The following is a 71,443-nucleotide window of genomic DNA, read 5'->3' as shown; positions in this document are numbered from 1 at the left end:
TCATTTTCATTCCTAAGGCTAGCAAGAGAAATGTTCAATTCTTCTATCTTAGCAAGCAAATCAACATTATCATCTCTAAGATTTGGAATTGAAACATCACAAACATTTGAATCAACCTTAGTTAACAAATTAGCATTCTCATTTCTAAGGTTGTCAATAGTCTCATGGCAGGTGCTTAGCTCACTAGATAGTTTTTCACATTTTCTACTTCTAGAGCGTAAGCATTTTTGACCTTAACATGCTTCTTATTTTCTTTAATAAGGAAGTCCTCTTGGGTGTCCAAGAGATCATCCTTATCATGAATAGCACTAATCAATTCATTTAATTTTTCCTTTTGTTGCATGTTTAGGTTGGCAAAAAGAATGCGCAAGTTATCCTCCTCATGGCTAGCATTATCCTCATCACTAGAGGTTTCATATTTAGTGGAGGATCTTGATTTTACCTTCTTTCTTTTGCCGTCCTTTTCCATGAGGCACTTGTGGCCGACGTTGGGGAAGAGAAGTCCCTTGGTGACGGCGATGTTTGCGGCGTCCTCGTCGGAGGAGGAGTCGGTGGAGCTCTCGTCGGAGTCCCATTCCCGGCAAACATGGGCATCGCCGCCCTTCTTCTTGTAGTATCTCTTCTTCTCCCCTTCTTGTCGTCGCCCCTGTCACTGTCACTAGATAGTGGACATTTTGCAATAAAATGACCGGGCTTACCACATTTGTAGCACACTTTCTTGGAGCGGGGCTTGTAATCTTTCCCCCTCCTTTGTTTGAGGATTTGGCGGAAGCTCTTGATGACAAGTGCCGTTTCCTCGTTGTCGAGCTTGGAGGCGTCGATGGGTGTTCTACTCGGTGTAGACTCCTCCTTCTTCTCCTCCGTCGCCTTAAATGCGACCGGTTGTGCTTCGGATGTGGAGGGGCCATCAAGCTCGTTGATCTTCTTTGAGCCTTTGATCATCAATTCAAAGCTCACAAAATGCCCTATTACCTCCTCGGGGGATATTAGTGTATATCTAGGATTTCCTCGAATTAATTGAACTTGCGTAGGGTTAAGAAAAACGAGGGATCTTAGAATAACCTTGACCATTTCATGGTCATCCCATTTCTTGCTCCCGAGGTTGCGCACTTGGTTCACCAAGGTTTTGAACCGGTTGTACATGTCTTGTGGCTCCTCCCCTTGGCGAAGTCGGAAGCGACCGAGCTCCCCCTCGATCGTTTCCCGCTTGGTGATTTTGGTCACCTCGTCTCCTTCGTGCGCGGTCTTTAGCGTGTCCCAAATCTCCTTAGCATTTTTAAATCCTTGCACCTTATTATACTCCTCTCGACTTAGAGAGGCGAGGAGTATAGTTGAGGCTTGGGAGTTGAAGTGTTGGATTTGGGCCACTTCGTCCTCATCATAATCTTCATCCCCTACGGATGGTACCTCTGCACCAAACTCAACAACATCCCATATACTTTTGTGGAGTGAGGTTAGGTGAAATCGCATCAAATCACTCCACCTAGCATAATCTTCACCATCAAATGTTGGTGGTTTGCCTAATGGGACGGAAAGTAAAGGTGTATGTCTAGAAATGTGAGGGTAGCGTAGGGGGATCTTACTAAACTTCTTGCGCTCATGGCGCTTAGAAGTGACAGACGGCGCGTCGGAGCCGGAGGTGGATGGTGATGAGGTGTCGGTCTCGTAGTAGACCACCTTCCTCATTTTCTTCTTCTTGTCACCGCTCCGACGTGACTTGTGTGAAGGAGATTCCTTTTCCTTCCCCTTCCCTTTGTTGTAGGACTCTCCCGATGGAGCCTTCCCGTGGCTTGTAGCGGGCTTCTCGCCGATCACCATATCCTTCTTGGTGTGATCTCCCGACATCACTTCGAGCGGTTAGGCTCTAATGAAGCACCGGGCTCTGATACCAATTGAAAGTCGCCTAGAGGGGGGTGAATAGGGCGAATCTGAAATTTACAAATTTAATCACAACTACAAGTTGGGTTAGCGTTAGAAATATAATCGAGTCCAAGAGAGAGGGTGCAAAACAAATCGCAAGCGAATAAAGAGTGTGACACGTGGATTTGTTTTACCGAGGTTCGGTTCTTGCAAACCTACTCCCCGTTGAGGTGGTCACAAAGACCGGGTCTCTTTCAACCCTTTCCCTCTCTCAAACGGTCCCTCCGACCGAGTGAGCTTCTCTTCTCAAATCAATTGGGAACCAAACTTCCCGCAAGGACCACCACATAATTGGTGTCTCTTGCCTTGTTTACAATTGAGATGATCGCACGAAAGAATGAGAAAAAGAAGCAATCCAAGCGCAAGAGCTCAAAAGAACACAACAAATATCTCTCACTAATCACTAAAGCCTTGTGTGGAATTGGGAGAGGATTTGATCACTTTGGTGTGTCTAGTATTGAATGCTTAGCTCTTGTAAGTAGTTGGAAGGTGGAAAACTTGGATGACTTGAATGTGGGGGTGGTTGGGGTATTTATAGCCCCAACCACCAAACTTGACCGTTGGTGGAGGCTGCTGTTGACGGGCGCACCGGACAGTCCGGTGCGCCACCGGACACTGTCCGGTGCGCCAGCCACGTCACCAGGCCGTTGGGTTCTGACCGTTGGAGCTCTGACGTGTGGGCCCGACTGGCTGTCCAGTGGTGCACCGGACAGGCCCTGTAGGCTGTCCAGTGTGCCACCCGCGCGTGCACTGCTCCTCTGCGCGTGCAGACGCGCATTAAATGCGCTGCAGTCGACCGTTGCACGAAGTAGTCGTTGCTCCGCTGTCACACCGGACAGTCTGGTGTGCACCGAACACTGTCCGGTGAATTATAGCGGAGCGGATTCCCGAAGCTGGCGAGTTCAGAGTCGCTCTCCCCTGGGGCACCGGACAGTCCGGTGAATTATAGCGGAGCGCCTCTGGAAATTCCCAAAGGCGAGGAGTTCAGCTTGAAGTCCCCTGGTGCACCGGACACTGTCCGGTGCGCCAGACCAGGGCACACTTCAGTTATCCCTTGCTCTCTTTGTTGAACCCTTTACTTGGTCTTTTTATTGGCTTTTTGTGAACCTTTGGCACCTGTAGAACTTATAGACTAGAGCAAACTAGTTAGTCCAATCATTTGGGTTGGGCAATTCAACCACCAAAATCATTTAGGAAATAGGTGTAAGCCTAATTCCCTTTCACAACCGATATCAATAGATCACGCTCTTACCTGTAGGAAACAAGTCTCCCATGTAAGGCCCTACCCTTGAGCTATAAAAAGGGTACGCCCCCTTATTTCTTCACACGCGCACACAAACACACACCACCAGTTGTAGCACAGTCCTCAAGCAATACTGCGATAAGCACTACACTAGACTACGACACGAGCCTAGACAAGTATAACTCTTTGTCTCAGACCCCCTGCTCAAATCCCAATGATTCACCAATCAGAGTGAGTCTGTGCTAGCACGTCCACCGAACACAAATTCAATTGTCTTCTAAGTTCTAAAACCATGATAGTTGGTACGCCAGTTAGGGGACCATTAGCGAGCCAAGTGACAATCTCCACTCTAATGGCTCAATCTTCAGCATTCACCGTGAGACTTTCGATCCTGGAAGTCACATCACGTTTGGCTCCCTCGACTTTCTCGCCATCGTCACTAGCAAGCTCCGCCTCACCGAGCCCAACACGCCTATTGTCATAGGCACATGACCCATGTGCTCCGTCACCACCAAGAGCAAGGCGAAGAAGTGATGCCTCAAGAGGTGTGTTGTTGCCTTAAAGTGGTGCCTTAACAGGCTTGCTAATGCCATCAAGCAGAAGACAGAGGGAGCCTCACCTTCAACAATTATGGCCGTCATCGGCCACCAACCAACATCCATCCTCAACCTACTCGAGGCGACTCGAACCACGACTCAACTGGGCCCAACTCCGACGCCGATGAGGTGGTGGAAAGGGCCTATTTTGTGGTGACACCGCCACAGAACGACAATGGCGGGGGACGAGGAGTCCCCTAACTAGGAAGAAGAGTACCGGTGCCAGCACCAGACTCGCATCCTCGCCCGCGCAGCCACCCTCCGGTAGTAGGAGGAGGAGCTCGATGCACTCGTCTGTGAACTCGACCGGATTTACGGCAACATCAAGCGGAAGTTCCTTAAGGCCAAACAACTTTGGGAAAGGAAGGTCCATGACTAGCTCACCGAGAGCAGCGATGGGGCGCAATACTTCCTCAACCCGGGTGGAACATGGTCGTGGCAGCAATGATGCTTCGATCCATCCCTGAGTCAGATGAACCGGAGGTGAGGGCAATGTGTCGAAACTTCTGCAAGTTCATGGAGAAAGCCATAGTACAACAAGCCAAAATCGATTGGCAGATGCCCACCAACACGGACAACTATAGCCACACATGGCCTCATCCAGAAACAGGGGGCACAACCCTCACAATCCACAAGAACACGCATTCTCCTAAAGTACCGCCTCGAGGATATCCACGACGTCCGGCACATCCTCAACAACCGGCATCGAGAGCAAGAAGAAGTTGAGCAACCGTGCGAAAAGGAAACACGAGCGTAGCCCCAACCCACCTGAGCCAGGACCGTGTGCCTTTAGGCGTGCAATCAGAAAGGCGCAATTCCTTGCAAAGGTGAAGGCGCTAGTAAACATCACCAAGTACGAAGGATCCTCAAATCCTAGCGTCTGGTTGGAGGATTACCGCCTATCTTGCCTCATAGAGAGAATCAAAGATGACCATCTCATCATCTAGTTTCTCCCTCATCCACCTCACGGAGGGGACGAGGGCCTGGCTTGAGCACTTGCCATGTGGCACCATCAATGACTGGGTCGACCTCCAGAAGGCATTTGCCAGAAACTTCAAGGGCACCCACAAACGCCTTGGGAGCTCCTAGGACCTTAAGAGGTGTGCCCAGAAGAGCAGGGAGAGTCTTTGGGATTACATTTGAAGGTTCTCCCAGAAAAGAAACGAACTCCCCAACGCCACCGACGTCGCCGTGGTTAGTGCCTTCATTTATGGCACCACCAACGAGGCTCTTGTCCACAAGCTTGGTCAGGAGCGACTGAAGAGCACCGCTGATCTCCTCGACATAGCGACCACGTTCGTTGACGAGGAGGACACGGTGGGGGCCATCTTCTGCAAGGGACATAGCCCGCGCGACGCCCGCGAAGCAAGCGATGTAAAGAAGGACCGTCGAGAGCACCCTGACAAGTGTAGGAGGAACCATCATCCCCGACGCGACGAGGGAGAAGTTGCCATGGTGGACCCCCCAGGACATCGACGAAAAATGGGGGTGACCACTTCTAGAAGCTGGTGGACTCAACATGCCAAAACCACGACTTCCCCGTCTGCCATAAGTTCGCGAATGTGAGCCCCTAAAGCGCTTCATCTCCAAACCGCCCAGTAAGAAGGTGAAGCCAGAGGACCCACCAAGCTGGCAGAACAAGAGGTCCTCGTTGAGGATTTTCTCGAACCAACGGGATGCCTTATGATCTTCGATGGAGCAAAAGCCTACAGCGACAAGCACTATCTCAAGATGGTGCACCACGAGGTGCACACGGTGGAACTCGCCGTTGCACAGTACCTACAGTGGTTGGAGTTTCTGATCGTCTTCGATCGTCGCGACCACCCAGAGAGGATCTCGCATCCTGGGACCTACCCCCTTGTCGTCGAGCCAATTGTGGGCTCCAAGCACCTGTCTAAGTTGCTCATGGATGGGGGGAGTGACCTCAACATCATGTATGTTGAGACCTTCGACAACATGGGAATCGAACGCTCCGCACTACATCCCAGCTCGGCGCTGTTCCACGACATCATCTTAGGCCTACCCGCTTGGGTGGATCACGTTGCTCGTCATGTTCGGTGACCCCTCCAACTTCTGCACCGAGCGGCTGTAGTTCGAGGTGGTGGACTTCTCGGGTCCTACAACTCCATTCTCAGGAGGCCATGTTACGCCAAGTTCATGGTCGTCCCCAACTACCCATACTTCAAGCTGAAGATGCTCGGACCGCGTGGGATCATCACAGTGTCTGCCTCCTTCAAGGCCACCTACACTTGCGAGCAAGCCAACTGTGAGCTCGCCTCGACACTGGCCATGACAAGAGAGTTAGCCGAGCTTTAGAAGGCTGCCCCTAGGGTGCCCAAATGCTCTCAAGACTGGCTACAACACCTTCAAGTCTACCGAGGACACAAAGGAGGTCACGATCGATGTTGTCGACACATCTAAGCGCATTCGCATCGGGGCAGTGCTCTCCTACAAATAGGGAAGCATGCTCATCGACTTCTTCTAGGCTAACCACAATGTCTTCTCCTAGAAGCTTGTGGACATGTCAGGGATCCCAAGGGAAGTCACCAAGCACTCCCTGAATATCTAGTCGACGCCCAGTGGCTTCACTGCTTCGACGAGGAAAAGCACAAGGCCATCAGCAAGCAGGTCGCCAAGCTCTTAGTTGCATGGTTTATAAGAGAGATACACCACCCCATGTGGGTTGCAAATCATGTACTTGTTAAGAAGGAGAATGGGAGCTAGAGGATGTGTGTTGATTACACGGGCCTTAACAAGGCATGTCCAAAAGACCTTTTTCCTCTCCCACGCATCGACTAGGTCATTTATTCCACCGCAGGATGCGAGCTCCTTTCCTTTCTGGATGCCTACTCAGACTATCACTAGATCGCCATGAAAGAGACCGAACAACATGCCACCACCTTCATCACCCCTTCAAAATGTTCTGGTACGTCTCCATGCCCTTCAGTTTAAAGAATGTCAGGGCAGCATACTCGTGTTGCATGCTCTAGTGCTTCACTGACCAAGTCGGGCGCAACATTGAAGTCTATGTCGACGATATCGTCGTGAAAACCAAGAAGTCTTATGACCTCATCACCAACCTAGAGGAGACATTTGCCAATCTTTGAAGGTTCCAGATCAATCTCAACCCTGAGAAGTGTGTATTCAGGGTCCCTAAGGGTAAGTTCCTAGGCTTCATGGTATCCGACTGTGGCATTGAAGCCAACCAAGAAAAGATTGAATTCATTCGATGTATGGGTCCCATCTAGAACCAAAAAGGAGTGCAACGACTAGTCAGATGCATCGCTGCGCCCAGTCAGTTCATTTCCAAGCTCAAAGAGAAGGGTATGCCCCTTTACAAGCTCCTCGGGAAGAGCAACTAGTTTTCTTAGACTGTGGAGGTCCAGGAGGCCCTTAACCGGATAAAGGTGTTTGAAAGTCGCCTAGAGGGGGGTGGATAGGCGAAACCTGAAAATTAAAACTTTATCCCCCAACTAGATCCCTTGATTAGTGGTTAGAACAAGATATACAATTATCGGAGTATAAAAACTAAGTCCTTGCTTGTAAAGAATATTGCTTTCAAATAATGCGGAATTGATAAATCAATACTACTAATAAGTCTATGAGAATAAATCACAAGGGCTTAGATAAGAAGAGCAATAACACAAGTTCTCTCTTGCAAGGTGTTGCTTTACTAAATGAGAATTTCACTTAAAGCAACACTAAATAGTATGAGCAAAGAATAGTGCAAGAAAAACTTGGAAAGGGAAAGAACAAACAAATCACAAGAATAAGCACACAAGACATGGGTGATTTGTTTTACCGAGGTTCAGCCCTCGAAGGCCTAGTCCCCGTTGAGGAGTCCACTAAGGACGGTTCTTTTTCAACCCTTTCCCTCTCTCCACCGATCACTCAAGATCGGCGAGCTCTTCTTCTTCTCAAGGATCACTTAAGACCCCGCAAGGACCACCACACTCTTTGGTGTCTCTTGCTAGCTTTTACAAGGCCTTCAAAACTTTGGAGGAAGTTCAATGGGAGTCAATACTCCACGCACAAATGAACACAAAGATGTAGCACACACTATCTCTCAATGAATCTCACAAGGCACTGGTGCTAAACTCAAATGAGTAGCTCTCTTTTGCTTGCTCTCTCTTTTGTGGCGCTTGTGTTGGTTGTAGTGGTCTAAATCTTGTGTATAGGATGGATCAATGAATATATGTGGTTGGGAGGGCTTGAGTATGTCAACTAGATGACTTGGAATGTTGCTTGGGCTCCTGAAAGCATCTAGGCCCCTAGTTGGTTTTAGTGATTAATGACAACGTAATGTTATATGTGACTAACGTGTGTTTTGCAGAGACAAATGATAAGTTAGGTCGCATTACAGGTAGAAGTACTACAACGGTGAAAACAATCCCGGAGATAAGAACTCGAAGCGACGGCTAAAACGACAAAACAAAAGGTGAAGGACTACGGAGTCCGAGTGTCAAGGAGATGTGGAAACTCGTGATTTAGTTAGGTCTTTTATTCTCTTTTTAGCCGTACTAATAAAGAGGGGTTGTCGATGAGTAGTTTGACCAAGAGAGTTCTAGTGTAGTGTTGGTGCACAATCACACTCACATACAGTGCTAGGTGTCACTCTAGAACTCACTCACAAGTTAGAACGAAATCCGATTCGAAAATCAGCTGAAAAACAAAAGGTAGGGTTTCTGGCCCTGGGGCACCGGACTGTCCGGTGTGAAGGCCTCCCCGGGCAGCAAAACCCGAGCGTGACGGTTTCAGAAGTGAATTATAGTGGCGCACCGGACAGTGCACCGGACAGTGCACTGGACTGTCCGGTGTGCACCGGACAGTGACTGTTCACTGTCCGGTGTGCCATGAGTCCAACGGCTAACTGTCAGAACTAGCCGTTGGAAACGACCGTTGGCGCACCGGTGGCGCACCGAACTGTCCAGTGCGCCCGTGCGCAGTGAAATGCCTGTAACGGTTAGTTGGTGGGTGAGGGATATTTATACCCCCTCCACCCACCATATTCAATGTCTTGCACCCCACATTTATTCCAGCACATTGCTAGAGCATTGCAAGCACCAAAAGCCTAGTGAGGAGATTAGAGAATCTTAATCCCGCATTTGTTCCTCATTAGCGCTAGCGAGAGCCACCTAGAGCACCCACCACTTGCATTAGGCTTCTCTTGGTCAAGCGAAAGTCTACGACTTGTTACTCTTGGTGATCGGCATCACCTAGACGGCTTGGTGGCGTTGGGAGCTCGGTGATCACCGTGAAGATCTTGTTGGTGACCCGACTCAAGTTTGTAAGCGGTCTCGAGGGATCCACCGCGCCGGAGTGGCAAAGGATCATCTCGTAGTGAGCACTTGGTTCTTGCGAGGACCAAGGGGGAGCGATACCCTTGCGCGGGTGCTCCAACGAGGACTAGTGGAGAGTACCGACTCTTCGATACCTCGAGAAAAATTGGAGGAGTCTTCTAAACCTTTGCTTTACATTCCGCACTTAATTCAAGCACTTTACATTGTGTATTTGTTTAGCAAGTATTTGAAGTATTGTCTTAGCATTATTGTATTTCTAGTATTATTATCTTAGTGCTAGTTGTTGGGGTGAAGTTGGGCTCTTGCTTAGCTCTTGCTTAGGTTTTAATTAGTGTTGATTTTTAGAAAAGCCCAATTCACCCCCCTCTTGGGCATCGTGATCCTTTCAGCTCCCACACCTTGAAGTGGCCGGTTTGGGTGGTATTTATAGCCACCAACCAAAATCTAGCTGTTGGTGAAGTCTGCTGGCGAAGGGCGCACCGGATAGTGTCCGGTGCGCCACCACGTCATCCTATCCGTTAGGGTTGGAGCTGGTCGACCGTTGGAGGCTTTGTCCTCATGTGGCACCGGACAGTCCGGTGCCCCTCTGACTCGCTGCTCTGACATCTGAATTCCACTGTTCACTTTGCAGAGTCGACCGTTGGCGCAGATAGCCGTTGCTCCGGTGGTGCACCGGACAGTCCGGTGAATTATAGCGGAGCTGCGCCTGGGAAACCCGAAGGTGAAGAGTTCAGCTTCAAGTGCCCTGGTGCACCGGACACCGTCCGGTGGCACACCGGACAGTCCGGTGCGCCAGACCAGGGTGCCTTTGGGTTGTCTTTTGCTCTCTTTGTTTGAACTCTTTCTTGGTCTTTTTATTGACTTATTGTGAACCTTTGGCACCTGTAGAACTTATAGACTAGAGCAAACTAGTTAGTCCAATTATTTGTGTTGGGCAATTCAACCACCAAAATCAATTAGGAAATAGGTGTAAGCCTAATTCCCTTTCAATCTCCTCCTTTTTGGTGATTGATGCCAACACAAACCAAAGCAAGTATAGAAGTGCATAATTGAACTAGTTTGCATAATTGTAAGTGCAAAGGTTACTTAGAATTGAGCCAATAGAAATTCTCATAAGATATACATGGATTGTTTCTTTAAAATTTTAACATTTTGGACCACGCTTGCACCACAAATTTTGTTTTTGCAAATTCTTTTGTAAATTCTTTTCAAAGTCCTTTTGCAAATAGTCAAAGGTAAATGAATAAGATTTTGAGAAGCATTTTCAAGATTTGAAATTTTCTCCCCCTGTTTAAAATGCTTTTCCTTTGACTAAAACAAACTCCCCTCAATAAAATCCTCCTCTTAGTGTTCAAGTGGGTTTTAAGATATCAATTTTGAAAATACTACTTTCTCCCCCTTTTGAATACAATAAGATACCAATTTGAAAATTATTACTTTAAATTTAGGTGGTGGTGCGGTCCTTTTGCTTTGGGCTAATACTTTCTTCCCCTTTGGCATGAATCGCCAAAAACGGATACTTAGAGTGAAATATAAGCCCTTTTACTTTCTCTCCCCCTTTGGCAAATAATATATGAGTGAAGATTATACCAAATTTGGAGGAAAGGCGGAATACCGGCAAGGAAGGGTAATACCAATAGCGTTGAGTGGAAGCGATGTCTTTGCCGAATACTCTATTTCCCTTTCAATCTAAGACTTAATACATGAGATGCTCATGAAAACATATTAGTCTTAGCCTTGGCACAAAGAGAGATAAGAAATATGCAAATGTACCAAAGGAAAGGGATATGATTAAAAGGATATGTCAATTAAGCTTAAACAATTCTATATAATATAGATTGCTCCCCCTAAATATGTGCTTTGAGAGGAATACTAATTTTTGGTCTCAAACGCCAGGTGCACATAATTAGGTTAATGAGATCATGTCTATATCATAGAGAATGTGAAGTGCATTGTGTCATAGTGTAGGTGTGATGCTCATGACAATTGATGCACTTATGAAAGCATGCTGTGAATATCTCAAGTATTTACTCTTAAGGATTTCAAAGAGGCTTAAGGACCATCCACCTTTGGAACAAAGGCAGCTTATCCTCGTTACAAGGTTAAGCTTTTAAGCTCTTTGACAATAAAATTACTTCACCCAGTTTAAACAAAGATGCAAGAATGAATGTTTGAGAAGTTAAACTAGGTATGAAGCAGGGTTAATACATGGACATGTTTGCTCTTCCTTTTATACAAGATATGCACAGAAAGGAAGATTTAGGTACAAGTTAAAATGTGAGGAAGTTGTTTTACCCTTTTGTACCTTCGCATACAGATGCTCTCTTCATTGTGCTTGCTTAAGACCTATACTTAAGACAATATATGGAAATATTTCGCACAAGAGAGAGTTCTACAACTAGTGATCCTTTTCTAAGTCAATGTTTTTAGATATCAAGTAGATCACAAATTGCATAAATATATCATGAATTCTCCTTTTTAACTTAGTGCATATCAAGATAGATGTCGATTGAAATTAAATTAAAATTACATGAGGCACTAAGAAGCATAAGTGATAATTGAAGTTATTCAATGATCAAACAACAAATGCGATCAAAAGAACAACATAGGCATTAGATTTTCAAACAAGCTCAAAAATAGGAGAATCCAATAAATATGCTACTTTAATATTGAAAGCTACAATCCTTGATAAAGGTGACATTATTTTACCAAGTTGGATTGAAATGTAGTAGCATGCCTTATGAGAACTTGTTCTCATACATGAGACTATATGAGATTACTAAGATAACGTGCTAGTCTCAATATAATCAAGATATAGAAATGGGATCTCCCTAAAGATATGCATCAAGAATGAAAGAAATAGGTGGATGCACTCACTTTTAAAGATAAATAGAGAGAAGCACTATTTATCTTGATCAAGGCTTAAAAGATTTGCAATAAACAATTTTTGCCTAGTATTCTCATAATGAAAAGATTTAGAATGCTTACAACCACACCATTGAATGTTTTGAAGATCTCATTATCCAAGTAGGTGTTGTTGCTCTTGATGTCTTCCTTTTTCATTTGAGTGTCCTCCCTTTATAGTCGACTCTTTTTCCTTCCAAACTTATTGAAAAATACTCAAGAGAGATGTTAATAGCACAAGAGAGTAAATGATGAATGATGGTTTCTTTAGATAGAAAATAAGAACAATTCATCATCTATAAGTCACATAGACATGAAGTAAACTTCTTAACATTAGTGCACATCTTTTAAAAGGAATATGCTCTTTTTAAATATTTTGATCAATCATAGGAAGTTTACTTCTTCATATTGAGTTCATTGATCATTACTTGGAAGCAAGTCAATATGAGAACATATATAGCAAAGGCATGAAATAGATTCTAATGGACAAGTGCTTCTTAAGAGAATGAGATTGAATGCACATCTAGCCGACTTTGGTCCTATAACGAATCTATTCTTCACATGGGTAGAATATGATAAATTTGAGTAAACAACCATTGATGGGAACTATATTTGATTAAGAAGATGAGTTCCCATACCTTTGCTTTTACCTTTCTTCCTTTGGGTGAAAAGTACCCTTTGAGGCTTGTGGCTTTAACCTTGCACTTACTTTCTTGTAGAATTTCATAAGTAGGCTCAAGAGATATGTCATTAGTAACACAAGCACTAGTTTCCCTTTTTGTAATCATTTTGATAAGGAATGAAAAGTGGATTACTAAAGCAAGGAAACTTTATGATATGAACTAGATTATTCCTTGAACGGTGCCTAGTTTTAACAAGCATAGCTAGTTCTTTAAGGTTATGGGAATAAATCTAATTCATAACATGGAGAGCGATAAATGTAGAAGAATCATATCCAATGTAAGCAAGAAGCATAACAACATAAGTCATTGGATTGATTTTTCCTTTTATGTTATATTGCGCACTTCCAAAGAGAAACTTACTAGTGAGACTACTTGAGTTACTTAAATAAAAGCATTAGTCTCACTATATCTAAGATCATGGCAATAATAAGATATTAGTGTAAAACATGTCATGAGGTACTTACAACAATTTAAAGCATGTAGATTGCTATGGTATACAAATGATGAATATACAGTCTACCATATGAGAGGAATTTCTTCAAAGAATGATGACATAATTTAAAAACATTTGAAGTGCTTTCTTTTTCTATGTGACTACACAAGACACATAAGAAATGATAATTAATGATACTTAAAAGCATAATTGTTACCATCCTTTGACTTTCCTCCATGTTGTAGGTCTTGACTTTTCGGCATAGGATTAATTCTTTATTTCCTACAACATCAATATCTTACCGAGATGATATGAGTTTTAGACATAATAATTTGAAATAACCTTGGGTCAATCTTGGATATGTAGATCATTGTAGATTGATAGCTTGAGTTAATAAGAATTGAATTGACTCTTCCAAGCACCCCAAGGCTTCATACCATCTCCTTCTCCTGCAAAGCTTGTCAAGCATGTTTTGGTACCCATCGCTTAATGGGTCCATCATGGTTAGTCAACAAAGATCTAGGAACCCAAGAGTCCTTTGTGTTAGCACTTGGTAAACTCATTACCTTTCTAACACAAGTTGCAATTTTGGGTTGCCTAGTTATATGGGAATTAATTGACAAGCTAGGAGTGGAATAGTTACCAATGGGACAATCCTTGCATCGATGTCCCTTCTTTCGGCATATGTAGCAAAGGCGATCTTCAAGTCTTGAAGATTTCTTCCTTCCTTGTTTCTTCCTTGCTACATGCTTAGTAAATATTTTCTTTTCTAGCTCTATGCCTTTTGTTTCAAATGGGGACAAGATTTAATAAAGTATCCCTTCTTTGAACATTTAAAACAAAGTTTATCATCCTTGTTAATAATAAAGCCATTTTTAATATAGGGACATGATCTAAACAAGTGCCCCTTTTCAAAGCATTCACTACACTTCTTATTTCTATTTGTTTGAAGTGTGACTTGATTGTTACCTTGGATGTTACCTTTTATGGAGGCATGGTTGAGGCTTTTGGAAGAGGTATTGATTTTCTTCTTTTGTTCCCTCCTCTTGGCAATCCTCAAGTCTTTGACATTTTCTTCAAGGGATTTAGTGCATGCCACGGTTGTTCCCGTCTCAAGCTTCTTCACCATGTGATCACGGTTATCTTGAGAAGGTTGAGCAATGCATTTCCCTTTTAGTTGTGTCAAACTCATTTTTAGCCTCTCATTTTCTTCTTTGAGCTTTTGATATGTATCATCGTTTGCTCCTGCAGATTCTAGCTCAAAGGAAGATTTGCTTGTCGACGCACAACAAGCATTAACACATGGTAATATAGTTTCAATTTGAATACATGTGCAAGAGTGAGGTTGTTGGGATTTTAAGTTTTCTATCACAACCTCATGAGTAATATTTAATATAATATGATCATCCATAAGATTTTCATGAGAGCATAGGAGCATATCATATTTTTCTTGAAAAGCTAGATTTTCAACTTTTAGCTTTTCTACTTGGTCTTTAAGCAAGGTATTCCTATTTACTAATTGAGCGATACAATGTAAAGCGTTATCTTGCTCAATTGAAACAGTTTCATACCTTTGGACCAAATCAACATGAGAGCACTTTAGCTCCTCAGGTTCTTTAGTCAACTCGTCAAGGTGTAGCATTTTCATGGAGAAAATATCTTCTAGCCTTTGACGAGCTTCGCTTTGCTCTCTCGCTCTTTCTAGAAGTTTAAGCATGACCGCCTTATCTTCTTGGTTTAGGCGAGCGTAGAGATGCAAGAAGCTTCTTTCTTCCTCCTCATCCTCATTTGTCCTTCCGCTATCATTTTCATTAGCCACACAACATATGTGGGAATCGAAATGGGAAGACAAACCTTTTGGAGAGGTGGATTCATCGTTTGGTCTCCATCGTTCATCTTCTTCTTCCTTGCAAGGGTTAGTATCACAAAGACCAAAGGAAGTAGAAGCACAAAATGAACTATCATATTTGGACTCATCAAATTTATTTTTAATCCTAGTCCAAATATCATGCGCATCAGGAATATGTTCATCATAATTTGTAATGAAGGCATGATAATCTTCTTCGCTAAGAGTATTACCTAAGACGTCAATAGCTAGATGGTTTAAGCGTATACATCTTTGATCTTCCTCAGAAGCATCATAATCAGAGGGTATGATACTCTTGTCTATAATTTGTTCTAATCGAGGATCTAGAGTTCTAAAAGCATTTAGTACACTAGTAGACCATGAATCATAGTTAGAACAATCGAAAATAATATCTCAAGAGTTACCTCCTTCCGAGTTGTGTTCTTGTTCTTTTGGAATCTTCTTTGAGCCATCACTTCGAGTTGTTAGACTCAATATGAAGTGCCTACCTTTGATACCAATTGAAAGTAGCCTAGAGGGGGATGGATAGGCGAAACCTGAAAATTAAAACTTTATCCCCCAACTAGATCCCTTGATTAGTGGTTAGAACAAGATATACAATTATCGGAGTATAAAAACTAAGTCCTTGCTTGTAAAGAATATTGCTTTCAAATAATGCGGAATTGATAAATCAATACTACTAATAAGTCTATGAGAATAAATCACAAGGGCTTAGATAAGAAGAGCAATAACACAAGTTCTCTCTTGCAAGGTGTTGCTTTACTAAATGAGAATTTCACTTAAAGCAACACTAAATAGTATGAGCAAAGAATAGTGCAAGAAAAACTTGGAAAGGGAAAGAACAAACAAATCACAAGAATAAGCACACAAGACACGGGTGATTTGTTTTACCGAGGTTCGGCCCTCGAAGGCCTAGTCCCCGTGAGTCCACTAAGGACGGGTCTTTTTCAACCCTTTCCCTCTCTCCACCGATCACTCAAGATCGGCGAGCTCTTCTTCTTCTCAAGGATCACTTAAGACCCCACAAGGACCACCACACTCTTTGGTGTCTCTTGCTAGCTTTTACAAGGCCTCCAAAACTTTGGAGGAAGTTCAATGGGAGTCAATACTCCACACACAAATGAACACAAAGATGTAGCACACACTATCTCTCAATGAATCTCACAAGGCACTAGTGCTAAACTCAAATGAGTAGCTCTCTTTTGCTTGCTCTCTCTTTTGTGGCGCTTGTGTTGGTTGTAGTGGTCTAAATCTTGTGTATAGGATGGATCAATGAATATATGTGGTTGGGAGGGCTTGAGTATGTCAACTAGATGACTTGGAATGTTGCTTGGGCTCCCACACCTTGAAGTGGCCGGTTGGGGTGGTATTTATAGCCACCAACCAAAATCTAGCCGTTGGTGAAGTCTGCTGGCGAAGGGCGCACCGGACAGTCCGGTGCGCCACCGGACATTGTCCGGTGCGCCGCCACGTCATCCTATTCGTTAGGGTTGGAGCTGGTCGACCGTTGGAGGCTTTGTCCTCATGTGGCACCGGACAGTCCGGTGGCACACCGGACAGTCCGGTGCCCCTCTGACTCGCTGCTCTGACATCTGAATTCCACTGTTCACTTTGCAGAGTCGATCGTTGCGCGTAGATAGTCGTTGCTCCGCTGGTGCACCGGACACTGTCCGGTGGCACACCAGACAGTCCGGTGAATTATAGCGGAGCTGCGCCTGGGAAACCCGAAGGTGAAGAGTTCAGCTTCAAGTGCCCTGGTGCACCGGACACTGTCCGGTGGTGCACCGGACAGTCCGGTGCGCCAGACCAGGGTGCCTTTGGGTTGTCTTTTGCTCTCTTTGTTTGAACCCTTTCTTGGTCTTTTTATTGACTTATTGTGAACCTTTGGCACCTGTAGAACTTATAGACTAGAGAAAACTAGTTAGTCCAATTATTTGTGTTGGTCAATTCAACCACCAAAATCAATTAGGAAATAGGTGTAAGCCTAATTCCCTTTCAGTGCTCCTGGCCTCATCGCTGACCTTGGTCGTGCCTAACCCAGGCGAAACCCTCCTCCTCTATGTCACAGCCACCACCCAGGTGGTCAGCGTTGCATTGGTGGCGGAGAGAGAAAACGAGGGCCACATACTCAAGATACAAAGGTCCGTATACTACATCAGCGAGGTGCTAACCGAGTCCACATCTCAGTACACTCAAATCTAGAAGCTGCCCTACGCTATCCTCATCGCCAAGCAGGAGTTAATACACTACTTTGATTAACACCCTTGGCGAGATCGTCCGCAACCGCGATGCGTCCAGGCACGTCGCTAAATGACCCCTCAAGCTCAATGGGCTCGACGTCAGCTGCGTCCCTAGGACATTGCAGAGTGGACGGAGGCGCATGAGCCTCCCCCGATCGAAGATCCGAAGTACTGGACCATCTACTTCGACGGGTCCTACCTCATGACAAGAAGCGGTGTGGGCGTCATCCTCACATCGCCTTAGGAAGCTTCGCTACGCCATCCACCTCCACTTCGACGCCACCAACAATGTCGCCGAATATGAGGCACTCATCTATGAGCTCCGTATCACGGGTGAGATGGGGGTGTGGCGGCTCCTGGTGAGGGGTGCCTCCAAGTTGGTCGTTGACCATGTCATGAAGGCAATGGAGCCACGCGACCCGCAAATGTGTGCATACTATGGAGAGGTATGAAAGTTGGAAGAGAAGTTCAAAGGCTTTGAGCTGCACCATTGAAAGGGGAATGTGCTTAGCCATTTCCTATAATCAATTTTGGTGTTTGACGCCCATCACAAACTATATGGACTAACTAGTTTGCCCAGTTATCATTTATCTCAGGTGCATAAAGATCAACATAAACCAACAAAAAAGTGAGTTGGGAAACTCTATAAAGTTTGGAGCAAATACAATAATTGGTGCAGCCAGTGGCGCACCGGACATTGTCCGGTGTGCACTGGACACTGTCTGATGCCCCACGCTGCAGCCCTCGGGCTTTCTTGGAGCCACTCCACTAAAAATCATCAGACTGTCCTGTGTGCCAACAAAGCAATGATCAACTTCGCCAACGGTCGACTGCGCTGACGGAGGAACAGTGAACAGTGCAGAAGTCAGAAGTGAGACTGCAAAGTCAGAACACACCGGACTGTCCGGTGTGCCACCGGACTGTCCGGTGCCGCAAGAGGACAAAGGACTTCAACGGTCAACAGCTCCAAACCCCAACGGTTGGCTGACGTGGCACGCACCGGACAGTGAACAATGCCATGTCCGGTGCACCACTGGACTGTCCGGTGTGTCCATTGACAGCAAAGTCAGCCAACAGCTAGGAAGTGGTTGGAGGCTATAAATACCCCTAGCCACCTCCATTCAAGCCATCCAAGCCTCCTACACTTCACATTCGATACTACATCAAAGACATACACTCAAAGACACAATCAACGGATCAAGTCCTCTCCAAGTTCCAAAATCAACTCAAATGCTTAGTGACTTGAGAGAGGGTCATATGTTTTTCTTTTTGTTGCTCTTGTTGCTTGGATTGCTTTCTTCTTCTCACTCTAAATCTTCCAAGTGCTTTGTAAACCTAGCAAGAGACACCTAATTGTGTGGTGATCCTTGCGGGGTCTTAGCGACCCGTGTGATTAAGAAGAAGCACTCGATCGGTCTAAGTGACCGATTGAGAGAGAGATAGGGTTGGAATAAACCCAACCTTTGTGGCCTCCTCAACGGGGACTAGGTTCTTTGGAACCGAACCTCGGGAAACAAATCACTTTGTTCACTTGTGTTGATCTTCACTCGATTTGTTTCTTCCCTCTCCTCTCTCTCTCTCTCTAAAAGTTCTCTTGCTCACATCGTTTGAGTTTGCTCTCAAAGTTATCCGCATTAATTGAGCAACTCATAGCAAGAGAAACTATCTTCCGCACTCCAAATTTAAGATTATTTCTAACCCTAACCCCGGGTGAAGTGCATGTTCAAAAGTTTATAAATTTCAGGTTTCGCCTATTCACCCCCTCTAGGTGACTTTCAACCATAGCTATAGGTGTTTTAATGCCGAAGCCGACGAACTTGCGACCATCACGTCGGGGCGAAAGCTCGTTCTAGATAGGATTTTTGCCTCTGACCTCTACAAGCCTTCCATGAATATCAAGCAACCAGAGGAAGAGTCGAGCAAGGTAGCTAACAACCAAGTCGACCCTGTGGCCCAGGCTTGGGGGCTGGTTGCAATGACCGGCCAGCAAGATTGGTGCTAGCTCTTCATCGACCGACTATCTGATGGCACCTTACCCGAGGATACGACTAAATCAAGCCGACTCTCTCGTAAGAAAAAATCCTTCATGCTCATTGATGGGGCACTTTACAAAAAGAGCGCCTCCACAATCAAGCAGAAGTGCATCACGGTCGAGGAGGTACGACAACTGCTCGCCGACGTGCACTACGGAACATGTGGGCACCACGCGGTCCCATGACCCCTCATCGGTAAGGCGTTCAGGTAGGATTTCTATTGGCCTACGATCATGGACGATGCCGAGTAAGTTGTATAGTCTTGTGAAGGTTGCCAGTACTATGCGCGGCAAACACACATGCCAGCTCAAGCCTTGCAAACCGTACCCATCACATGACCCTTTGCGGTCTGGGGACTAGACTTGTTTGGGCCCTTGAAGAAGGCACCTGAGGGATTCACCCATCTTCTTGTGGTCGTAGACAAGTTCACCAAGTGGATCAAGGCCAAGCCCATCACCAAGCTCAAGTCATCAGAGGCCACCACATTCCTCCACGACATCATCTACTAGTTTGGGGTGTCCAACTCCATCATAACCGACAATGGAACCTAGTTTATAGGAGAGCCCTTCCTCTAGTTCTATGATGACTTAAACATCCACGTCGATTAGCCTGATGTGGTACACCCACAAACCAACGGACATGTTGAGCGCTCTAACAGCCTAATCCTACAAGGCATCAACCCACGGATATTTGGCAAGTTGAAGAAATCCGCCAGACGACAGGCAATGGAGTTGCCTACCATACTCTGGAGTCTACGAACAACACCATTCAGGGCGATAGGTTGCATGACATTTTTCTTGGCATTCGTTGTAGAGTGGTGCTCCCCACGGAGTTGGAGTATGGGTCCTCGAGGATCTGGGCCTACGACGACAAGCGAGCAACGACGGACGCACAACTCTTCATTGATCTACTCGATGAGGCATGAGACGTGGTAGTCATCTGCTCCACCAAGTACCAACAAGACTTGCGACACTACCATGATCGATAGGTACGTGGGATCGTTCAAAGTCGGCAACTTGGTGTTGAGAAGGGACATGGCCACCAAAGACAAACACAAGCTCTCCCCGCCATGGGAGGGACCTTTCATCGTTGCCCAGGTCCTACAATTTATGTCCCCTTTTCATTTTGCACTTGAGCCAACAGAACATATCGACCAAGTCACCACGTTCGAGTTGATGATGTGTGATTGTCAATGGGTAGTACTTTGGTGTAGTCGGTGGACTGACTAGAGTATGAGTTATGTGTTGTGCAACCATGTCTCTTGGCTTAAGGTGTGCAGGTATGGAGCACAGGTACAGTGGTCAACGGCGAAGGTGAAGGTCATGCGAGTTTGTGCCAATGAACCGAGAGAGACGAAGGACAAGCACTGCACTTGACCGAGGGACTTGAAGAGCCGGGTGACTAGTTGTGGTGGCTAGCACCTGGGACACGCACTAGCACAAGGACTTGGCAAAATTAATCAAGTTGCCAGTACGGTCGAGGACTAGCGGGACACATGTCTAGGACATGGGGGACGCGCAAGCGGTACACTACTCGTGGCGGTTTCGTGGTTGAGCCCCGAAACCACGAAACTATTGGTTTTGCTGAGTTTGGGCCTCAAAACTCAATAGTGATGGTTCTGATAGAAATTGGAGGCGACACGTGGCGTCATCACGAAGGATGTGTCGAGGCAAACAACTTCGTGTAGAGCACGTGACTGTCAGATCAAAATCCCAAGAGTTGGTCCATCTCGTCCCGGCTAAGTGGATAGGTTCGATGTATCTAGGGGTAGTTTAGGAAATAGAAATAACTCTCAATAAATAGATGGGTGGACTGTTGTGGACAACCCTTTCTTTGGTTATCTCTCTTTTGGATAGCTTATTTGTGTTTAGAAGACCATAGTTTCATTCTCTAGTTTGCGCAGTAGTTTAGCCTAAGATCTGTAAATGATTTGAACTCCACATCTGTGTCTTTGTATTCTATTAATCTTCACCTCATCATTCAAAGGTGTGCGTAAAATTCCAGCTCAATCGGAGCCCGTTTGGATCAACTTCGCATTCCAAAACTGAAGTTCGAGTTGCCCAAAACAACACTAGATAGCGATAGGCCAAATCATACTTTTTAGTGTCCGATTAGCGATCTATTTTTTGCCAGTATCATGTGATGTATAGGAACATTTTCAAAATATAAGATCACTGGTTGGTTGATGTGCTTTTGGTTTAAGTGACTTCTTCATCCCTATTGAGGTTAGGTGCTCAAGTTCCAGTTTCTAGCAAAAAAAATGATTTGCTCCCATTCACCCCTTCTCTGTTCGCCTCACCGGTCCTTCAGTCGTCCTTCGTAATAGAGCCAACTGAGCTATCTGGGCCCAGATGACAGTTGTTGTCGGTGTGGTTGGAGTGAAAAGAAGACAGGGAAATGATACAATAGTACAAAACATGTATTTCCTAGATGTAGTTCGACCTGGAAAGAGTTTGTCGGATGTGTTGACTAGGGATGGCAACGGGGAATTCCCCGTCGGGTTTTAGCTCCTCATCCCCGTCCCCGCGACGCAAAAATTTCCCCACGGGGATCCCCACGAACGTTTTCGGGGGACATTTCTTCCCCATCCCCGTTACCCACGGGGATAAATCCACATCGGGGATCCCCGTACCCGCTTATATTATAATTAGATCATACTTCAGTTGTTATTAATGTAAAATATTGTCACTTATACACATTGTTAGACGTAAAAATCATTTTGTGTACATTAAAATGAACACATTTATACAACTAGTGATCTCTTGTCAAGATAATTATTTATTTCTATTATTAACTATTATATAAAACATCGTCATATGTAAGTTTAACGGGTCCCCGCGGGGAACGGGGATGGAGAATGCTTCCCCATCCCCATCCCCGTTTACCCGTCGGGGGAGAATTTTTCCCCATTTACATCCTCGTGGGGGAAGAAATTTCCCCATCCCCGTCCCCTAATAAAGGAATTCCCCGCGGGGAATCGGAGATCGGGTCCCCATTGCCATCTCTAGTGTTGACGCACCTTACAAATCATTTTGAACGTGGAGCTGGGGGTGACCTTGACGACTATTTTTGCTGCTTACGTTTCATCTGCCCCCATAAGTAGGGATGTAATCGGATCAAATACGGACGAATATCACTGAAACCATATTTGTTTTATATGTTTATTCGGATTCGAATTCGAATACAAATAGCTTCGGATACGAATACAAATATGAATGATCTCGAATACAAATACAGATAGTTGTGTGTCGAATACGGAACTAGTTGGACACATATATTGTCGGTAATGATTTTTTGTCGGATACCGTGTAAGACATCATTCCACACATATCATGGTTGTAATCATTAATCCACTTCTTGAGTCCAAACATTTTTAGCATTATATGTGTACATATGTCGCGCTTTTTTAAGAATTCATGAATTTTTAGGCTATGTGTGTATTATTATTTTGCATAAAATCATTAAAATGCAAATAAGTTACCAAGACCAATAAACATTCTATAAGAATGTAACCTCAAGTCTCCACATGAAAATGATAAAGTGAAGTATTGATTATGTTGAAACTTGAATACTTAGAGTGACTTCATGTGTAATTCACGCAACAAGTGAAAGTGAAATGAAAGAAATACTAGCATGTTATGGATTTTATGGTTCAAGTATTTTGGAGGATTATATGTGGACAAATGTTATAGCTCCATAAGATTTCATTAATTTATGAAGCTATTTGTGTATTATTAATTTCTTTCTAAAAACAATAAAATGCACACACTATCCGGATAAAGTATTCGGATATCCGAGAAGATATCCGGATATTCGATATCCAACGGATATCAGACATATTGTATTCAAATTCGATATCCGAACATAATACCCTTATTCGTATCTGTTATCCGAAAAAAGTCCGGATATCCGAAAATTCTATCCGAACTAGTGTTCACCATCTTCGAATTCGGATCCGGACGGATATTTTCGAAACCATATTATATCCCTATCTATAAGGGTCATCCATTTCTGCCGTCGAAATACTTCAGCGAGAAAACTGTTTGGAAAATGGTACAGTCCGTAACTTGACCTCGGTTTATAATAGTGCTCAGTCAGCTTGAGGCAAGCTCTCGTGCTCGTTGTGATGGGGAAAAAAACAGGATAGGAGCCCGTGACCGTGAGAAGAGAAGTGTAGCCTGCTTGCGACCTGCACCCCTCACTCAGTTCGTCAGGCCGTGACCGAGAGAGAGCCCTGCAACTTGTACGTCCCTTTTGGCCCATGAGGCTACCAACCAACCCGAGCCGGGACAGAAGGCCGGACGTGTTAGCCGCGAGCGGGAGATCAGCGTTGGGCCCAAACAAGGAGCCGCATTCGCAGGACCGCAAGGAAGACTTAGATATGCGGTGCATCTGTTTGTTAGTCCCACATCGCCAGCTGAGCTGCGGACAGGCGCGGGGCGCGCTACAAAGGGAAGACGAGGTGCCGGCCAACAACTCATACCTTTCTCGGCCTTTTGGCTAAGATCAAGTGTAGTATCTGTTCTTATCAGTTTAATATCTGATATGTAGACCATGTGTCTACTTCGATATTAAATTTATTTTTTGTGGGGTAGAGCTCGCAACAGTAGCTTGCTACTGGAGCTCTTGAGCGTCGCTTAGGTGTTGCACTACTGCCTAAGCCTGGCGCACCCCAACCAAAACTAATCTAAGCATTTGTGCAATTGGCCTCTTTTTGGTGCTCATCTTTTCTCGTCTGAATTTTTTGTTTTTTAGCCCTTAAACCGAAGTAAATTTACGTTTAGACCTAAAAAAATTTTAAATGCAGTTTTGGACCCTTAGCTCGGCGCCGAGCTAACACAGCTCGTGCCACAGCCTATGGCGCCGAGCTTCATGACGTGGCAGCCCGCGTGGCACACCTATCTTGGCGCCGAGCTAGGAAACTTAATCGAAACCCCCTTTCCTCTTCGTTTCTTCTCTGTTTCGCTCGCCGCTTTCGTTTCCTACGCCCGCCGCCGCTCTTACCGCCGCCGAGCTCGTCGCCAGCCCGCCGCCGCCGAGCTCGCCGCCCGCCCGCAGCCCGCCGAGCGCGCCCGCCGAGCTCGCCGCCCGCCCGGCGCCCGCCTCTCCCGCCGAGCTCGCCGCCGAGCTCGCTCGACTCCGGCCGCCGCCTGCTCTCCTCCGCCTGCCGCTCTCCCTCCGGCCTTCCAGCTCACAAGGTAATAATTTTTTATAATTATTACTTAATATTTTTGTATTTAGTTGGTATTACTTAGTTATTTAGTGTTTAGTTGTTCGTTAGTGGTTAGTTAGTATTTAGCTTTTAGCATTTTAGGGTTTAGTGTTTAGGGTTAGTGGTTACATTAGTGTTTAGCATTTAGTTAGTATTTATTTAGTTTAGTATTTAGTATACTAGCTAGCCATTTACTTGTAAATATATTTAGTCCTTTTATATGTTAGTTAACGTGTTGTTCTTTCAGTCCTTTTATATTTAGTCCTATTTACTTGTAAATTTTTTTATTGTTTAGTAAATTGTTAGCTCTTGTTCGTGTTTAGTAAATTGTTAGCATATTGTTAGTGTTTAGTAAATTCTTAGTGTTTATATAGTTATCATTTTGTTTAGCGCATTGGTATTACATGTTTTCTGTGTTGGCAACCATCGTGTTGTCGTTTATTCGCAGGTTCTATAAACATCACTTTACAGGGGAGGTGCTGCCAAATTTTTTACTGACAATAGGTTTTTTTGTACGTAGGTGTTCGTCCGACTTGACCTTCTCCACCTTTAGCTGGACTCGTACGCGTTCTAAGGTATACAATGTTTTCGTACATTATTTATAGATTATGTAATTTCGTTTGATGTGTTTATTTAATATTTACTATATAGTTATTAGTTAATATATATTTATTACTTAGAAAGTTAGTAGGCTTAAGTATATAGCCATTATTGAGTTAGTAATCCATTTTTGTAATAGATGGACAGCCTAGTAACACTATACCATGGAGGAAGGGTGGAGATAGATGCTTATGGGAGTGTTACTTTTGATGGTATGAAGATCGTAACCATGTTGTTCGTTGAAAGACCAACTTTTGACCAGCTTTTGGCTCGAGCTTGTGAGGAGATTAGTTGCGACATAAACGACCCTCGAATATCAATTCAGGGTTTGTTGTCCCATATTACATATGGAACAGTTGTCCGACGGTTGATCTCCATTACCTCAGAAGATGATTGGGTGATATATTTAAGAATTGTGAAGACGATGGTTCCACCATGTTTGGATGTGGTTGTTCAAAAGTTACCTGTTAGTCATTGCGGAGGTCCAGTCGGGTTGTCTCCACACATGCCAAATGCATCTCGTATTGAAGCTCCTTTGGTAGAGCTTCATGAAGAAGTCGTTGTTGTGCCCGATGCTCAATCGGGTCCGCACGAGTATGGGATTTCTCGTCCTATTCCCGGCGTTTGTGGGGCTTCTAATGCGGTTGTACCCCCCCAAGAGATCCCATTGACCCAGGATCCAGTTCACGATCATCCTAGTAAGTGTCTTCGACACATTGTTCGTATCCATCATTATTTCGTTTGATTAGACTTTTTAATGTGGTTTTTCTTGCTCCGACCCGATGCAGGATCTCCACATATCGATAATGCTGATGTTCAGATTGATGTGCCTGTGTCATATAATATGGACAACATATGCAGGGCATCCAATAGTGTTGATGTTCAGATTGAGGATGAGGAGGAGCCATATGAGGTTGCACGGGCCGTAGATTCTGATGATGACCGTCCGGTTCAAGAAATGACCGAGCAAGAAATTGAACTCATAAGACGTTTGTGTCCGGAGCGAGACCCTGCAGTACATGAATTTAGCAGTTTAAGTCAATCCAGCCTTGCGTATGCTGAAGGACGTGACGATGAACTGCTAGAGGCTCCGGATAACGCCAACAGCATTGAGATTAAGGTTGGCTTACTTTTCAAGGATCTGCCTACACTGAGACGATGGCTACAGGAATATTCTGTGAACCGGAAGAGGCCGTTCAAGGTGAGACATTCGTATGCACAGCGTCGTTACACTGTTGTGTGCGAGGTGCCAGAATGTAATTGGAGGGTATGTGCCCGAAGGCAGAAGGACACCGGAAAGTTTAAGATCACCAAAATTGTAGGTCCACACACTTGTGCCCAGACAGAGCTGAGCTCTAAGCATCGTCAGTTGACATCTACCCTGATTGCGAAAAGGATATTGGGGATATTGAAGGGTCAGCCAAACTTGAAGGTGAAGTCAATTATGACCATGACTTCGGAGCTGTTTGGTTACAGGATCAAATATGGGAAAGCATGGAGGGCAAAGCAGCGGGCATGGAAGATGATATACGGGGATTGGGAGGAGGGTTATGAGAAGTTACCAGCATTGTTCAATGCAATGAAAGCAAAAAACCCAGGCATGCATTACGAGTACATCCCCAAACCTAATGAATGGAGGAACGGCAAAGAGATATTTTATCGTGCTTTCTGGTGTTTCTCGCAGTGCGTAGAGGCCTTCAGGCATTGTCGTCCCGTGCTCTCTATTGATGGTACTTTTCTGCTTGGGAAGTATAAGGGCACATTGTTGGTTGCCATATCATGCGACGCAGACAACTCACTGGTTCCTTTGGCATTTGCTTTGGTGGAGAGGGAGAACAGAGATAGTTGGTCTTGGTTCTTGCGGCTTGTACGCATCCATGTCGTAGGCCCTGGACGCGAGGTTGGTGTCATATCTGACAGACACCAAGGTATTCTTAATGCAGTGCAAGAGCAGATTCCTGGCTACGCACCCATGCACCACAGATGGTGCACTCGACATCTAGCAGAAAATCTTCTTCGAAAGGATCATAGCAAGGCTAACTTCCCCCTATTTGAGGAGGTATGTCGTCAGTTGGAGGTTTCGTTTTTCGAGGATAAGTTGAAGGAACTAAAAGATGCAACAAATGCTGAAGGTAAGAACTGGATTGCTGGATTGCTGAGGGAACCGCACAAATGGACAAGGGCCTACGACGAAGGTGGCTGGCGGTTCGAGTTTCAGACTAGCAACATGGCCGAGTCATTTAACAGTGTGCTCAAGGGTATACGGGGCATGCCAGTCAATGCTATAGTAACATTCACTTTTTCTAGGCTAGTGGCTTGGTTTAATGATAGACACGCGCAGGCCAAGGCAATGCAGACCCGAGGGCAGAGATGGGCACCTAAACCAACATCACACCTTAATAATGCAAAGGAACGTGCCCATAGACATGAGGTACAATGCTTTGATGAGGAGCTGGGTAAATACGAGGTAACAACACTAGGCGGCATAACTTCCGATGGTGAGGTGCGACCTTCGAGGACACATGCCGTGTTACTTGATGCATTCTGGTGTGGATGTGGTAAACCTAGACAATACCATTTTCCATGTTCTCATTATGTTGCGGCCGCACGTCATCGTAACTTTGCATTTGAGAGCAGAATACCTTCTGAGTTCAGTGTAGAGAGCTTAGTACGTACCTGGAGCCCTCGTTTTGAGCCATTTCTTGATGAGTCACAATGGCCACCGTACACCGGTCCGGTATACGTTGCTGATCCAGCGCATCGATGGGACAAACGTGGTAGTAGGAAAAGGAGCCGGTGCAACATGGTTATGGATCAGGTTTCCGGTCGCAGTAGGAGAGGACGAGCGTCCCCCTTTCTCGTGGACCCAGAGCAGAATGAATGCGGAAAATGCGGTAGACTTGGCCACAACTCACGTACATGCATTTGGACACTTAGTCAGGTGTGATATATTTTTTTATACACAAATTTTATTCTAATATGTCGATTTTTTTATACACAAATTTTATTCTAATATGTTGATATCTTAATTTGCAGGATGGCGCAGTTCCACTTGCTGGACCCTCACTACGACGAGCACCACAGGGGCCGTCTCACCGCAGAGGGAGAGGTAACATTTTGTACATAAATTAAATTGTCGAATTAATATGTGCGACCTATATTTGACTAATGAAAATTCTTTTGATTGCTAGGTGTTGCCCGTTCTGCGGGTCCGGACCCACGACCGGTTTCTGGAGGAGATGAGGTACGATGAGAGGTACACTCCTCTCCTACAGAGGGCTGGCTTGGACGTCTTATCGTACCAGGTCCGCCGTGGGCTGCCCACTTTCAACCCAGCGGCGTTGACGGCTCTGGTCGACAGGTAAAGACTTCTCTAGTTGTTTAATATTTACAATTATCAAATCTACTTTGCATACTAATGATTTTGTATTCTTTTGTCTTCCAATAGGTGGCGGCCAGAGACTCACACTTTCCACCTTCCCTGCGGTGAGATGACCGTGACGCTTGAAGATTGCCAGAAGATTCTTGGTCTCAGCATTATGGGTCGTCCAGTGACCGGTCAGGCATCACCAGGCGGTTGGAGGCAGAGGGTGGAGGCCTTTCTTGGGAGACTGCTTCCGGATGAGCTACGAGGTAGCCACAACACCGGAGTCCCACTGACCTGGCTTAGGCAGAGCTTTGGGCAGTGTCCACCTGGTGCAGATGAGCAGACGGTTGGATACCATTGTCGAGCTTGGATTCTCCATCTCTTTGGTTCAATTCTTTTTCCAGACGCGACAGGCGACAGCGCTTCATGGATGTTTGTGCCCTGCCTGACTGACTGGGATACGACCGGAGGTTACAGCTGGGCTTCGGCAGTGTTGGCCTTCCTGTACAGGCAACTTTGCGAGGCTTGTCGTCGTTCGTCGAGGACCGCCAGCTTAGGTGGATGTGTCTACCTACTACAGCTGTGGATGTGGGCACACATACCCGTCGGGCGACCCAGAGAGTTTCCTCCTCGTGAGTGGTTCGTGGTAGCCGGACATCGGCTTAAGCCCACGGCTGCTTACCGCTGGGACCAGGTCGAGGAGCCATTCGCACGACACCAGCGTGCTTACGTGGAGTACTCAAACGAGATCGACGCACTTACTCCTTCGATGGTGAGTTGTCTCCTTTTTTCTTTTTACATGTCCTTTCTACTTTTATCACACGACACCAGCGTGCTTACATGGGCTTTCTAAAACTTTTGAAGGTGACTTGGCAACCGTATCTTGATCCATATTTCGCCAGCATACAGTTGAGCAGCATGTGCTCAATAGACGAGGACATCTACCTCATGAGGTGTCCCCTCATCTGTTTTTATGCTGTTGAGTACCACTTGCCCCACAGAGTTGCTCGACAGTTCGGATTGCGCCAGGAGTTTCCGGTGGAGCCATTCTCGACTTCAATAGAACTTCATAAGTGAGTTACTACATGCACTTGTTATTCTAACTAATAATTGAAATATCAGTTAGTCGCTAATATATGGTTCTAACTTTTGCAGGTTCGACAGACAGAGACAGAAGAAGGTCACGGACTTCGAGACACACCATCGTGATTACATTGATGAATGGAACCAGCAGGGGGATCTGAACTATGAGAATGACCAGGCTCACACAAACTACAACTTCCGGAGGTATTTGATTTGGTATTCTGGTGTGACTAGGTGCAAGCTGAAGGGACAGTGGACAGCAGCAGATTACGCCGAGCAAGAATTGTCAGACGACGAAGACACAACTTTCGACATAGCTGCTCGGCACGGATCCCAAATTGAGGCTGCTCCAATCCTTGATAGAGTGGTAACTATTTCTTTAATAAAATTAGAGATTTCAATTCAATGTTTTATGTCTACTTTTGAGCATCCTAATGTCTTAACTTGTGATAGGGAAACTCTATGCTCGTATCTGTTGTTGAACTCGAGCGTATCTCACAGAGAACTTCAGATACTACTACGCTATCGTTACTATCAGTGAGTATCAATGTCTAACAGAAAACTTGTTTATTTGTATGTTGTAACATATGTCTTTAACTAACATTTCGATTACAGAGGGTATCACGTCGTCTTCGTCGAGCAGCGACTCGGTGTGGATGCCGGTCTCTAGCAGGCGTTGACGTGCAGCTGCCTGTGCCTCGTATGCAGCAGGACGTTCAGCCTCCCATTTGTGCAGTTGGACCATCTACAGCAGGACTCAGCTCGTCGAGATCGACGCGGGACACGTTTGAGAACGTGGCCCAGGACGACGACGACGACGACGACGACGATGACGACGACGACGACGACGCTGGCGCTGGCGCTGGCGCCGCAGGTCAGGTGGAGATTGGACCATCTCAGTTGCAGGATGCTCCTACAACTCAGCCATCACAGCTGACACCACGTAGAAGGCGTCCACGAGACCCTTACACTCCAGGCACCGACGCTCTTGGGGCCAAGGGCAAGGGTAAGACTAGGAGGAAATGAATACTTTTGTGATATGGACTGTGTGATTTGGACTTATGCTGGAGACGTTGTAATATGAACTATGTTATGTGTTTTGGACTATGTGTTGGGGAACTTGTATTTTGGACTTTGTTTGTGGACATTATATGAAGAACTATGTTCTGTGGATGTTTTTATATTCGATGTTATTTTGTGATGTATTATATGTTGAAATGCTTATATGTCTTATAATATGTGATTATTTGAACTGTGGTTGTTAATAAAACAAGGGGAACTCTTGCAAAAAATTTTTGTGAACTGTAAAAAACATAATAAGCAATAAGTAACGCATCTTTAGAGTTCTAAATTATTTTGGATACGTAAATACTACATAATAGGCTACAATTCTTCAGTCTGAATCACAATCTATGAGTAACTCATCTTCGGAGTCATCCGTCGCGCAATCCTCAACAACAACCTCATTCCACTTGCTGCATTGTCCTGCATCACACTTGTCACCAGTTCTTTTGTAATAATTGGCTTCTGCTTCATCTGCAGCTTGGGAGAATAGCTCATCCTCAGCCTCAGCCTCATCAGACTTCTTCTTGTAATAAGCTGCCTCTACCTCTGCGGCGGCCTGTGACATAAACTCATCCTCTTCCTCTTGAGCACGTAATCCAGCCTCAGCTAGTGCTATGAGCTCACTCAACCTTACATGTCGTCCTCCTCTTCTTCATGTAATCCTGCCTCTGCGAGGGCGATAAGCTCACTCAATCTAGATGTGTCGTCGTCCTCCTCCTCCATCAGCTCAACCGTTGCCATTTTATCCTGAACATATCTCGCATGCGCCTCATCGGCCAAATAGTTTACGCCGCTTCCAATCTCTGCAAATATAATGAGAAAATTAAGTTAGCAAAGTCAGGATAAATAAATTGTACTAACATAATTATAATATCATTTATCTCACTTACTTCCCTTGAGGCGATCAGCAAGATTATCCAACATCTGTTTCTCGGCTTGAGCCGCTTCCCATTCCCTTGCATCCTGTGCTCTCTTCTCATCTGCCGCCTTCAACCTCCTATACTCTGCACGCTTCGGGCTATCATAAAAGGCAGATTTTGCTTCCCTACGCATGTCGCGTATGCGATCGTTAATGTACGAATCAACGAGTCGAGATCCACAACGCATCTTCTGTCCCATTATTCTCTTGGACTCTATTGTGCGCATCACCTCTCCTTTGTCGTCGTAACTCTCCCAACTGCATTTCCTCGTCTCCTACAAAAAAATAGTAAGTACCACTATAACATTACATCTGGTGCAAAAAAAATACCAACCTCATCGTAATCGACCATATGTCCACAAAAATATCCAACGCCAAGCTCCGAAGGAACTAATCCATACTTAGCTTCAATACCACATTTGCAGAGTACTGGATCAAATTTGACCTCTTCTGCCGCCCACCCCATGTATCGCTTTTCCTTTACCTCTGGCTCTGGCCATTGGGACAAAGGACCATACAACCACTCTCTGAAACGACACTTACGCCACCCGTATGGCTGCAAGAGAAAAAATTAGTAATTTATTGTAAATAAAAACTAGTTTATACATTTAGCGTATCAATGGGCTCACATAATCAATGTTCGGACAACAGAACTGCTTGTCATAGTCTTCGTCGATGACAGCACGGTCTCCACAATCGCATCGAGGCGGTGAGTCCATCCGTCTTTCTGTTGCTACCTCCTTCTCCTCATCCGTCATTGGTGGAGGATTCGGGGGAGGAGGTACCCAACGCTTAAAACGCTCATGACTTGTCTTTCCACTCAACCAATTAACGAAAAGAAGATATCGAGGGTCAAATTTATCAGGACCATCGATCCACTGGAAAAAGAAACACTTCTGATGTCCCTAAAATAATGGAAAGATGCACTATTACATATCTACAAAAAAATGAATGCGAACAAAATTAAGTGATAAGTCATAAGCTACGTACGTCCAAAGTGCCACAAAGGTAGTAGCAACGAGCAGCCGTGTCTGGATGTTGTGATTGATGTACCCAAGCCAGTCTGCCACAGTCACAGTTAGGCACGGGGAGTTCAGGAGGAACAGGAGCATCCTTACTAGATACGTCCGGATATAACTCCCGAGGACGACCTTTCTTCTGCCACAACGCCTCTCGGTACATGTCTTTCATCTAATAAACGATTATAATTATCACTTGTACCTATTATGCTTTATAATAAGTTTACACAAACTAATAATCGAAATGATAATATAATAGGTGTATACAAATTATTAAACTAAAAACCTAATATACAAAACGAATCAGTTCGAAATCATACCTTGGTCTACGAAGTGAACCAACTCAAATCTTTGAATCCAGGAAATTTTTACGAAGTTTGGAAATGGGATGAAATGAGCTGCTCTCGGCCAGCCGCGCGGGCGTTTTTATAGGAATTCGTAGCTCGGCGCCAAGATCTGTGGCGCCGAGCTACGAGGCCGCGCCGCCGCCACGTCAGCGCCAGGTCAGCCCTGGACGCAGCTAGCCGTTGCGGCCACGTCATAGCTCGGCGCCATAGGCTGTGGCGCCGAGCTGTGTTAGCTCGGCGCCACAGGCTATGGCGCCGAGCTAAGGGTCCAAAACTGCATTTAAAATTTTTTTAGGTCTAAACGTAAATTTACTTCGGTTTAAGGGCTAAAATACAAAAAATTCGGTCTTCTCGTCAGCTTGAGAAATCTTTTTGGTATCCATGAGCATATGGAGCCACTTGTACACGTTTCCTTTGCCAACATGTTTTCATATCTTTCAATGATCTCATCAGACAATTCAGGTATCCCATTCCTGCAGCTCTCTTCGTCAATTCTGCATTTGCTGCTCATATGAATGGGAGCATATGTCGAAGTACTTGGGATCGGCAGGGAAGTCATGCTCCACTCTCAGCTGCAACAAAGTTGGAGCATGCCACACTAAAGTCATGCTCCACTCAGCTGCAGCAAAGTTGGAGCATGCCACACTAAATTCTACAGATCTAACAGAACAAGAAATAAGCGAGGAACAGTCTCGTTGACACGGATAGGCTATTAGAGCAATCTAACTAAGTATTCGAAACCATTCTACGGAACATAAAAAGATGGTCTAACGTCAACTAGCAAGTAAAAGAATATCATATTAGGCATGCACATTTTGTAAAAAAAAAAACAGAATATTGTATTAAGCATGTGCATTTTGGCCAAAAAAAAAACTAAATGTAAACTGACACGACTTCTGTTCTGACTGATGATGGAATGTAGAAATGAAAAAGGCAGTGCTGCCAAGGCTAAAAACTTCAACAACATTGGAAGTTCTGTGTACCTGGCCTTCATCTGCATATGAGTGCCTTCGAGGAACGAGGAAATACAACTCCTAAGATCATTGTAGAGATAGAACCTTCGCTCTTCCTCGAGTACTGCAATGCTACTATATGGTGACGATGTTGGCTCAGATTTGCACCGAAGCATTGGTTTTGATGATTTCTTGGAGGGGCAAAGAAATCGCAGGTGCAAAGCATAACGAAGCACAGCTCCACCTGAACTATCTTTGATCTTAGATGGTGAGCAGCATGATTTCTTTTCTCCCATGCCAAACTTATTATTCATTTGACAGCAGCAACCACATCACAATCGGAATGACCTTCCATTGACAAGGACTGCAAGCTCCAAATTGTATTAGAATTCTGGTTATATAGTAACAAAATGCCACATATACTCCAAAACAATTCAGCTACAGATGCACTAACGCTACCTCAACTTGTCGTTGCAATGACTTGCACATATTTGATAATCTCATCGAGCATGACTGATGACTGTCTTGCCAGTGATCTATTCGAAAGAAATTTTGTACTGTGTGGATTACAAGAGTATTTGGGAATTTGACCGCACCAGACAAATGAGAGGTTACCTTACTGCATCTAGGAACAAGATCTTGAAGAAGCTTCATTCTCTCACATATCTTCTTTCTCCTCACCAGACAAAGAAGAGGTTACCTTATATAGTTGACTGGCAGAACTTATCCAATGGACCTCTATTTGGCACTTGGCACTGAACCAAATCACAAACAAAACAGATCCTTTTGGCAAACTAAGTGCATGACGTTTAAATTCTGTGATATACTTTTCAGCATTTTTGTACATATGGCAATGCAATAGCCACAAAGGGTGCCATACAAGCATGTAATTAAAAGAAAATATCCAATGTGATTACATACCAAGATCCACCCTCCATAATATAATAAGTATATGGTCACTAATTGGTCATGAGTAGTTCAAAGTATATATGCAAGTTGATGCATATCTTTTCTAGAAGATAATAAGAACAACCAAACATTTAGGCATGACTTGGATCACCAAATTATCATATCCACTCTTTGTTTTCTATTTCTGCAAATCTTGCAGACACTACTCTCTCTATAACCTTGGCATCATACAAAAATGACAAAAACTTAATTTTATATCCGCTGGACAAACATTGTAAAAACATTAGTTTCCAAGAGGAATACGAAACAAAATCTTAATTTCATACAAACATTTTTTTGGGTAATCTGGTTTCAGAATAAGCTTTGATCAACCCAACTTGGAAGATATAAAAGAAACTGGAACACGTAAATCATTATAACATGAAACTACGTGTGAGTATCATCTTTGCTGGAAGTGAGATGCTAAATTAACTATTTACATACATTTTAAAAGTTGCAGTCTAGCTTAGTCGGAGGCGCTAGACAATGTCCTCCACTCCTCCGTGTTGCCCTCATTGTCATCGGCGTCCTCGCCCTCCTCGGCGGCGGTGGGCTCGAGCGGGTCATCGGTGATGGGAAAGTAGTTGGTGTGGTGCCACGAGGCTTGGGCTCCAAAGACGCCAGCTCTTGGCGGTGGTTGCTGGCGGCTGCCTCCATCTCGGCCGCCTTCGCCTGGCGCGCGCTCCGCCGCCGCAGCGGCAGACGAGTCCGGCCTCGGGCTGATCCTCAGCCTCTTCTCCTCCGCCGCCTCCACCTCAGCGGTCGTCCTCGCCCACGATGGCGGTGTCTGCCAGCACAACGCCGTCGGGGTCGGGGATGGGTTGTCCTCGTCCCCGTGGCGGCGCTTCGGGCGCCTCCCTGCAGCATCCTGTTTCCTGTGGCGGGGTGCGATGCTACTGCGCGCGCGGCATCGTGGGTCCCACGAGAATCTAGGCCATCTCGTAGGCGTGCCATGGCCTTGGCCTCGCGCCGCACATCCCTGCTTCCTCCAATGCGGTCGCCACCGCCGCCGCATGGGGATTCTTCTTCTTGCTGTGGCCACGTGGACCATGGTGGAGGGAGGCTCCGGCAGAGCGAGGCAGCGAGCACGCTGGGCCTGGGGCGAAGCTGGAGAGGTGGCTCTGGGTCCGCTCGCTCCATACCATGTGCGCTGTGGCAAGTGGTTGAGATCTTCGCGTCCGTGGCAGTCTAGTTCGACACGCGTCGAAACTGGGGACCGGGAGCGCAAACCCGTGTCATATCATTATCATCGGTGATCGGTAAGTCTACAAGTGGCTATGTTCGTGGTAAACAGCAAGCATAAATCACATCAAAACTACATCAGACAATCAGACTAGAAACAAAATTTCAGATTTGGCGTGCAGAAAAAAAAAACATACATAGATGGCCACAAGTGCACAACTCAGTGATAACACAGAGCTGATGTTTCAGCGGCCTCAAGAAGAAACTTTGCACATCACATTTTCACCATAGCACACCAATCAGGTACCCCAAGTGTGATTCCCGCCAAACTGAATGCTGTTCCAAGGCCATCACTGAATAGCAACTGTGGGAGTCCAACAGGATCAACCCTCGCTACTCATCAAGTCATAAGGCAAACTCCATCTCAGCTCGTTTCAGGACACGTGAAACCATAGAGTAGAATTCAGGTTCTTGTTCTTTTATTCGGTCGAGTGTGGTGGATTCATGGGCGTCAGCCTGCATAAATAGGAGAAGGTGAACCAATGACACAGGAAAAAAAAGCCTCCAGTCCTTTCGTCCGCAACATATATGCCATCTTCGAATTCAACTTTTAACGTTCCATGAGTATTTGTGACTCGTTACCTCACTGAACTTGACAAGTATTAAGTTTGAGATGCCAGCAGCCTTTGATTTGTCCCACCTATAACAAAATAAAAGAACAAAATAATTTCATTTATTATTATTAAAAACGTGATCTCGTCAGAATTTAAGACATTACCAATGCGAAGCCACTTCAGACTCACAAGCTAACATGGCTAGCTAGCTAGCTAGCCAGGTTATAATTCATATTGCACAACTTAAAAGATGACAGTCAACCCTAGGCTAGAGACAATGCAAGTTGGATTTTGCTTTTGCTCTACCAAATCAGATATGCTGGGAACTTTGGTAGTGCCACAGACAGAAGGCATGATGACCTCAGGCCACATTATGAGTTAGAGAAGGAAGCATACCGAACAAGCATTAGTTCGTTCACAGATCTCCACATCTTCCGGCCAGTGTCCTGGCTTTGGTCTCTAGCACTTCGACCACGCCACAATTCTTTGACAATGTACATTACCTCTTCAGCATCTACCTTTAGATTGTGAAAGAGAATGTTAAAAAAGGGTATCACAACAAGTGAAGCTGAAGAATTCCTTTTTCACATGTGCTGGTGACAACCAACATAAATAAATAAAAACACCTCAACTACATAATGCTCCAAGTGAAAATATCTTATTTCCAGGATGAAATTACATAGCAAAAAAAAAACATAGTACCAGAACTTGCTCGGCTGTGCCATACATCAGTTCCTCATGCTCAATAAGACGCTGATGAAGTATACGGTAATGATCCAAATCCAGGTTAACAACTGGTTCAGTTTGAAAATCTAATCCAGCAAGCTGAGTGACCACATAGGAGGCCATAACTTGACCAAATATTGCAGGGATGGTTCCCAATACTGGTATAATGCGAACCCTGAATCCTGGCACAATCTGTGGAACAATGCATAGTATGTTGTCAGTATTTACGTACACACACATCGTGCATTCCTGTAATATGTAAGCAACTGGGTGCCCTAGAGGAATTTAAATAACTCTTTTTTCACAAAAATTTCTTGTTCAGAAAATCGCAAGGAAAAAAGTCTCAGAAAATGGAACGAGTATGTGCCAGGAGGGTGGTAATACAAGTCCTAGGGGAGCTGACCTGGTAATCTGATGGAGTTTCCTCTTCTTTTGAAGCTTGAAAAGGAAGAAGCTTTGCCTTTGGCTTTTCCAATGAAAAGACTACTGGTATTCCACCCTCAATTCCATGTTCTTTCTTGAGCCTGTACCTCACCTAAAAATAGCAATCACAACACCCCATTTGTAGCACATTTTAACATGTCAGTTAGTTAATGACTGAAACAACAGCTTGTAAGAAGTATCTAACTAACCGATCGAGAGAGGGGGTCATTGCTTGATTCTCTCAAATCTGCGACACGAATTCTGGTGGGATCAGCTCGAGCTCCAGCCCCCATTGCAGAAAGTACCTTCAAACCTCTGCGCACGCAAGCTGCAAGGAGTGACACCTAAGGGGCAAGGATATTTCAACGGTTACAAACAATGAAGAAAAACATTGCAAATGGGCCTCTAACTAAGTTGGTTAGGTGGCTCTAGTAGCACTCAAGTAACAATTTGACCTATAGGGGGTGAACCCTCATGTTGCACAGGGGAGGGGGGTGGCAGCTTTCGTGACCTTTCTTGGTCAAGCTCAGTTTGAGCTTCTTAATATGATACTGTGGGGCGGTCTTTCCCCACCGGCCGAGACTTTTTTAATGGAGAAAACATCGACAAGCTAACAAATGTTCAATGATACATTCGGGCTAAAAACAGGTTTCAACCGTCTATGCAGGGTGCCATTGTGTAGCTTGATCATCAGAATACAGATGTAAGAGAAATTTGAGTTTACATAGGAACTAGTTTGTCAATCAATGGAACTACTACTGCTGCCAAGCCAGTCTTTCATCAAACTCAATGCATGTGGTGCTGCACAGAGTATTAAGTTGGTAACACCAACAGAACCTTTTAGTCCCAAGCAAAGCAAAAAAGAACATGCAGAGAAGATTTAAAGCACAGTCATACCTGCATACTGTATCTAAGCATAAAATGCATGGAAGAACCTATGTATTTTCAATTTTTCTGGAAAACGTGCAGAGTACATTTTTCATTAAGGAGTTACATAACATGCAAGCCAGCCATGACCTCTAAATCTAAGAAGGAAACTAGTACATGCAAGAACTTGCAACCTATAACTACCAGTACAAAAAGGAGGATCGGGGTAACATAAAGTTGGGGGTTGCACCTACAGAAAAATGAAAGCTGAAGTTTCAATGCTAGTATTTGTTACCTTGGTATCAATGTTATCTATGCAATCAAGAACAAAGTCAGGCTGTCCAGAAAGAATTTCCTCCTCAGACGATGCATCATACAATTGCACTTTTGCATCTATTTGGCACTCTGGGTATATCATTGAAAAATGCTTCTTGAGGCACAACGCTTTTGAAGTTCCAACGTCATCTCTGGTTGCCACAGCATGCCGATTTAGTGATGAGAGTGATACCTTTCAACATATCATGAGTGCCTTGTTAATGCTTACCTATTATAAATGCAAGATGTCACTTATAAAATTGTAATGTTCACCCACCCATTCGGTACAAGTACAACTGTAAAAAGCCACTTAGTATACTTTGCATGGTTACAAAATTGTCCTAGTTTTAATTAATAATGCAGAGGACCAACTAGATGATTCCATGATTCTCGATCTGATATGGTTAAGGATATGAAAATGAATCCACAATCCACCATATGACCATGCATCCCATTAAAATGAACCAAATATTTTTTTTAATGTGTTGACAATTCAATAAAAAACTAAAGAGTGTGAACTGCTTAAGTGGTTGTATGAACCATGTGGATTAATCAAAAGCAACTTTAGAGAAAGTTTGTTTAATTGTTTAGAAGAAAACTGGTTTTGCAGTTATTATTCTCTTCAGATAAGTTTAGAATACTTTGTTCAGATGGCACTTCAACCATTGAGGACATGAGATGAGAATCTGTTTTGAGTTAGACTGTACAACATATTCTAACTTCGTGTATTTTTGCTAGACAGTTTTGGTACAGCATCCTGCAACCTCTAGATTGGTCGACCTTGGTGCCTAGCAGTAGGTCCAGATCCTTTTAGATTGGTGGCGTAAATCCTCGAAGAAAGTCCAGAAACAGCAGAAGAAAGGTCTGAATTCTCTGATCATTCTAGGAACTTAGGTCCTGTAGAAGCATCGTAATGCTTGTGTCTTTGATTGAGCTGCCCCTTCCATTCAAATTGTTGTGCAGGAGGTCAAGAATGAGATCCCTTTATGGCAACTAGCTGGGTCTAAAGGGCTGACTGCCCTGAACCTAGGCAGATTGTTGGTCTAGCTGGATTTCTAGTAGGGTCTGGTCCTCCCTGCCTGTAAGATGTAATTTTTATTTTTAAGTTTCTACATCCCTCACTATAATCCAAGATGAGAAGATGTTTTCTTATTGTTTCTTTTATTTCTCTTATTATACAGATACACAACTCTCTTGCATGTTCGAGGAAAAAAATATATGATTGGCATAGAATATGAATCTTAGTCAAAAAGAAGTTTTTTTTCTCAGTGCTAGTTAAATCCTTCAAAACCGAACAAGATTTTTTGTTGCTAGACCATGAGCTATGTTTAGCTAGACACATTTCTAACTACGTAGAGAACAAAAAGAAAATCTAAGCACATCCAAGTTTTCATAACTATACAATGTATCCAACTCTGAAACACAATGAAATCCACACCTGATCAAAATCCACAAGAAGCAACCTGCCAACACCAGATCTCAGGAGCATTGATGCTGCATGACTGCCAACCCCTCCAAGACCAATAACCACAACATAGGATTCAGTCACTTTCTTCTGAGAGTCCATGCCAAAAAATTGTATATTCCTACATTACAATAGTAACAGATTTTGGTAATCAGAAACACAGCATGAAAACAGAAATATCCTGAGCATATTCGGCTCAAGGTACTCAGCGCATTAGAGAATGTGGCAAACGTTTAGTTTGTAGTGAAAATCAAGAACTTAACTGCTAATAGTAAGCTATGCATTCCACTTTGTACACAGGAATATAGAATCAAATGGTGAAAAGCATAATTGATTGATAGCAGCAACAAGTAGCATATGAAGCAACAAAATGTGGAATTATCTGGTTGCAGAGTGTAAGTATGAAACGGCAACTAACTAGGTCAATCAAACAGACAGCAATAGACGGTTTATAGCTAGGGACTCTCTCCGTAGAGAACTTCACTAAGGAAAGAAACCAATGAGTGCAAACCTTGTAAGCTGTTCAGAGACCACTTCATCAGAGAGAAGAGCCGAGCTACCAAGAGAGCCCAGGTGCTTGCTGGACCGAGTGTTCCCTGATTGAAGAAGCAAACAGTTGAAGATACCAGAACTTTGGAATGCACAACCAAAGATCGGCAACAACCAGCGATTTCCACAACAGAAACACAAGGCATGTATTAAATTGCAAATTTGCGGTCATTTTCCCAAGACGACAGGATCCACACACAATTATCGATCCTACTGCTTAACTCACAACAGGAGGCAACTGCACTGCACGCGTACCAGTCGTCATTCCATTGGACTCCAGCAGGTCCCGCGCGTACCTCTCTCTCCGCTTGGATCTGCGACATCGAAAAACGAAGCAAAGCGTCAGCAGAACGCTCTGTGGCGTCCAGGTCCAGGCCCAGCTTGGGCGTGGGGGACAGGGCAGGAAGAAGTTGGGCCGGTTACCTCGAGAGAAGATCGATGACAGCGGCGGCAGAGAGCGCGCCGACGGCGGCGCCGGCGCCTGCTGCGAGGAGCCATTCCTTCGCCCGCTCCCCCATCTCCGGCTGCCGCTGCCGCTAAAACCCTTGGAAGTTGGAACGAATCGGCTCGAACAAACTTGTTGAGAGGCTGTCGGCGCGGCCCCGGCCCGCAACAATCTTGCTGACTCTGACTACCCTCGTAGAGAGTCGGACATGGGCTGGTGGTGAGCTGATGGGCCTCGTCAAGAAGTTGAGTATGGGCTCTATGTAACTATGCATCTCGGCCTTGGCACCATGACTAGAGTACCAGTACACAGCTGAGCCTGAGCGTCTACGCCTAGCTGGTTAAGTTAATCCATGCCTGCCTGAATGCACGTTGAGGTAATTAATTAAAGAAATAAAGCAAACTGGACAGAGAGATTATTGTTTCCTGAATCTACTACGTACGCACTATTAATTAATCAGTTGAACAGGCATCTCAATCGCGACCGTCCGCCATCAGTACGTGGAGCTAATGGTGCTGCTAGCCAGGCCAGCATGCATGGCGCACGCACGCTTTTGCCGACGTGGCGCCACTAGCGAAGTGGTTAATTAGGCTGGAGGCCACAACAAACAGCAATGTGTTTGTGCTTAATTGGGTATATATATTTCGTCTCCAATATAATTAAACCGGCCGGGCACCTAAAAGCCGAGCAGCTAGCGTTTCTGAAAAATATGCCACATCTCGCGCTTTATAGAACACGAGGCTGCTGAATAGTAGTACGTGCAGATGCATGGTGAGAACAATAGGATGGGACAAGACAGTCATATGCACGGCGGTGGTGGAGCTAGCTGCACTGGCCGGCCGGGAACCGCTCGCTAATGGGATTCCAGCTCCCAGGTTGTACTGCTTGCTTCGCTTTTATTTATTTTCTAATTAGCCATGTTTTTTCTTCCTCTTCCTCTTTTTTTTCCTTACTTAGGCTTGATTTGGTTTGATTCCGGGTGATTATAGGTGTGGCTCTAATCCAAATCGTTGAGTGGGTAAAAAGCTCTGGTTTCATTCTGGAATAATCTGGTTTTATTACGGAATAGATCTATCCGAACAACTATTTTAGATTGGTTCTGATTTAAATCCAGATCAAATAATTCCGGGTGGAACAGGCCATGTTCTATGTCGTTCCTGCGAAGCCGAACGAGGCCTTAGAGCATCTTCAAAAGACTCTTTATTTTTTACTCTCTATTTGAGTTTTTATTTGTCTCTCCATAAATATTAAACTCTATATATAACATCTCATTCCAACAAACTCTCCAAAATATAATTTAGCTTGATTAGCGAGAGTTGCTAGACAAATTTGGCTAGTGATGGAGTTAATTTAGAGAGTCAGATAGCTTAGCAAGTTAAATGGCTACTCTGTTGGAGAGCTATTATGCTATTAATTAGCTAAAATTTAGCTTGACAAGCTATTTAGCTAGTCTCTTGGAGATGCTCTTATTACTTAAAAGATAGCTAGATAGTCGTCCATGCATGTTCGAGTTCTTAATTCCCACTTCAAATCCGGGCGCCGATCGATGTTCTCGAAACAAATTTGGATGACTCCTGCTAGGTCTTGGACTCGGACCACCCACCCACTAGCAGTTTGTAGCACCCGCTGGGCAAGCGCTTTTAATTTGTCAATCAATGTTGCTTTAGAGGATGTTTGTTTGAGATTATAATATATTCGGGTTATATAATCCAATAGATTTTGAACTAACATAGATCCGTCAAGTGCTTCAATGCAATGCAAGCGGCGGCCAGCGGGAAGGGAGAGGCCTAGTTTCTGAACTTTCTCAGAGCTGCATGTATGCAGCCATTTCCGGACGACCAGAGTTGGCATCAAACTGGACATCCGATCCTCCGTAGCAAATTGACCCGTCATCTATGCCCACTAGCTAGCTTGCACAGTTTCATCATCGTGTTTGAAGACTAACTATGCGATGCGAAAGTTAGTATAGTTATTTTACGCCAAAAATTAATCAGGAACCAAATATATATATATATATATATATATATATATATATATATATATATATATATATATATATATATATATATATATATAAGCATTTAGCTGTCACAGAATATTCAGTGGCGAAACAAAAAGTGGCCAAAAGGAGTTCCCATTCGATGTTTAAATTTCAGGTACAAAAAGTGGCCAAAAGCTGAACGATATGCATGCGTCCTGAAAGGATTCCTGCTCTTCAAGCACATGCACATATATATGTAATTCATATTCCTGTCTAAAGGTGGCCTGAATTTGTTATACCTGACCCATTATTGTTGTTCTTTTCCCTTTAAATAAATTTCGTCCAAAAGTAAAAAAAAAACAGAAAGTGGTGGATATATATATAGTCCAAAAAGGCACGTACGATACTCTGTCTGGTCTCAGCACTAACTCAACCATGTTCTGTCCATTTTGGCCAGTGCCGTACTGTCGATCATATTTAATTAGTCACTTGGAGACGTGAGCCGATGGCACTTGTGAATTGTGATCAACCAGCTCCAAGGAAAATAGAGTCCAGCAGGTAGCCGACGATGACACATGATATATACAGGACGACGATGGCCATGCATGTTCAATATCCGAATTTTCTCGATTCGGTGTATACAAGATATGATGCGACAAGTTAAAGTTGATGTAACGACGCGGGTTACTCACGGATAGCACAGTGACTTTTGCATTGTGTTGTTAGCTACTCCCTCCGTTTCTTTTTATTTGTCGCTGGATAGTGTAAAATTGCACTAACCAGCGACAAATAAAAAGAAACGGAGGGAGTACTTATATTTTGCAAAATCATATAATATAGCCATCATCAGCGCCGGGAAAAAAATGTATCGGTATATAGTCTTTCTTTTATTCTAAATTGTAAGATGTATTAGTTTTTCTTTATGATATATCGTCTTTCTTTTATTCTAAATTATAAGATGTATTAGTTTCTGTATGATATATAGTATTTCTTTTATTCTAAATTATAACAAACCCATAAAGGCATAAACTATTCTTAAGAAGGCACATAGACACTCACCATCAATTTTTGAAAGATCATGAAGCCAAATAATAATGAGATTACACGGCCGCCTGAAACTGGCATGCATGCATGTATGGGCGAGTGCCTGCAAGCTCATCGTCATCATCTAGCCTAGCCAAGCGTCGGCTTACTCCATCGCCTGGAGTTTTCTATACCCACCTGCATTGTGGCACGGCGTCGTCAAGGTCAGCATCAGCACCGCGCAAGTTGGCCTCCGATCCGTGCCGCCACACCGTGGAGCTGGGAGCTGCTGCGCTCCTATCTATCTATCTATCTAGTATCATTAAAACTCTGGTTTATCTGTTCTCTTGTGCATCCACGCCATCGCCGTTAGATCATGAACTCCTGTGCGTCTCCATGTGTAGCCTCTTTAGCATGTCTTTATCAACGTTTTCTAAATTTTATCCTCTAAAAATATTCATTTTTCTTTACGGCACACTCTAATCCTCTATATATTTCTTATCTCTAGCAGCATCCTCTAAATTTCATTCTCTACACTTTTTTCTTCCATATTTTAAAAAAAATCAAAACTGTATTTTCTCAAAAAAATGAGACCTTTACAAATTCAAATTAATTTGTTATTTGTATTAATAAATACCTTTTACAACGGCCGCGTTCAGATCGTTGGGAATTTCCCTTTTTTTCCATACTTGTGCCTGTCGTGTCCACGTGAAGACCAGAGCAGCGTCGCCGCGATCTCCTCTGCGTTGCGGCAGCCAACCACTTGAACGCCGCCACATCTGAGCTTCTCCGTGCTCGTGGTGCTCGTCCCTGACCGAGCTTCTTCACTCCGCCGCATCTGACCTTCTCCACACCGCCTGCCAATGACGCCGTCACCGCCTGCCCCAACCTCCACCATGTCCGGGAGCTTCAGCTACAGGACGGTCACGCCCGTTGCCGACGACGCTCTCATCATAGCTATCTAAGCGCGCAATCCGGTGTCCTGGTGGCAAAGCCGCGCTCGGTTGGCTGGATAGTGTTAGGATTTATGGGCTTGGCCCAATTAAGTTATTCAAATAAATCCCAGGAAAATCTCAAAAGCCCATATAAGTGGATGGCAAAGGGATAGGTGGAACCAATAGCACCATATTGCTAGCTCTTGTGGAGTAGAGCTAACTTAAATATGGAAGCCACACTCACTCACCAAGTCATGGATGAGAGGAGAGAGTGTGGAGAGCCACACGCGCGCGCGCGCTCGCTCGCCTCGCCTGGCCGGGGCGGGGCGCACGACATGCGCGTGAATGGTCCGCCGAAATCCGGCCCCTCGCCTTGCGGGGGCGCGGCTACCTTTTGCCGTTTGATTTTTTGGTTTCTTGGCTGTTACGCTTATCCTAACCGATCGCTACAAAATCTCAACTGATTGCGAGATTTTCGTGGGTGGATAAGCACGGGGGTCGCGGACTCGGCCCTATAAAAGGAGCCCGGCAGCCAGCCTCCAAATCATCCCCAGATCCCAGTTCGCTTTCGCCTCTCTTCATAGCTGAGCCGCCTTTTAGTTCCCTTCGTCCCGACCGCAGAGGTGCATCTGCGATCAGGAGAGCAGGTCTCCGGAACCCTTCGTCTTCTAGATCCTGCACCGGGAGAGGGCGAATAAGGTTTTTGGGAAGCGTCTTCACGCGACTGCTCGTGATCTTCTGACATCGTCGACCCAGCTGATCCTGGCGCGCGCCAACAATCAGTAAGTCTAATCAGTACGCATCATCTGATTTGGCTTTTATTTCAGTTCTTCTGATTTGGTCATGATTTATATTCGGAATTTAATTTGGAATTTGTCTAATTATTCAACAATCCAAAAACCTTATTGTAGACAATTTCCTAGTTTTTCTATGGCTGCTTTTGCCGATGCGCTCAAGCCAGAAAAGTTCAATGGTATGCACTTTAAGAGATGGCAAGTCAAGGCCACGCTCTGGCTTACTGCTATGAATGTCTTCCATGTTAGTAAAGGCAGACCTGAGGGTCCACTGACTCCTGAACAGGAGAAAGAGTACGACCATGCCAATACTATGTTCACGGGAGCCGTTCTTAGCGCCCTTGTTGACCGTCTGGTTGATGCTAATATGCAGTATACAGACGGGAAAGAGTTGTGGGATGCACTTACTACTAAGTATGGTGCATCAGATGCTGGCAGTGACCTGTATATCATGGAGAGCTTTCATGATTATAAGATGGTTGATAATCGCTCTATTGTAGAGCAAGCTCATGAAATACAGTGTATAGCCAAGGAGCTCGACCACCTTAAGATAGTCCTTCCTGACCGATTTGTGGCTGGGTGCATTATTGCAAAGTTGCCTTCTACATGGAGGAACTTCGCCACAGCTCTGAAACATAAGAGACAGGAGATATCAGTTGAAAATCTGATAGCGTCTCTGGATGTTGAGGAGAAAGCTCGGGCTAAGGACACGGGATCTAAAGGAGGCGAGGGCCACTCCAGCGCCAACATGGTTCAGAAGAACCACAACAAGGGCAAAGGAAAGCCAAAATGTAACAAGCCCAACAAAACTACCAACTTCAAGAAGAAGAAGAACAAGGCTGAATTGACATGTTTCGCATGTGGCGAGGCGGGTCATTTTGCCAAGGATTGTCCCGATCGAGCGGATCGCCGTGGCAAAAAGGGCAATGTCAACACAGTGGTCGCTAGCAATGAGGAAGACAAAGGGTATGGTAATTTACCTTTCATCTTCTCAGTATTTCAATCACCTAGCTGGTGGCTTGATACTGGTGCTAATGTTCATGTGTGTTCTGACATCAACTTGTTCTCTTCTTATCAGGGCGCCCGGGATTCTTCCGTGCTAATGGGGAATGGGTCACATGCTTCTGTTCATGGCACTGGCACGGTGGATCTGAAGTTTACTTCGGGAAAGATCGTGCAGCTGAAGAACGTGCATCATGTCCCTTCTATACACAAGAATCTCGTTAGCGGAACCCTTCTATGTAGAGATGGGTTCAAGGTAGTTTTAGAGTCCAATAAATTAGTTGTGTCCAAGTCTGGACAATTTATTGGTAAAGGCTATGATTGCGGAGGCTTGTTCCGCTTTTCTTTGTTAGATTTCAATAATAAGTCTGTGAACCATATTTGTGCTAATGTTGATGATCTTGCGAGTATTTGGCATTCTCGTTTGTGTCATATTAATTTTGGCTCTATGTCTCGGCTTGCAACCATGAGTTTAATTCCGAATATCACCATAGTCAAAGGTTCTAAGTGCCATAGTTGTGTGCAGTCGAAGCAACCTCGAAAGCCTCATAAGGCTGCTGAGGAGAGACACCTGGCACCACTAGAACTCATACATTCTGATCTTTGTGAGATGAATGGTGTGTTGACAAAAGGTGGTAAGAGATACTTCATGACATTGATTGATGATGCATCTAGATTTTGCTATGTATACTTGCTAAAAACTAAAGATGAGGCTTTAGACTACTTTAAAATCTATAAGGCTGAGGTTGAAAACCAACTAGAGAGAAAGATCAAACGTCTTAGATCAGATCGTGGTGGCGAGTTCTTTCCCAAAGTCTTTGATGATTTCTGTGCAGAACATGGCATTATTCATGAGAGGACTCCTCCCTATTCACCCGAGTCAAACGGGATTGCTGAAAGGAAAAACCGTACGTTGACTGACCTGGTGAATGCCATGTTAGACACTTGTGGTTTATCTAAGGCATGGTGGGGGGAGGCAGTCCTGACTTCATGTCATGTTCTGAATAGAATTCCTATGGGCAAAGAAGAGAAAACCCCTTATGAGAAGTGGGTTGGGAGAAAACCATCACTTTCATACTTGCGCACTTGGGGGTGCATGGCGAAAGTCAATGTACCAATTAATAAAAAGCGCAAGCTTGGTCCAAGGACAGTGGATTGTGTCTTTCTTGGATATGCTTCGTGTAGCATAGCATATAGATTTTTAGTAGTTAAATCTGAAGTTCCTGATGTGTATGTTGATACTATTATGGAATCACGTGATGCTACTTTCTTTGAGCATATATTTCCAATGAAAGACATTCATAGCAATTCTAGATACTCTTCTGAGATAATTCCTGAACATAATACACCTATTGAGAGTTTTGAACAGCCACATGAAATTGTCCTAGAGGAGGATGACAATGATGCTCCTAAAAGGAGCAAGAGACAAAGGGTTGAAAAATCCTTTGGTAATGATTTCATTGTGTACCTTGTGGACGATACTCCTACTACCATTGCAGAAGCATTTGCATCTCCAGATGCAGATGATTGGAAAGAAGCAGTTCATAATGAGATGGACTCTATTCTTTCAAATGGTACGTGGGAAGTCACTGATCGACCCTATGGATGCAAACCCGTGGGTTGTAAGTGGGTGTTTAAAAAGAAGCTCAAGCCTGATGGTACAATTGAAAAGTACAAGGCTAGGCTTGTGGCTAAAGGCTATACTCAGAAAGAAGGAGAAGACTTCTTTGATACTTACTCACCTGTTGCTAGAATGACCACTATTCGAGTACTACTTTCTTTGGCTGCCTCGTATGGTCTCCTTGTTCATCAGATGGATGTAAAGACAGCTTTTCTTAATGGAGAGCTGGACGAGGAAATCTATATGGAACAGCCTGATGGATTTGTAGTAAAGGGTCAAGAAAGCAAGGTGTGCAAGTTATTGAAATCTTTGTATGGTCTGAAGCAAGCACCAAAGCAGTGGCATGAGAAGTTTGACACTACTCTAACGTCTGCAGGCTTTGCCATTAATGAGGCAGACAGGTGTGTATATTATCGCTGTGGTGGGGGCGAAGGAGTTATATTGTGCTTATATGTTGATGATATATTGATATTTGGCACAAACATTGATGTGATCAATGAAGTCAAGTCTTTTCTATCAAAGAGTTTTGATATGAAAGATCTGGGAGAAGCTGATGTGATTCTAAACATCAAGCTGATTAAGGCAGATGGTGGGATTACTCTCTCGCAATCTCACTATGTTGAAAAGGTTTTGAAGCGATTTGGCTTCTCTGAGTGCAAACCTTCTCCAACTCCTTATGATCCCAGTGTGACACTGCGAAAGAACAAGAGAATTGGTTTAGACCAATTGAGATACTCTCAGATTGTCGGTTCACTCATGTATCTTGCTGGTGCAACAAGGCCCGATATCTCGTTTGCTGTGAGCAAATTGAGTAGGTTCATGTCAAACCCCGGGACTGATCATTGGCATGCACTTGAGCGGGTTATGCGCTACCTGCAAGGTACAATGAGTTATGGAATTCACTATTCTGGTCAGCATGCAGTACTTGAAGGATATAGTGATTCGAACTGGATATCTGATGCAGACGAGCTTTATGCCACCAGTGGTTATGTCTTTACTATTGGTGGAGGTGCGGTATCATGGAGGTCATGCAAGCAGACCATTTTGACGAGGTCAACCATGGAAGCCGAGCTAGCTGCACTTGACACAGCAACCGTTGAGGCAGAATGGTTGCGTGAACTCTTGATGGACTTGCCGGTGGTTGAGAAACCAATACCAGCTATCCTTATGAACTGTGACAATCAGACAGTGATTGCTAAAGTGACGAGTTCTAAGGATAATGGAAAGTCATCAAGACATGTCAAAAGACGATTGAAGTCTGTCAGAAAGTTGAGAAACTCCGGAGTTATAAGTGTGACTTATATTTCAACAGATAAAAATCTGGCAGATCCTTTTACCAAGGGACTACCACGTAATGTGATAGAAATCGCATCGAGAGAGATGGGTATGAGACCCGAATAAAGTTGCCATGGTGGAAACCCAGTCTATGTGATCGGAGATCCCGTGAATTAGGTCCTGGGAAGAACAAGCCATTGGTGAACTGAGGAGAGTAACTTTTGACCCTCTCTAAGTAAAGATGCAATACTCTCAAATGCTGTAAGGCAGGTTGGCTTTGTGCCTTAATGTGTTCTGTTGGCTTGTATTAGCGAAGATGTTGTCCTGCAGAACATTCTTTGAAAGAACACACCTATATGAGTTAGACTGTCTAACGTCGCAGTCTATGAGATTTGGGTGATCTCTAGTAAACTCATGAAGAGACCTTGGAGTACGACGTATATGCTCCACCCGAGAAGGGGACTACTGGTAGCCAAGTACTGGTCATGACTTCAAGTGAAACCCATTCACGCAAAACTTGCAATTCAAGGCATAGTCCATTGTCCAAGTTGTGGGTTGGTGTAATTTGGAGTTCTAGGCGGAAGTTCAACTTAACAGTCTCTGCTGAAAAACTAGTATATTAAACAGTAGTGAACAGTGGCGAAAACTGCAGATGGGCATTTGAGATCTGGTGGGGGATTGTTAGGATTTATGGGCTTGGCCCAATTAAGTTATTCAAATAAATCCCAGGAAAATCTCAAAAGCCCATATAAGTGGATGGCAAAGGGATAGGTGGAACCAATAGCACCATATTGCTAGCTCTTGTGGAGTAGAGCTAACTTAAATATGGAAGCCACACTCACTCACCAAGTCATGGATGAGAGGAGAGAGTGTGGAGAGCCACACGCGCGCGCGCGCGCTCGCTCGCCTCGCCTCGCCTGGCCTGGCCTGGCCTGGCCTGGCCTGGCCGGGGCGGGGCGGGGCGGGGCGAAGGGCGCGGGCGCACGACATGCGCGTGAATGGTCCGCCGAAATCCGGCCCCTCGCCTTGCGGGGGCGCGGCTACCTTTTGCCGTTTGATTTTTTGGTTTCTTGGCTGTTACGCTTATCCTAACCGATCGCTACAAAATCTCAACTGATTGCGAGATTTTCGTGGGTGGATAAGCACGGGGGTCGCGGACTCGGCCCTATAAAAGGAGCCCGGCAGCCAGCCTCCAAATCATCCCCAGATCCCAGTTCGCTTTCGCCTCTCTTCATAGCTGAGCCGCCTTTTAGTTCCCTTCGTCCCGACCGCAGAGGTGCATCTGCGATCAGGAGAGCAGGTCTCCGGAACCCTTCGTCTTCTAGATCCTGCACCGGGAGAGGGCGAATAAGGTTTTTGGGAAGCGTCTTCACGCGACTGCTCGTGATCTTCTGACATCGTCGACCCAGCTGATCCTGGCGCGCGCCAACAATCAGTAAGTCTAATCAGTACGCATCATCTGATTTGACTTTTATTTCAGTTCTTCTGATTTGGTCATGATTTATATTCGGAATTTAATTTGGAATTTGTCTAATTATTCAACAGATAGTGCGTGCACAGTGATCCGCTAAGAATAGTGTGTGCAAGTACCAACCGCTATTTTAGCAGAAGCTTTATGTTGTTGGATGCTATAGTAGGGTATATAATGGTATAGAGTTCGAGAGTCTCACCTTCCTATGTCAAGCATGCATGCATCCGTTTGTCATGCAACTGAACAGCTGGCCGAGCGGCTTGTCGTGCCACCCAACATCATATCCACCACACATTGATTCTCTCTTCTTACATACCAGGCCATGCATGTTCCAAACCTAGACCTAGAGCCAGGGGCGGAGCAAGAAAAAAATTAGGAGAAGTTGAGTTAAACGGCTACAACGATATAATCCTACTAAATCACTTACAATAGAGACATATATAATAGTTTGATGTTAGTATTATAATAAAACATTAAATTACCTCCTAAATTTAAGATATGTTTGCATAAACTTTGGAAAGTTGTGTAATGTCATATTTTTTTAAAAAAATAGCATACTTCACTAGTTAGATTTCAATTTCTCAAAATAAAGAAAAACAAACGGAGGCCTTAGACAGTTTTAGGCGTAAATTATGACATAAGATGAGTTTTTCCATTGCTTTGGTGAAAATTCGTATCGAAGAAACGTCGTTCGATAGTCGTTGTAGGAATACGATCGACACTGGAGCTCTTTAGAAAACATTTAGATAAGTCGTTTTATTTACTAAATAAATTAAAAACATATTTTAACTATTTAAATTTATATTATAAACTATAGCTTCACGTCCAAGTTTTAAAACGTAAACAATCCCAAACATCTCTAGAATGCTGGTACGTACTGTGTGTGTAAGGCGGAGCTAAAACTTATTATTGGTGTCAGCTGATAACACTGGTAAAATTTCGAAAAAAAAACAGCATAAAATGGTGTCTAAACACTGTTTATAATTAACAGTGATGATCGACACCAGCGAACCCGGGGGGAACTGGTTGGTCCCGAACTCTGCCGTGGCGAGCTCGCAGGGCAAAGGGCCGGGCCCGGGCGTGGCGAGTGGCGTGCATGTTGATGTTGTCAGTGGTTGGTGGTCGAGGTGGACCCAGGCACCAAAGATTCCGAGCCTGGACTAGCTAGATCGGTCCGGAAAGGGAATCTCTGTGGCAGCTCGATCTGCTGCCAAAAGATCTACTACTGCAAATGGCAGCTACTAGCCTGCTACCCCGTTGATGCGTGGACTAGAGAGCTGTACCTTTTCTGAGAAGCTGAGAAGTTGAACGTGGATAGAAACTGACCGGTAAGAATTTGAGTATTTGGTAACCTGGCTGCCTGTAGAGAAAAGCTGCTCGTTAGAATCTAGATGTTTAAATAAGTATCTTTTCAAATGATAGATTCGTATAATAAAACTGATAAAATAATAGGTTATCGAACTCATGAGCTTGTAATTGAAAAATAATATGTTCATTAGAGATAAACTTGGCCGCATATGGCACATTCTACTGGATTACTAACAAAATAACATGTGTAAGGTGGTACTTTACTACAACAAGTATTTGATACAGTAATCATTAGTATCCATGAGTTGTTACATATGTGTACTTACAGATCGTCGTGACAAAATAAATTTATTGGCACGTCTAAACCGGAGTGTCACATGTCTCTTTTTCTTCATGACTAGCTTTCTCAGTTAGCGGCTGGGTGGGTGCTTCTCCCGGACCATTAGAATGTTGCTTCGGGTCGAAGCGCTTGCTCCAGAAGCCGGATGAGAACCTGGCTGTTTGGTTCGATTTCTAGCTTTTGGCTGTCAGAATCTCAAAAGAAGCTGATCCAAATACAACAGTAAGATGCTCACTAGGATATCCTCTGCCTTTTGCTCTAATTTAAACAACCATAATATTGTGGTTCCATTCATTTAACTATCCCTAAGTAAGGCGAGCAAAGGTACGTAGTACTAGTAGTTTAGCCAGATGTAGGCTATAAGCCATTCATATGTACTTTAGAGCTACCTATATAGTCATCGCATATAAGATCATATTTAGAAGTAAAGTATTTTTTATAATTTCTAAATAATACCAATATACAATGTTTTTTGCTAATATCATAGTATTTTTTGTTATAAGGTGTTTGGTTGCATTCCTGAAAAATATGTTTTTAAAACCATGATATTCTAAATGTCATGGCATTTTTAGAGTAATGGAAACTTCTGCTCCAACCCAAAGTTACATGCATCGTTTTTGCCTAATATCATGCACCGTTTATAATGTTGTATTTAGACAATGTTTTCTCAAAACCATGGTATTTTTGGAGCTGACCAAAACTATGTTATTGTCATGACAATTGCAATGTACAATATTGCAAAATCATAGTTTTGAGAAATATTTTTACCAAACAAGCCCTAATAGTTTGACTAAATTGTTGGCTATAAGAACGTTGAATATTTATTACTAGACCCACCTCTATATACTCTCATTCTCTCACCACATGTCTTGGAATCTGTGCTACAGCTAGCTCTTAGTCGACTTATATTTAGCAGCCCACTTCTTCTCTTTCTTCTCTTCTTTCTCGTCCAACTTAGTAAAAAATCTGATGTGACAAACTATTTAACCCACTTACATCATCCTATTATACTTGCTCTTAACCAACGGTTGATTGTAAGCCATTGACACGTCCTTTACAGTCATCTTATACTCCCTCCGTTTCGTTTTATATGTCGCTGGATAGTACAAAATTGAACTATCCAGCGACATATAAAACGAAACGGAGGGAGTATAATAGGTTGGTTATTTTGTTAGCTGAAAGAATATTGAGAAATTATTACTCAGGCCACCTTCATACTCTCATTCTCTTACAACATATTTTGGGACATATGTTATAGCCAGCTATGAGTTGGCTAATAATTAGCAGTCTGCTTCTTCTCTCTCTTTCAACTTAGCAAAACCCTGATGTGGTAAACCATTTAGCAAGCTTACATCATCATATTATACTTGCTCTAAGAGCTTTTGTATCAGCTAAAGAGGCCTAGGATGGGAAAAATGAAACAAGATTTCAGTGTTAAATGTCATTCCATGATTTTATAAGCTTATTACAATAACATACAATAACATTTAAGTATTGCATGGTGTTGCGAAACAAAATGCCCGGTGTAGTTTTCTCAGTTTCCAATATGTAGGAGATGAAACAAAACATTTATGTGATATGTTCGGTAAAGACTTCGACGACCCTATGCAATGGATGGTGATTTATGTAGTTATTAGATGGTGCTAACCAAATTTCTTTAAGATATACTATTATTGAACGTTAAAACTATGTACGTTCATAGCATATTGAAATGTATCTCTATGAAGCTTTATTTGTTATACACATTGTATGTTGTTTTTCCTTTTGTTTTATTGCTTGATTCATTTTGCCTTTGAGTGATTTCTTATGCAAATGTGTTATCGTATTGCCTCCTGCACAAGTATGATATGTATATATTGCGGTTTAATGATTAACGGGAAACTATTTTAGTTAGTGTTTAGTCACAACAAATTTGGTTAATATTTTGGTAAATTGAAAGTAATTTATAATTGATAACTTAATTATATATTTTCTCCGTTCTTTTTTATTTGTCGCATTTTAGTTTAAAAATGAACTAACGGTAACAAATATTCAAGAATGGAGGTAGTAATTTTTTTGAAATTAACGAAGCGCTCGGACGATATACGAAGATTACACATCTATAGCAAGTTAGCTTCAACAAGCTTTCCCAAATATAATAAGGGCACGATGAACCTGATATCAATACAATGATGCATTATGTATGTGCGTGATTATGATTCAACGATTATTTTGTTTGTAAATAATATAATAACAACACGGAGCTAACATAATCATGCTCTAAATGGTCCAATGGAATTAGAAGATATACGCCCATGTTCATTTTTTCAAGGAATGTGTGCAACATTACCAGTTAAGAAACTAAAGCTGGTGTTTTAAGTTTGACTTTGCGACAACTAAAATTTGTCTAACCCTTAGATAATACTATATGAAAAGAAAACATAAATGAAAATACAATACACATCACAGTTGAAAGGGATTTAGAAGAAAATAAACTAATTTTTCTCTTGATTCTCTTTAATTTCGAAGAGGACTCGACCCTTAATAATCGGGGACCACCTCAACTTCAAGGTACACACTAGAAAAATAAACTTTACAAATTCTCACCAATATCTAACAATTCAGTCACTTCGATCATGATTAACGATAGATTAAAAGCCATTGAATATGTTATTGAGTCGATTTTCACGCTATTGAGTCGATTTTCACCGAGTGCAGAAAGAATGGGAGTTGAGATTGAGTTGTTGCCGGTCTAGAGCTATGATATGATCACCGTGGTCTAGAGTTGGCATGACAATGAGCTGGCAAATTAAATACGCCACTCCGTCAAATGAAAAATACACACTCTCCTTTCTAAAAAAAACAAATATATTTAACTTTAACTAAATGTATGAAAAAATATTAATATTTACGATGTAGAACTAGTATTGTTATAATAAATACATCTTGATAATCAATACACAAATATTGCTAAATTTTTTAATTGACCTACTTCTCTGCTCTCTATCTGCATTTCTACTATTAAAGCAATAGTTTCAATGATTGTCCCGCGTCAATATTTTTTAAAAAAAACTACATATCTTTAGAATCAACCCGCACTCCTGCAATCTTTTCTCTACTACTTTAATAAGAGAGTTTATGTAAAAAAATAAGGTAAAATTATGTATAAGTGAATATTTGAATCTTAATTGTTGACTCTACATTCACATCTACCTAATTAATAGAAAACATATATTTTATGATTTATTAAAACAAAATTTATCCTACGTTATATATATAATTTAAACTTAAGGAAGTCTGATGAACCTGAATCGACGAACAAGACGAGATCGGCGCAGTTGACACATCCGCACCCACCGGCAGGATCAGCCGATTTTATTAACCTGCTATCTGAAAATGGAGATCATGCAGTCACATGATTCGGTGGTTGACAGAAACGTGTCATCAAAAGGTGAAAAAGATGCTCACAGCGGAAAACCCTCGTGCTGCGTCGGTCACGCGCGACGCAGGCCCTGTGTACCCTCAGGCCATGCATGTTGGCTCGGACAGCACAAACTTTCGGCGCTGATATGATGTGTGATTGATGTGTCCGAACTCTGAGGATTGATGAGCTGCAGACTGCCGGCGTTCCGATCAGCCGAATAGGGGGAGTACACTGTACACTGCAGCCTCCTACTTGACTTGCACAGGTTATTACCAGCTTGTGTCAACCTGACCCAACACCAGATACGGACCGTGTTGAACTACTCGTGACCTGATCCGAACCTGGCTCGACCCGAACGTTTGAACAGATATACTTTCGTGAGCTAATCAAAAGAATAAGTTTTTTTTAAAGTGTTGACACATGATGGTGCTGGGAAACCGTGCTTCATAGTAGTAGAGAAATAAGTAATACTCCCTCTATTCTAAATTAGTATTCACTTTTAGCTCTTATTTTTTTTATATCTATATTCAAGTAAATGATTATAAATCTACACATATACAAAACATATACATCAATTATTATATTATGGATCCACTAAAAATCTAAACCGAACTTTAATTTGGGACCGATGTACAGTAGAAGAAAACTACAATGTTACGGCGACATAGCTTGGGTTTAATTTGAATATTATCCAATCCAAGACTAGCTAGCTAGTACATTATGTTTACTTTCTTTCACTTTTATGGACACAAATATAGGACAATTAATTATTTCGATGTGGCCTAGCAAATATCGAAAACGACACAACATTGTATAGTGGTACGGTAGTCTTGATTATAACGTCACCATACGACACTGTGCATTAAAAAAGGTTACGATTTACGAGAGAATGTATTTTTTTTTCATTTTTAATACAAAATGTTACAAGAAACATCATCCACGGTTGTCCGACATAGATTTAAAACTCATACATACATAGATCACGCTAATTAAACAAAAACGTTAAATAAGGGGAACATAACTGTTGTGCACGAGCATTTGATGCATATGTGTTGCAATTTTGCAAATGAACTAACAAAGTTAACAAAAAAATCTTAAAAGAATTCATGTATTCTTTCCACCCTACACTAAGTATATATGTCAACAACTAATATGCAATCAAGTCTTATGCAAGCGTGCAAGTGAGGTTCCTGGTTCGTTAGATTATAATTCAACCATGTATCACATTTAACACTTAAACTCTTCCACTACCAGCTCATGTAGATTTATACCACGATCATGTCTACAATTAGATTATGGTCTAACAGACTAATTATTAAGAAGTTCGCTTGTCACTTACACATAAGGTCTGATTGCATATTAGTTGTTGCAATTATCTATAAAGTTTCAAAGTTAAATCCGTTATACTTTAGCTGTAATACAAAATATGTAATAATAATTTGAACTTGAATTTTTTTATATAATTGGATCAAGTTGGAAAAAATATGTATAATTTTTTAGATTTTGTCAGTTTATGTACAACATATATGCACCAAAGTCTATACGATATGTTCTTTTAAATAAAACATCTCTAATGATAGAAACCCCTGGGCGCTCTGGTTTTCTTTTTCGGATCTTCGCTCTCCCGGCGCACCGCCCATCATCAGTTCGTCGCCGCGGTTTAAAACCTTTTCATTTCACGGCTTCCCCTCCCACTAGGCCACTACTGCTACTGCCCCACCCTTGGGTGAGCTCCGCCTATAAATGACAGCCCCGCCTCCCTCCAAGTTCAAACGCACGCTGCACGCTCGCAGGCGGCCGACCGTGGCCCCCACCACCGCCTGCCGCCGCCACTGCCCCCCTCTCCACTCGGGATCCCGTCCTATCGCGGCCGCCGCAAGCCATAATGGTGAGGGGGCTGGGGTCGAAGCGGAGGGTGGCGGAGGAGGAGTCCTCGGAGGAGGAGTACGAGGTGGAGGTGGTCCGCGACCACATCGCCTCCTCCCGCGGCAGCCGCCTCGCGCTCTTCGGCTCCGAGCTCCGCCTCGGCCGCTTCCGCCCGCGCCGCCGCAGGCGCCTCCCGCTCGCCGGGGAAGGCGCCGCCGAGGGCTTCTTCCACGGCCTCGTCATCCACCCCGACAACAAGTACGTGATCGACGCCGTTCCCACCCCGCGACCTCGTTAATAATTTGCTTTCGAAGCTTCCGGTTTCGCGCGCGCGATGCCTGTTGCTTGTTCTGGAAGCTGCCGCCGGCGAGGTCCGACGCGGCGCGCTAGATCGGTCGGCGTAGGTCCGATCGTATGGCTCCCGCGAATCGCCAGAACTGATCGTGTGATCGATCACGACCACAAAAACCCAATACTACTATTTTATATAAAAACTTCGTCGTCATCTGCGTGTACTATGTTTTTGGTAGGTAATTACCACCCACTAATGCCCCGGGCAGCAGGGGAATGTGAATCTCCCGGCCGGAAATATTCCTTATTTTTTTTCTATTTGAAGCTTTTGGTCTGATCGATCTGACGTTCGTGTTGTGGATCACTACGCGCGCGACATGAAGCTGACGGTGAACAGATCGAGAGCGTGCATCATATCAGCATCCCAGTCCCAGCCGCGAATTTCTCGCTACGCTTTAGTTGTAGTTGATAATGAGCTCGCCAGCTACGCAAAGCTACTAGTTGGACAGCCACCCCCGGTCACGGGGTAGGCTTTGACGGCCACACGAATATTATCCTTGCTTTAATTCAATCACTGCACGCTGCTAGCTATTTTTTCGGCACGAAATTACTTTCTTTTTTTTCACCCTTTTTCGTTTCTGAACGCAGAGTTTAATTTTGCCACCTATATAGTCACTACATATAGCCAAATAAGGATCAGCAAATATGCTTCCTAGGATCCACACGGCACAAGAATAATGTTTGCTAGATTGTACATATTATTAGAATTGATTAATGCAACCATGTCAACCTGTGCTTTACAATATCGGGGCTATCAGCATCGGTTTTACATGCGTGCTTAGATGTTACCAGGAAAAGATCAACCATTATTTATAACTCTAATACATAATGAAACGCTCAGTCTGCATGCTTATCACAATCAATAGGATACCTATAGTACGTAGCTTATAAAAGCACCCTTCCTCATATATGAAGGCCAACCAGGTGTACGGGCAACAACTGCGGAGGCTAAGCACTCCGAGTTTGATTTGGTTACCTGGCTGATCTGGACGGATGGGTTTAAAGAATCCATCTTCATCAGCATGCCAGGAGCTGTTTCGGACTCTTACCCCGGTAGTTTATCCTTGGCTGATGACGAAGCATCTGGGTTATAGCTGTCTTGATGCACAGATGTTCCTTGACAGCTACGCTATTCCGGTTGATTGATTGGGACTTCCGCGGTTCCGGGGTTAGCGGCGACCCGCCCACATAATAATCAAATCCGAGTTAGCGCGCATATTTTGGAGTTTCACCACCCACCCCATCATCAGCGTGACATATGTTATATGAATATATGAGGCCAATTGTTTGTGGATTCGTTTCTTCTTTATATATTCAGGCTACTTACTAATTAGCTCAGTACTTGTTAGAATTACTCAGGCTACTTACCATCAGCATGACACCAATTTTTTTATCTGAATATAATCGGCATGACAACATCAAAATGTAATTTTCTGTTCAAACGGTAAATTCGATTCCTTGCTTCTTTGGCTCCTTATCCCCCCCCCCCACCCCCCACCCCCTTTTGTTTTTGCTAATGGTTACGAGAGACAATATATATTTTGTCAACTGGGAGCCTGCTTTACCTAAATATCAGAAATGGCGAGGCACTATATATCCAGTTACCTAAATCGATTGGTCCATTGGTGTGGCTATCACCTTGAGCTCCTCCATGGATATAGCACTGAAACTTACCTTGTACAATGTTATTGATGCTAACTCATATACAATCGTATGGTGAAATCTTGTTACTGCCTTCATCATAAGTATGATACACGTTACTGAATCTGTGAAAAAAATTAAATTACTTTGGAGTTTCCTTCAGGTGGTACCGGTTATGGACCAAGTTCATACTGGTTTGGGCGGTGTACAGCTCCTTCTTCACGCCCCTGGAATTCGGCTTCTTCAGAGGCCTCCCCAAGAACCTCTTCTTCCTGGACGTAGCTGGGCAGACTGCATTCCTCATCGACATCGTCGTCAGGTTTTTCGTGGCGTACCGTGACCCAGACACGTACCGGGTCGTCTACAGCCCCGCCGCCATTGCGCTCCGCTACTGCAAATCGAGCTTCGTTTTCGACCTTCTTGGTTGCCTCCCGTGGGACGCTATCTACAAGGTCACATGATGCACACTCTCCCTTCCTTGCCCCCCAGCTAGAAAACCTCCATCTCCTAAATTAACTATCCCATTCCCATGATGGATTCCGTTCCGTCACACAGGCTTGTGGGAGCAAAGAGGAAGTAAGGTACCTGCTGTGGATTCGCTTGACACGGGTCACCAAGGTCACGGAGTTCTTCTGGCGTTTAGAGAAGGACATACGCGTCAACTACCTCTTCACCAGGATAGTGAAGCTCATAGTCGTGGAGCTCTACTGCACGCACACAGCGGCCTGCATCTTCTATTACCTGGCTACGACGCTTCCCGAATCCATGGAAGGGCACACGTGGATCGGGAGCTTGCAGCTGGGGGACTACAGGTTCACACATTTCAGGGAGATCGATCTCGCCAAGCGCTACATAACGTCCTTATATTTCGCCATCGTCACCATGGCAACCGTTGGTGAGAAACTATGAATAATCGGCATCCTGGTTTTCTTTCTTTCTCCACTACAGGTCGCCAGCTGTTAATTTTTTCCCCTCTTCAGGCTACGGGGACATCCATGCCGTCAACATCAGGGAGATGATATTCATCATGATCTACGTGTCCTTCGACATGATTCTAGGAGCCTACCTGATCGGCAACATGACCGCGCTCATCGTCAAGGGCTCCAGGACCGAGCGGTTTAGGGACAAGATGAAGGAGGTGATCAGGTACATGAACAGAAACAAACTTGGGAAGGAAATAAGGGAGCAGATCAAGGGACACCTGAGGTTGCAGTATGAGAGCAGCTACACCGAAGCATCCGTCCTTCAGGATATCCCGATTTCTATCCGTGCAAAGGTACAGTTTTTCTTATGCTTTTTTCCATCCTCCTGTACGTTGCAGCTGGTGCGTGATGAATTGTTTCGCGCCTGCAGATTTCTCAAACGCTGTATAAGCCATATATCGAAAGCATTCCACTGTTCAAGGGATGTTCCGCAGAGTTCATTCAACAGATTGTAAGTGTCATCTCTTTCATCCCAACTAGCTATGTGTGCTGAATGAACTACAAGGTAGGAAGAACTCCAGCAGGGTACCTTGTTGTGATATTGTTCTCAATCCCAAGATTTATCGTCTGACATGTTCTGCTGTAAAGGTGATCAGGTTGCAAGAGGAGTTCTTCCTACCAGGAGAAGTTATATTGGAGCAGGGAAGTGCAGTCGATCAGCTGTACTTCGTCTGCCACGGTGCACTGGTGAGCTCCCATGAAAAACAGCTGCTCTTCTGTAACCATCTTATCTTATGCTTGGGACATGTTCTTCTTGTCTGCAGGAAGGTGTAGGCATCGGTGAAGACGGGCAAGAGGAGACTCTGCTAATGCTGGAGCCAGAGAGCTCCTTCGGCGAGATCTCAATCCTCTGCAACATCCCGCAGCCCTACACGGTCCGCGTCTGCGAGCTCTGCCGGCTCCTGCGTCTCGACAAGCAGTCCTTCACCAATATCCTGGAGATCTACTTCGTCGACGGGAGGAGGATCCTGAGCAATCTCTCCGAGGTACATACATACATAGCCTCAGACGGCCCCATTGAATCGAATCCTCTGCAGTGGAGTGGATGATGTCCCCTGACGTGACGCGTTGATTTGTGACTGGCTGGGCTGGGTGCAGAGCGAGTATGGCGGACGGGTGAAGCAGCTGGAATCGGACATCACGTTCCACATCGGGAAGCAGGAGGCGGAGCTCACACTGCGGGTCAACAGCGCCGCCTTCTATGGCGACCTGCACCAGCTGAAAAGCCTGATCCGGGCAGGGGCTGATCCCAAGAACACCGACTACGACGGCCGCTCCCCTCTGGTACGAGCGAAATGCCTCTTGTCATCCGCAGACAGTAAGCTTCAAGATTGTGATGTGATCCGCGTTTTCCTCGCAGCATCTCGCGGCTTCCAGAGGGTACGAGGACGTCGTGCAGTTCCTCATCAACGAAGGCGTCGACATCGACCTTACCGGTACGAGCGAAATGCCTTTGCCATCATCTCCCCGTTATCCAGTTTCTTTCTTTTCTAGAATTCATTATTGCTACCAGTTTGATTATGCTGACATTTTTTCTTCTTCACCAGACCAGTTCGGGAACACGCCGTTGCTGGAGGCGGTGAAGCAGGGGCACGAACGGGTGGCAGCGCTGCTGTTCGCCAAGGGTGCGAAGCTGAGCCTCAAGAACGCCGGCAGCCACCTGTGCACGGCAGTTGCCAAGGGGGACTCGGACTTCATCCGGCGCGCCCTGGCCTACGGCGCCGACCCAAACTGCAGGGACTACGACCACCGCACGCCGCTCCACATCGCCGCCGCCGAGGGCCTCTACCTCATCGCCAAGATGCTCGTCGAGGCCGGCGCCAGCGTGTTCACCACGGACAGGTAATAATAGCATCAAAGCCCCCAAGCTCGTACTCGTACTAGTTTATAGATTATAATGCGATTTTTTTTTTGCGGTGTAACAACGCGGCCGATGTGTAGTGCAGATGGGGCACCACTCCGCTCGACGAAGCGCGCAAGTGCGGCGGCCGCACGCTGGGGGCGCTGCTGGAGGAGGCGCGGGCCAGCGAGCTGTCCATGTTCCCGGAGCGCGGCGAGGAAGTCAGGGACAAGGTGCACCCGCGACGGTGCTCGGTGTTCCCGTACCACCCGTGGCGGGCGAGCGCAGGCGAAGAGCGGCGCGCGGAGGGGGTGGTGCTGTGGATCCCGCACACCATCGAGAGCCTGGTCGCGTCGGCGCAGGAGAAGCTCGGCTTGCCTGGCCCGGCGGCGTCGCGGCTGCGGCTGCTGTGCGAGGACGGGGCCAGGGTGCTCGACGTCGACATGGTCAATGACGGCCAGAAGCTCTACCTGGTCGGAGGCGAGGACGGCGATCAGGAAGGTGGTCAGTAGATTGGGCATCCCTGTGTGGCATTTGCATGCTGCTTTTTTTTCAACCTTGTATGCCGGTTGTTGTTTTTTTGGCTATATATACGTGTGCAGTAGAAGAAAATGTAATCAAGTCCATCATCCGTGCTGGACACTGTACAGAACTACAAATTGGGAATAATGTAAGATGTGAAATGAAAATGCAATGTTAAGTCGCCCCAGGTCGGGCGGCTCTAGCCGCCGCCACCTCCTCTCTGCCTCACTGCCGTCGGAGCTAGCCAGTGGGATGTTCGCGCGGCTCGCGGTGAAGGCGGGACGATTCGGCCGGCTCTGGGCTCCTGCGCGGCGTCTTCGCCATCATCTGTGTTGCTCGAATGTTGTTGGCTGGCGGAGGCCTTGGGCGAGGTGGTCGTGCTAGGGCTTCAGGAGTATAGATGGCCAAACGGGCCGGCACGGTCCGTCGCTGGCACGGCCCGCTAGGCCTGGCTACGAATCGTGTCGTGCCTAGATGGGCCGGCGTGCCGCTGCCGCGGCCCAGGCACGGCCCGTGAGCCTGTTAGCCGTGCCGGGTCGGTCCGGTGGCACTATGGCCCATCTGAGTATATTGTAGAATTTAGCAAAAAATGTGTAGTTGTGGGGGCTCGAATTCACAACCTAGTGCATAAGAGACTTAAACGCATCCATCTAACTAGTGTAGCTACAATTTTATTGTGTTATATGTTGAATTCTTATACTTAATATATGTAACCTATTATTTTTAAAATAAAAAATATAACCGTGTCGTGCCCGTGCCAGCACTACGGGTCGAGATAGTGGCCCAGCCACGGCACTATAGCCGTGCCATGCCAGGCACTGGCACTATACTAACCGGACCGGGTCGTGCCTGGACCGTGCTTTTTCGTGCCGTGCCTGGGCTGGCCCATCGTGTTAGTGCCAAATGACCATCTATATTCAGGAGGCCCTGCTGGATAGCCTCTGCGTGCAGTTCGGGTTGAGCCTAGCAGTCTTCTCTAGCCTCAGCTTGGTTCAGCTTTTTTCTGACCAGCTTTTTTTAAAATCTGGCTGTGAGGAGAATCTGAGTATCATTACGATTACGTGTGGAGAAAGATAAAGTTGTTCATAGGGCCCAAGATCTAGAATGTGACGGATTCCTACTATTACAATGACTCAACCGATTATGTGTTTATGTTGATTTTGGATGGTTTTTGCCCTAACGAATTTTATAGAAGCTGGTTGAAAAGCTGAGCGTTTGGCAGTCCGCAGCAGCTTTTGGTGGCCAGAAGCTGCCAGAAGCCGAAACAAACAGGGTCATGGTCGTGTCTGCAGCGTCTGGTGAATCGGGTCGTGTGTGGGGCTGTGGCGTGAGTGGCGTGCCTCAGGTCCCGCCGTGGTGGCGGTTCATGCTTGGCGCGGCCACCTCAGCTCCCTAGAGAGAGCTCGCCGGCGCACGGTGTCATCCGTGGCGGCGAGTGGCCCCAGATCCGGCAGGCCCCAGACTAGATCCGGTGCCCGCGCGGCAGGGGCGCGCGCCTGTGCATGGGAGGGGCAACGTCCGGTGTCGGGCGACAGTGGTTGCGACCGGCACGGCGGCGACTATGGCTGGTGTGGTGGCGACGGGCTGCGTCGACGGCGGTCGTGGCTGGGCGCACCGACTTTGGTCATTCTGGGTTGTGGCAGCCTAGAGAGGTTGGAGCTGGGGGCGTGCTGCGTGCGAGTGTCAGTTGTGAAGGTGACGCTCTCAATACGGTTTCAGTGGCAACGAGCGTGGTGCACACGACAAGGTTTTCCTGGTTCCATGTGCCTAGCCGGAGGGGATGGCAGTCGACGCAGCTTTGCGGCCGCTGCGGTAGTCGACACGTTGGTTCCCCTCTCGAGGGGTTTGCGTGGAAGCCAGGGCGGTGGCAACGACGGAGGCTGCATGCTTTTAACCTGGGGTCCTGGCCTTTCGAGATGGAGAGCATCTTGAGTGAAAGTCTCGACGATGGTGACGCTCGTGGGTGCCACTTACTCTGTTGAGGGAGTCGCATTGCTCTGTCTTCCATGGGCAAAAGCTCGATCCATTTTGGACATGTGACGGTGGCATCCTGGACGTCACTCCCTTCCTAAAGGTGTCACGTTTGAGCTCGTCTCGCCTCGACGTTGCCTTCGGTTGATGCTTTCGTTTCCCACCGTCTGAAGGTGGGGTTTGCAACGTGAAGTCGAAGCTGTCACGTTAGGGGATGTGGCTCGGCAACGATGACATGGGTGAACCCCCTTCTTCGTGGTATGGATTGTTTTGGAGGTCAGACAAAAACCGAGGTGGGTGTTAGATCAAGATCGCTGGTGAAGAATCGGAGCTGCCTCGAGTGTGGGTCTATTGAGGGTTTAGGGTTCCTCTAATGTCGTGCTCTGCTGTGTTTGGCAGCCGCTGTGGCTGGCTCATCGCATGAGCAGACTGAGGGGGGGGGGGGGGGAATCAAGATATCGTTCAAAACCTATAACTTCGATCAACACTGACATTTTATCGGGTAAACCAGATAAAAATACGGAACTAACCCAACTAAAATCATATTGATTGGCTTCCACACCTAGAGATATCAAAAGTATGACGAGAATTGATTAAACCCTAATATCGTATCGTGAGTAACCAAGATCTATAAAAAAAGATCAATTAAGCAAACTTTACAAAGCACTAGCTTAACGTCTAAGCAAAGATCGAGATAAAAACAAACCAAGAATACTTGAAATTACCAAATCAAACATAGAATCAAAAGCTAGACATGCAAGTAATATGCAAAGAAAGAGGAACAGAATTACCACACTAGTTTCGCATAAACATGACCTTGATCACTAAAATTATGTGTGCATAGTGCTCTATCCAGACCATCACAAAAAAATTCTCCCTGAAATCTCAGAAGCAACTAGAATTTTTTAATCTGATCTAACTCCAAAATCTGCACTCTAAAAAAACAGATGGATTTGTTTATAAGTACATGGAGTCTTGATATGTGCCTACTGCCTAGGCCTCCATCATGGGCTGTCCTGCCAGCCACCCGCCAACCTGGGCCGCGACCTAAGCTCCCACCTAGGCCTTGTAGCTTCATCATAGGCCGCTGACACGCCTGCATGTGTCCTTATTTGTATTTTCTATTTATTTTAAATACATCCCCTTTTCTCGTTCCTCCCGTTTTTCACATTCTCTCCAACTATTTCCTCTATTTAATCCATTTTACGCTTTAACTAAGATATTTAATATTTATACAACATTTTTTGCAGTTTAAAAATTCCGTACAATATTTTTAGTCACATAATATATATTGTTATTTAATGATTAAATTTGAAAAGAATTAATTTACAATTAATACTACTGATTAGTGAAGGAGCCTCACGTGGGATTTTTCTGGCCCACTAAGAAGAGAGGAGAGAGAAACGTTGGACGCATTTAGAGGCCTGTTTAGTTGGCTTCTCCGCGTAGCTTGGTTGCATGAGCCAGGAAAGCCGGCCTGCAGAGATGCGACTAATTTGCTTGCGTCTGCAGAGTCTTACTCAGAGTGCTTTAAGTATCGTGCAAGCCTGACTTCACATCTATATGCAGGTAACTAAACACACACCTCACACCGCGTAGAGCCTGGTTGACAACAACCAAACACCTGCTCATTGTATCCCGCGATGCAAACACCAGCAAATACATGCAACCAAACACATGGCTATTGAGCAAGTACACGCCATATACATGGAAGGGAGAACCGACGCATGAATCGTTGAAGCAGGCCTTAAGATTGTAAATATACAAAACATGGACAAGACAAAAACAGAGTTAAAATACAGATATAACCGCATTAAAGGTGTAATGGATCGAATACAGATAGATAGATATTACTCATTCCATATTTATTTTTTACATTTTCTCTTCAGATTCAGACCAGATATTATCATGTTGTGTCGGATATAATTTGAATAGATATTGATATCTTAAATATCTAACTTTGAGAATACAGATACATATCAAATAATGAGTACCTGAACTTGGATATGGATCTAATTTTAACCCTAAATGAATATTAACTCTCTTAGACATATCAAATTCGATCGAATTCGAATACGAATTACATCCTTAAAGCGCACATAGAACGTAACTTCACATACAACATTCTACAATAACAAATCACACATAGTTATAAATAAATAGAAATAAAATACAGACTTGACACATCTTCATATGGATCGAGACATAAGATTGTAAGAGCATCTCCAATAATATAACTGATGTCTCAAATTGAAATATATAGTTCTACATAGAAAAAGCTACTCCAACAATAACGTGTTTCATAAAATTTAGTAAAAAAGTTATAGTACACATTTTCAAATGACTCAAATATACTACACCATAATAAGCTGCTCTATAATTTAGATTTGACGTTTTACTGTTAGAGCAAGATATTTTATTGGTGACTTAAATTATATAAAATATACTTATTTTAAAATTATAGGGCAGTTTTATATGTCACTACTATGTATAAAATAGGGAGCACACATGACGAATTTCAGTTCGCAGCGAAGAACGCGACGAGTCGATCGATGAGCGCCACGGACTCACCGCAGTCGGGTTTGAAGAGGAAGAAGACGTGGTCCTGGCCCTTGGACTCGAACCACTCCACCGTGCCGCCCCACCCGCTTGCCGCGAGGGCCTCGTAGTACGCCCTGTCCCTCGGCAGCAGGGAGTCCAGCTCCGCCCCGCACACGAGCACCCTCTCGCACGGCATGTCCCGCAGGCTGGGCCTGGGCGGCGCCACGGCGGCCAAGGGATTCACCCACGGGTCGTCCACGCCGTCCGTCGCCCCGGGGCACACGACGCCCCACAGCCTCTCCATCAGCGCCACAGACGCCGGCGCCTCGCCGTGAACGGGCTCCTTGCCCCCGAACCCGGCGTGCAGGAGGACGGCGCCCTCGACCCGCGGCCCCGACGCGGCGGCCATCATGGCGACGTTGTGGACGATGTTGCCGCCGGCGCTGTCGCCGGCCAGGAAGACGCGGCGCAGGTCGCCATGGCGCGACAGCCAGGGGTCCCCGCCGGAGGCCGCCACCCACTCCAGCGCGCGGAAGGAGTCCTCGTAGCCTGCCGGCAGCGGGTGCTCCGGCGCGAGGCGGTAGTTCACGGACACGATGAGCAGGCCGGCCCTCGCGGCCAGCGCGTTGAGGAGGCGCTGGTAGATCGGAGACGCCGCCGACTGCGTGACGAAGCCGCCGCCGTGGAAGTAGACCAGCACCGGGAGCTTGGTCTTGCTGTCGTTAACGTTGGGCGGCGGTGACGCGGCGGCAGCCACCGTGTCCGGGAGCGGGAGGTAGAGGCGGACGTAGAGGCCGGCGTCGCTGTCTATGACGACATCTTTGGAGGTGACGCCGGTGCTGGGATCAAAGCCGGCCGGCACCGTTTCGGTGCCCATCAAGCGGTCGATGCGCCGGTCGCTGTAGATGCGGAAGTATGGAGTGTCCAGTATGATTTCGGAGCTCGGATCCATGGCGAGGGCGCGGCGGGTGGGGAACTGGGGACTGCGGGAGTAGCAAGAAGGAAGCTAGCTAGCGGGAGATCATCAGATGGGCAAAGCGACCACGAGCCAACCAAGTCAGTCGGCAGTCGTCGTAGATATATTAAAAAGGGCCGCGGAGAGGTCCATGTCCATCGCAGCGGAAGCGTAAAAAGTTGGCCGTGTGGTGTGGAAATTGCTGGAAAGAAAATTTCGGGAGGAAGGCAACGAATACCAAAGACAGCTATCAGGAAAGAACAATAATTCAATGACCCAACAAACCACATGCCTACGGATCACGAGATGAAGAAAAGACAATAAATTCACCGTAGACCTGAAAGTCTGGACCGAGTATACATCGTCAAATGGTTCGTGCCGTGTTCATAGTAATTGTGTCATGCCGTGCCATTCAACGGACTTGTTCTAAGCCTAAGCACGGTCCTTGATGGGCTTTGGGCCGGTCCGAGCACGGTTACTTCGTACTCATGCCGTATTAAAATAGTCGTGCTTTATGCTTATCTATATAATCCGGCTCGTCTAGTTACCTATAGGTCCGCGTGTCGTCCAGAGTCTAAAGCACAACCCAACATGAAAAAAAATAAACAAGGCTAGCATGGCCGAATGGACGTGTCATTGTTGTGCCTTAAACTTAGCCATAATATAATTATTTGGTTTCCTACCTAAGGCGCCATAATCTATCTAAGCTTAGTCAATCGAATTGAAGAACTAACCTTAGACAGAAAAGGTAGACACATTGTGGCGTCTAAGAGCATCTCCTATAGTTTTGTAAAAAAAAAGCTCCATAAAAATATATGTAGGGAGTTGCTAAATGATAATAGAGAATAAAAAATTATGTGTTCTCAATTAATTCTCTATTTTTAGTTATCAAATATTTCAAATTATGACACCTGACGCTATGCTGCTGCACTAAGTGATTCAATCCTCTTCCAGATTATATTACCTAATGTTGGAACAAAAGAATAGAGTGTGGACTCCATGAAGTTGCCTGGATATTTTAGACATGGTTCGCCTGACAACACTGAACATACTAGCTAATCTCTCCGTTTTCGAATATTTATCGTCTGTTATTTTATTTTTAACAAAAACGACAATGTTGGGGGCCTTCGTCTTCCGAAGGTCCTAAAAAACATGACTAACATGCTTTCCAAGTATAATATACTGTCGCAGGGACCTTTGGCCTTGAGATGAAGGTGTGCACAACATGAAGGGCGTGACCTGAGAGAAGGATGAATCAATTCCGAAGCTACGAATGAAGAAGCTTCGGCTTATCGTAAGGGCGGTGATGGGGAATGGAACCGACCTAAAGGAGAATATACTACCAAGTACTCAGCTAATTACTCTCTAGTCAGTATTAATTGTCAAGGACACAGATGTAATTTTATCCAGGCTGCGTCCTGTGCCTATAAATAAATGAACAGTAACATCGTACTGTTCACGTTGACTTGTATTCACTCGCACGTCACTCTTGGGTTCATACCTTCTGTCAAGCCGAAGGTATAAATGTAATTTACTGTTATTAATGTTTATCCATGATTAAATAATGAGAATATAAATAATCTGACGATTTAATGTGATTGTTCATGTTATTTTCTATGTTTCATATGTTCCTACTTTCATTATTACATACTGCGATGATGAAGGTATGTTTATCATAACCTTCGTCTGAAGATCATTATATCCTAAGGAGAGCATGGGTATCTATATGTATAGTCATTTTATCATGTGTAGGATAAAAGATAGGTAGGTTAGGGCAAGAATAGCTAGAGGTAAGAAAGTTTATAGTGAGAAAGAACTTTTGTTGGGTAGTAATGCCTCGGATGATCGAGTTTGACTTCTCTTCTTTCTTGATGAGGTTGATCCTTTCCTTTTCCGGTCTTGGTCTCATTGAGTCGGGGTCAAGGTATATCATCAGAGTTGGGGAATATGGTTAAGATAGATATGGGAGAGATAGACTACATGATGTAGGTCAAAATTTGTTTGATGATAGGTGGGGATAGATAGATTATGCATTCCATCAAGACTCTATTGGTTGGGTTGGTCTGTCATTCTTTATTTAGTGCAAAGTGAACTAAGTTAAAGCATGTGGATAGGGTCTATTTCACAAGTATTAACTTATCCATTAAGTAACTCACTTTAGATTGGACCATATTAGATTAGATGGGATCTACATTAGATCGGTATAACTAGATTAGACTAGATAATATCTAATTACTCTAGATTAGATCATGGTTGTTACTAGTGTGGGGGTAAATATGCTTACTAGGGCAAGATGAATCCA

At 44.7% G+C, this 71,443-nt stretch overlaps 4 protein-coding genes and 1 non-coding gene across 12 annotated transcripts; 2 read left to right on the top strand and 3 right to left on the bottom strand.

The window, feature by feature from the left end:
- The first annotated feature begins 23,698 nt into the window (after positions 1 to 23,698).
- Positions 23,699 to 23,895, top strand: LOC111589689 (U2 spliceosomal RNA). Its single transcript, XR_004850934.1, has one exon. It is a non-coding gene; the product is annotated as a U2 spliceosomal RNA (small nuclear RNA).
- Positions 23,896 to 34,929: 11,034 nt separating this feature from the next.
- LOC103629960 (uncharacterized) lies at positions 34,930 to 35,869 on the bottom strand. Its single transcript, XM_008651060.4, has one exon. It carries the CDS (start codon positions 35,781 to 35,783, stop codon positions 35,199 to 35,201), a length of 585 nt encoding a protein of 194 aa, XP_008649282.1. The 5' UTR covers positions 35,784 to 35,869; the 3' UTR covers positions 34,930 to 35,198.
- Positions 35,081 to 41,443, bottom strand: LOC100284561 (mitochondrion protein). Of its 3 annotated transcripts, none has more exons than XM_035959636.1 (11): positions 41,297 to 41,420; positions 41,129 to 41,187; positions 40,836 to 40,920; positions 40,298 to 40,445; positions 38,840 to 39,088; positions 37,887 to 38,021; positions 37,658 to 37,789; positions 37,231 to 37,446; positions 36,925 to 37,046; positions 36,557 to 36,614; positions 35,081 to 36,430 (listed from the first exon to the last, which is right to left on the bottom strand). In XM_035959636.1, exons 5-11 carry the CDS (start codon positions 38,960 to 38,962, stop codon positions 36,320 to 36,322), a joined length of 897 nt encoding a protein of 298 aa, XP_035815529.1. In that variant the 5' UTR covers positions 38,963 to 39,088; positions 40,298 to 40,445; positions 40,836 to 40,920; positions 41,129 to 41,187; positions 41,297 to 41,420; the 3' UTR covers positions 35,081 to 36,319.
- Positions 41,444 to 58,165: 16,722 nt separating this feature from the next.
- On the top strand, positions 58,166 to 63,886 carry LOC606477 (outward rectifying potassium channel 1). 6 transcript variants are annotated; one of them, XM_020539471.2, is made up of 11 exons: positions 58,166 to 58,595; positions 60,493 to 60,781; positions 60,885 to 61,224; positions 61,310 to 61,605; positions 61,683 to 61,763; positions 61,901 to 61,999; positions 62,077 to 62,298; positions 62,411 to 62,596; positions 62,673 to 62,748; positions 62,860 to 63,154; positions 63,254 to 63,886. In XM_020539471.2, the coding sequence occupies exons 1-11, from the start codon at positions 58,357 to 58,359 to the stop codon at positions 63,819 to 63,821; spliced, it is 2,691 nt and encodes an 896-aa protein (XP_020395060.1). In that variant the 5' UTR covers positions 58,166 to 58,356; the 3' UTR covers positions 63,822 to 63,886. The 6 variants fall into 6 exon arrangements, with proteins under 6 accessions (XP_020395060.1, XP_020395063.1, XP_020395062.1 ...); XM_020539474.3 differs by having other exon boundaries at positions 62,865 to 63,154; positions 63,259 to 63,876; XM_020539473.3 differs by having other exon boundaries at positions 62,865 to 63,154; positions 63,254 to 63,876.
- Positions 63,887 to 67,858: 3,972 nt separating this feature from the next.
- LOC100273481 (gibberellin receptor GID1L2) lies at positions 67,859 to 69,224 on the bottom strand. The gene has a single exon (NM_001147918.1). It carries the CDS (start codon positions 69,136 to 69,138, stop codon positions 68,164 to 68,166), a length of 975 nt encoding a protein of 324 aa, NP_001141390.1. The 5' UTR covers positions 69,139 to 69,224; the 3' UTR covers positions 67,859 to 68,163.
- Positions 69,225 to 71,443: the final 2,219 nt, after the last annotated feature.

Source organism: Zea mays, chromosome 6 (genome assembly GCF_902167145.1).
Source record: "Zea mays cultivar B73 chromosome 6, Zm-B73-REFERENCE-NAM-5.0, whole genome shotgun sequence".
NCBI classification, from domain to species: Eukaryota; Viridiplantae; Streptophyta; class Magnoliopsida; order Poales; family Poaceae; genus Zea; species Zea mays.
This window is presented reverse-complemented; position numbering and strand designations above follow the sequence as displayed.

What these genes read in the sequence shown, in the direction of transcription:
- LOC103629960 (XM_008651060.4), bottom strand. Translation starts at nt 35,783, where the DNA reads ATGGTCCACGTGGCCACAGCAAGAAGAAGAATCCCCATGCGGCGGCGG.
- LOC100284561 (NM_001157456.2), bottom strand. Translation starts at nt 41,391, where the DNA reads ATGGGGGAGCGGGCGAAGGAATGGCTCCTCGCAGCAGGCGCCGGCGCC. An exon ending in TAGATAACATTGATACCAAG is followed by an intron (nt 38,022 to 38,839) that starts GTAACAAATACT and finishes CTTGCCCCTTAG; the next exon opens with GTGTCACTCCTTGCAGCTTG. An exon ending in ATGACCCCCTCTCTCGATCG is followed by an intron (nt 37,790 to 37,886) that starts GTTAGTTAGATA and finishes TGCTATTTTTAG; the next exon opens with GTGAGGTACAGGCTCAAGAA.
- LOC606477 (XM_020539471.2), top strand. Translation starts at nt 58,357, where the DNA reads ATGGTGAGGGGGCTGGGGTCGAAGCGGAGGGTGGCGGAGGAGGAGTCC. An exon ending in CGTGGGACGCTATCTACAAG is followed by an intron (nt 60,782 to 60,884) that starts GTCACATGATGC and finishes TCCGTCACACAG; the next exon opens with GCTTGTGGGAGCAAAGAGGA. An exon ending in TCGTCTGCCACGGTGCACTG is followed by an intron (nt 62,000 to 62,076) that starts GTGAGCTCCCAT and finishes TCTTGTCTGCAG; the next exon opens with GAAGGTGTAGGCATCGGTGA.
- LOC100273481 (NM_001147918.1), bottom strand. Translation starts at nt 69,138, where the DNA reads ATGGATCCGAGCTCCGAAATCATACTGGACACTCCATACTTCCGCATC.